The 72,089-nt window shown below is 36.5% G+C and overlaps 1 protein-coding gene and 1 long non-coding RNA gene across 2 annotated transcripts; one reads left to right on the top strand and one right to left on the bottom strand.

Moving 5' to 3' along the window:
* Positions 1 to 3,956: 3,956 nt before the first annotated feature.
* Positions 3,957 to 53,331, bottom strand: LOC131383181 (uncharacterized). The gene is made up of 3 exons (XR_009212996.1): positions 53,069 to 53,331; positions 4,827 to 4,894; positions 3,957 to 4,056 (listed from the first exon to the last, which is right to left on the bottom strand). It is a non-coding gene; the product is annotated as an uncharacterized LOC131383181 (long non-coding RNA).
* Positions 16,930 to 34,428, top strand: DAOA (D-amino acid oxidase activator). The gene is given in 3 exon segments (XM_058437053.1): positions 16,930 to 17,017; positions 34,152 to 34,313; positions 34,316 to 34,428. Coding segments are annotated over 3 exon segments (363 nt in total).
* Positions 53,332 to 72,089: the final 18,758 nt, after the last annotated feature.

Below are 72,089 nucleotides of genomic sequence, written 5' to 3' on the forward strand. Positions count from 1 at the left end.
AAGCAAAATGGAATACTATTTGTGCACAAAAACATTGAAATTATGTCATTTGCAGCAACATAAATGGAACTGGAGGTCACTATGTTAAGTGAAATAAGCCAGACACAGAAAGACAACCACCACATGTTGTCACTCATAAGTGGGGACTAAAAATGTTGATCTCATGTAGGTAGACAGTAGTATGATAGATGCCAGAGGCTGGGAAGTGTGTATGGCTGACAGTGGGGAATGAAGAAAAGATGATCAATGGGTACAAACATAGAGTTAGTTGGAAGCTATAAGTTCTTTTTTTTTCTTTGAGACAGAGTTTCGCTCTTGTCACCCAGGCTGGAGTGCAATGGTGCAATCTGGGCTCACTACAACCTCTACCTCCCAGGTTCAAGCAATTCTCCTGCCTCAGCCTCCTGAGTAGTTAGGATTACAGATGCCCACCACCACGCCCAGCTAATTTTTGTAGTTTTACAAATACAAACATTTCACCCCGTTGGCCAGGCTGGTCTTGAGCGCCTGACCTCAGGTGACCCGCCCAGCTCAGCCTCCCAAAGTGCTGGGATTACAGGTGTGAGCTACCATGCCTGGCTGGAAAGTATTTTAAGTTCTAATGTTTAATAGCAGAATAGAGTGACTATAGTTAACAACAGTGTATTGTATATTTCAAAGTAGTGAGAAGAGAGAATGTGAAATGTTCTTAAAACATAAAAATGCTAAATGCTGAAGGGGATATGTATCCCCAAAACCCTGATGATAATTACACCTTCTATGCATGTAACAAAGTATTACATGTACTCCATACATATGTAAATTATTCTGTATCAATAAAAAAATGAAATGATATAGATAAAAGAAAGAAAATAGGCTGGGCACGGTGGCTCACGTTCCAGTACTCTGGGAAGCCAAGACGGGCAGATCACGAGGTCAAGAGATCAAGACCATCCTGGCTAACACAGTGAAACCCTATCTCTACTAAAAAAATTACAAAAAGCTAGCCGGGCGTGGTGGCACAGGCCTGTAGTCCCAGCTACACACGCCTGTAGTCCCAGCTACTCGGGAGGCTGAGGCAGGAGAATCACTTGAACCTAGGAGGCAGAGGTTGCCGTGAGCTGAGACTGTGCCACTGCACTCCAGCCTGGGTGACAGAGTGAGACTCCATCTCAAAAAAATAAAAAAAAAGAAAGAAAGAAAGAAAATAAATGTATAAACTCGATGCTCAAAAAGTTGTGTAATCTCAGTTTCTTCATTTCAAATATTGTATTAAAATATTTTCATATACAAATATATTATTTACCATTTATCTCCTGAATTTGATACTTTAAACTCTCCAATTTTCGTCTTTTTTTTTCTTTTTTTTGAGATAAAGTCTCGCTCTTGTTCCCCAGGCTGGAGTGCAATGGCGCAATCTCGGCTCACTGCAGCCTCCTTCTCCCAGGTTCAAGGGTTTCTCCTGCCTCAGCCTCCTGAGTAGCTGGGATTACAGGCACCTGCAATCATGCCTGGCTAATTTTTGTATTTTTAGTAGAGACGGGGGTTTCACCATGTTGGCCAGGCTGGTATTGAACTCCTGATCCACCCGCCTCGGCCTCCCAAAGTGCTGGGATTACAGACATGAGCCACCGTGCCCGGCCTCCAACCATAGTGTTTAAAGACCTACTTATAATATGCTTCCCAGCTGAATAACAGGGAAAGTTTAAAACAAATTCTTACCAGTAAATATTTTTCTAATATATAAAAATGGCATAACATTTCTTAACTAAAATATAAACGGATCCTATTTGAGCACAAAAGAGGAGAGCATATCATTCAGTATATTGATTAGGTATTGCAGAGACTTTAGCAAAATTGAAGTTTATTAAAAATATATACAAAATATCAACTTGAAATACATTAAATGAGATGTACTTTCTCTTAGATAAAAACGATGTTTCTTGCACCCCAAACAGCATTTACTCTGTTTTAGTGGTTATTGATTTCATCATCGGTGGTGGTCAGTTACATTATGACTATAGCTGAGTTATGGCAACTCATAAAATAACCATAATTGAAAGGCAATGAGCTTTCCAGATATTCAGTGAGATGCTTCCTCTTGGCAAAACAGAAAATATTTTCCGGGTTTGGCTGCACTATTCTTTGTGTTGAGGTATTGACTTTCTGATAATCCTAACTTGGCCTTGCTTACTAACAAGGAAAAGTATCATTTGCCATTTTAATGTAATGAGGTTAGGGGGAAGAAGAGAAAACTACTATTAAAAGCAGACCTCATCAGACTACAATAAAATATAAACTACTAAAAGTCTGACTATCTGATAACCAAAGGCGTAAAATAATCTTTTAACATTTTCACTTTGTTTACATAGACATGAAAGTGTTTTAAAACCAAACTACCATGCAGGGCTGATGCTCATACATGTGCTGGAGTATGTTCTGATTCGTCAGTCTCCCATGATATTTGGTTGGTACTTATTCCTGTTCCAGGTGTTAAATGCCTGGAATAGCATTCCTGCTTTGAAATATTTTTCGAAGTGTAAGAAACGAAACAACAAATAGGGTCTTGTTATCCCACTTCTTCCCCCCAGCTCCCCCTTCCTCACGCAGTTCATACCACATGCCACTCTCCTGGACTACTGGAAATGCCTGGGACCTTGCCTCCCCACCCCACCCTGGGCTCATCCCATCATCCCCCATGCTGCAACCTGAGAGAGAGTTGCAAGTTGCAAATCTCATCTTGTCACCACCACTCTCCACACTAAATCCCTCTAATGCTTCCCCCATTCTTTTTGGACAAATTCCTTCTGGTTGCATTGTCACGTGGTTGGCTTCTTTAGCATCACTTCACACTGTTGTCACCTGCCTTCTACTCACTCAGGAACTTCCCTCCCTCGAAGAAGTTCTTCTCCCCCGGCTCCAGGGCTTTCCCACTGAGGGTTGTATCTCCCCCATATGCCCAGGTGGTCATCTCATCCCAAGATGTCTTTCAGCCCCATCAACAATTATTTGGAAAGGCTTCCTTGATCTCCCAATTTAAACCAGTTCTCTTGATGTAGGTGTCTTTCCTTCAGAATAATTATTTACATTTGAATCAAGTATATATTAATTAATGTAATTATTTCACTATTATCATTTTCCCACATAGGATTGTAAGCTCTATGTGAGCAGGGTTCTTGAAACCTGTAAATAGTTTTGATCATCACCGTAAACTCAAAGCCTAGGACAGTGATTGCATAGGATAAATACTTAATAGGTTGTATCAAATAACAAATGGTTGCCCTTCTGTAAGCAGAGTAACCTCTGCTTATAAGTTTTGTAACCTCTTAATTAATTACATTTTTCATTATAAGTGCTGACTCTTGTTACAAACACATTTTAAGTTGTGACATTGTTGGTTGATTTATTCAGTTAAATGTATTAATTCTGAAATTTATTTAAAAATCAGAAAAGTGATGATAATATTTATAAATAACCAATGAGTCATAAAGACAGAGTGGTATCAAGGGAATATCCCTCCCTGCAAAAAAAACAAGCAAACAAATAAAGCCATATTTATCAGGTTTTCTATAAAGAGGTTTGTATTTAAATCTAATTTTAAATTATGATAATGATACATTTTGAAGTGTTAAACAGAAATCCCAATATAGGTGGTATTTTCAATGGCCCTCAACTACAAAATTTAATTTTAGAGATGGCTAACCATCTATGAAGTGTTATTGGATGAGCATGGTAACAATATTATGAAATAGAGTTTTTCTCACTTAAAATCCCAAAAGGAGCCCTGAACAAGTCATTTTAGAAACAAAACAAAACAAAATACTGAATAATATTTTCACAAGTTAAATTCGATATTAAGTATAAATGAAAACCTTCAAACATGTAATATATTAAAGTAACTGTTATTTAAGCATTACCAATAAAATTTCAAAATTATTCTTACTTTAGGTTTTAGAACAATTAAGTAAAAGAGATCAGCCAGGAGTTCTGTGTAACTTTGTGTAAGTTAAATTTCATCTGTGGTTTCCATGTCCAAAATAGAAATTTGAAAGATCCAACAGACCTGAAGACACACACCTTTAAATGGAAAAATTGTTGCTATTTGTTTAATATTTGGTAAGATTTCAAAGTATTGTTTTTATTACTTCTAAGTAGGAAAGATTCCAACCAAACTTTGAAATGTCCTTTGCCCTCATATATGAAAATGTGCACGCAGGAGCATTCATGAAGAGGAGAGAAATGCTCGATGCTCTAATTAGAGCTGGCACCAAACCTGGTGTAGGCAGCTGCTGTGAGCTTTGTCATTACAATTTTGAGATGACATATGATTTGGGAAATGTTGGGAGCGTTAGAAGGCTGCCCCATCTAGGCGCCATCATGCTCAGCTCCAGACACTACCCCACCAAAATAACATCACATAATACCACATAAAATTATTCAGATGTGTCCAACCTCTTCCATCAGTTGGTTACTCCATACAACCTCTATAGATTCTCTGGCACCTGATCAATTTTGAGACACTATTTGTCAATCTAAAGTGGTCAAGAACATTATGGCTACAATCCTTGCTGTTCAGTTACTTTTCTTGTATTCAGACAATTTTTCAAAAGAATGAACTCTCTTAAAAGGTTATGTTTTATAAAAAGTCACTTGAAAGTGGGATAAAATTTTCTATCTCAAAACGTTCCTCTGCAATTATAAGTAGCAAAACACGAAGAGACACAGGTCTTTATACTGACCTTAGACTCATTCTGTTTAGATAACTGTATCACAGAAGTATTCGATCAACAAAGGTTCAAATCATTTCTTCACTAAGTTTCACCCTTCCATCAAAATCCAACACTCACCTCTCAAAGTCAGCAGGAGATTTCAGTGTAAGCAGAGCAATGATTTCTGTGCCTACAGGTTTTCTTTCCTAAGAGAAGAAAAAATGGTAACTATTAATCAACAGAAAATCCAACACCAGTGGAACAAATGTGTGCTTGCTAAAGCAGTATTTTCAGAACCCACATTGAATCTTCAGCATGGAAACAAAGTGCCTGTGCCTAGAGGCTCCTCCAGACCTTTTGCATTCCTAGAATCTTATGGAGCTATAATCTCTTTTCCATAAATCTCAATTCCAGAAGGTCTTTATTCTTGAAATTATGTTACAATCTCTTTAAAACCAGATTTGGAGAGATGGTATGTGGAAATGTTTCAATGAATCCTTGGCTATCTTTACGTTTGTTATGAATGTTCCCTATCTTTGATATTTAATACACAAATGGAATTTATTTCTACACACTTGGCTGGCTTAAGTCTGGGCAGAAATATTACAAGTGTGAGCTTAAGGGAACTATTGCGTTAAAAATGTTATTTGTAACATTTTTGTGTAGACTCTCATGAAGAGGATGTGTAGTCTATTTGTGGGAGAAGAAGATGGTGAATCTATGCATAAATCAATAAGTAGAGGGATACAGAAATGGCTAGATGCTCACTAAGGCACTGCTCATCTTGGGAGGAAGTAGCAACAAATTAAATTACTAGCCACTTGCAAGTGATTTATACACTGAAATATTATATACCCATTTAAAGAAATGAATGAATCTGTATACAATGATATGAAACAAATACATATAGGCCCAGAGAGAGACCTGCCCATATGTTGCATCAGCATAGACAAGCATTTAACACAATATACATCACTACTTAATTTCAGACAGTAAGATAATATTAGAATCTATTAGTAATATTCAAATTTGTTTTTAAGAGTATATTATAACCATTTAAAAATAATGAAGGAAAAAAGAGGAACGTGCTATGTCAAGGACAGCTTGTATCTTATACAAGCACAGACCAGGGGAACAGGGCATCTAAAAAGTCAAGGTAGCAGGTGGGAGGGAGAGCCCTAGACACAAGAAAAGAAAGAGACTCGTCCACTGAAGTTTCACTTGACCTGGTCTTGCTGCATTTATAATGTACAATTGGACAATGTAGTTAAAATATTCCCTTAAAATGAGAAGATACAACGTTCATAATACATAAAAGATCAAGTCTACTACCATGTGTTAGCTGATTGGCAAACGACACTGCCAAAAGTAAAAATAAAAATAATGGATAATAACAGTAATAATAATGTGTTTTTTTTTCCTCACTCAAACTGGCTTCCAGTCATTGAAAAATATTCTGTTTGTCTTTGGTGTTGGTAACAAAATACTCATATTTTCTGAATAATTATCTTTTTTATAATATTTCTTATGTTTTTCTTCAACATTTAATGTTTTTATTCTTTTCTTAAGGGAAAATGACTGTGGACTTTAAAAGTCAAGAACTTCAGATAAATATCTATTTTTTAAATCTCAGTTTTAATCATATCTTTTCACTTTTTTTTGACTGCTGGCATTTATATTTGCTTTTTGCCTAGAATAATTGCTTCTTATTTAAAACCCTCTGAATTTCTATATTGAAATATTGGATTACTGCTCACAATGAGGGTTTGGAATTTTCTTCAAGATGCACATTTTTCTTTCTTTAACCTTTAAGGAAACGAGTTGAAGCACGTCATGGTATGTATTTCTACAGCAACCACTTTGCTTCTGCAATTTCAGACACTTTACACTGTCTTTCAAGAATAAATATCATTTGAGAAAGAGTGGCGGGGGTAGCACATCTCTCCAGCCTCAAACTATTCCTTCCTCAGGGCAGAATTTCCCCTTGACGCTCTCTTGTCAGCGTCACCTTCTTCTTGTCTTAACTCATCAACATTTCAGCCAAATTACTGTGCTGCTAAGTCACTGGGAAGATCAGGACCCCACACCAAGATGATCATCTTAGAAATGCACAAAACCCTACAATGGGTAAAGAGAGATCAAATATTTCAGATAGAAAAGTGGGATGTTTGTCTAGATAGGTGGCCTAAATGTCTACTCTGATCAGGAAAACTACCTTAAGCAGAATGAATCAAAATAATGCCTTAATAATGAATCAGAAAGTGAATGCCAAGGTATGTGCCTTTAGTCAATTTGAGTGTAGCAAATGAAATATGACTTAAAACAAGGTCAATCTTGAATACAAAATATGGACTTTCTGAACACATACAAATGTTTCCATAAATATATAAAATGTATTTGTATTTCATAGAAAACTAAGGTACAATTTAAACTACATTTGTTTTTGCAAACTCCTAAATTTCATTATCTGCCATTCATTAAGAAAAGGAGGCGAAAGAAAAAACAACTTTAAACACTAATGTATAATTTCAATTTTGTTTTAGGCAACTGTGGAAATGGCACTCTTTTTTGCATATTTGTGTAACACAATAAATGTGTAGCCCACAGCCAAGGGGATTGCATAAATTTCCCCCTGGCATAGCTACTATTTCCAATCCAATCATGCTCAAGAGAATATTTTATCTGTTTTGTATATATATATACATACACACACACACACACACACACACACACACATCTTCAACATTTGTTAACATTAACATTCATTTTGTTTCCTGTTATGAATGTGTATATGTGCTTTTATTTAATAATGTTAGTTAACATTTCCTTTTTCTGTAAATAATGATAGTATAATTTGAAAAGTCTGGCTCAATTCCCAGACTTAGGTCAAGCTAATATACGAATATATTTAGTCCAGTTTACTGTTTTATTGGACTTTGATGTTGAGCTATATTTTTTGAAAGAGTATTTTTATATTGCAAGTTCCAAAAAAGATCCTAAAAAAGACAAAGCCTTGTTTTCTTTTTATCTTTAACTGTAATAAGAAGTTGAATCTAATTTCGAAACTCCCACGATTTGCAGCACATATATTTTGGATTATGTGGGAGGCTAAAATTATATTGAGCATGAGGAATTGTTTCTATCTTATTTTCTGGCATAAAGTCATGTTTTTCTTTATTGTTTTTGTATGTCTCAGAACTTCAGAAAAAGGAAAAGCATGCATCCAAAATTGAAGAAAAAGTAATTATAAATTTACAACGTCACAAGTGAACCCAACCTACTTCTTGTAATATTTTTGGTTTGGATATATTGCTAAATAGCATCATCATTCTCTTAGACATGAGGTTGAAAATTTCTGGGTTACTGCTGACTTCTTTCTTCCTCTTACTTTTTTAAGTCCTTTTGTTTATTTTTATTATTTCTGCTATCACAGACCCTACTCATTTTTGTCCCTCTGTAACTATTATCTAAATACATTTAAGAGATTCCTAATTGTCTTTTATAATTTACTTTCTTTCCTCTCCAAGCTGTCATTAATTTTGAAGCCAAAACAATCTCAATCAAAATATTTACTTCATTTTAATGATTTCTCATTGTCTAGTGTGTTGAGTTTCAGGAAGAATGCCAGGGTCCTCTCTGTTCTGGCTATACCTTAAAATTACTTCAGTGACTTTTAAATACACCAGTCTCTGGACCATAACCTCGAGACTCTGATTCATTATGCAAGGGTGGACATGGGTCTTTGAATTTCTGACAAATGTTATTGTGTTTTAATTGTGCTAATAAAACGCTGCACTGGCAACCTAATAAAGTAGCCTTCTAATAACAGGTACTCAATAAATATTTGTGGAACAAATGAATTATTGATTCTTTGTACGAATAGCTCGTTCTTAAGCAAACACCTGAACATCAACCTCTCCCACTCCACACCCTTTTTGAAATATTTTCATAAAACTTCCTACTGTGTGAAAGTATCTTGTGTGTGTGGATTTTTACTGTCTGCATCACTACATGGAATGTGAGATCCCTGAGAGTGGAGACTTTGTTTATTTTGTTCACCACAGTGTCTCAGTGCCTGCAATAGCACCTGGTAAATCATAGAGTCTTCTGAAATACTTTCTGAATGGATAAATGAGTGCTAGGAAAAGTGTGAACGTGGTAGATAAAGGAGAAGTCACCACTAGAACACTAAGTTCCTGACATACAGTTTCAAGGTCCAGCAACATAGTTTCTATGAACTAGCTGCGTTTAATGTTATCTAGATCAACCACACAGATTAGCAAGTCTTGTAACTAAGCATTGGGCAGAGTAGTGCTCTGAGATTTAGCACCTCAGTCTTTTAGGTCCCTAAAGACCCCAGATTGGTTCCAGAGATGGACTGTCAAATAGGAGGACTTTCTGCAGTAATGGAAATGGTCTATGTCTGTTGAGTCCAACATGGTAGCCAAGTGTGTGTGGTTATTGAGTACTTGAAATATGGCTAGTGGCACTGAGGAACTAAAGTTTTAATTTTAATTAATTTAAATAGCCTTAGGTTGCTAGGGGTTACCATATTGGACAGTGCAGTTCTAGAATTATTCTTCTCTCCTCATATTCAAAATTATCTTGTGATGCTATCATAACTGAAAGATTAGCCAGGGACCTGTCATGGCTATGGCAGTCATGTCCTGTGAAAAACTCCATTAATGATCTCCACGTTTTGTGACGTGTAGAGCAAAATCTCAGTCTCCCTGAGTAAGGCCCGCTCCATGTGGATACCTGGCTTTCTCCCTTGTCTACCTCCCTCAGTGGAGAGTCCACCTGCTGACAGTGCGCTCCTTAGGTGTCTGTCTCTGGCTGCCCTGTGCCATCTGCGCAGAATCATGCATGAGCTCCACTGTGGGAAGTCTCTAGAGATGAACTGAGCTTACCCCACACCAACTGAAAGAGTCTATCTTAGTCCTGAAGGTCTCAAGTCATCCTCATGTCCCCATGAATGTGAATGGAAGCTGGGCCTGCTCAGAGAATCATCAGGGCTCTTTATTGTGGCCTGGAGCTAACTGCCAAGGAATGCCTAGGAACACACTTAGTAAGAGTGTTGCCCTCAGGCCAGATCAGACTTGAACCTGTGGAGAAATCCCCTAGGTATGTCTGCAATTGCTCATTTGGATGCTATAAACTTGAAGTTATGAAAAATACAAAGACTTACATTATCCAGTCTCTCCTGAGAAAATATGTAGGTTTAATCATTCCTGAATTTTCCTTAGTTCACACAGATATATATCCTAAAAATTTGCATTGGTAGGTGTGTCAAGTTATCATTTTAAAAACATAGAAACCTGAACAAGATATATCACTCCAGTCTAGAATGTCTATATGCAGAGTATCCACAAAAGAACCAAACTTCAACATTCTTTCATGTCTATATGCCTTCCACATTCTTTGTCTTCAACATTCTTTCATGTCTAGAATGTCTATATGCAGAGTATCCACAAAAGACCCAAACTTCTTTCATTTAAAGAACCAAACTTCTTTAAATAAAGATGATTAGCAATAATTTAATATTTTACCATTTACAAAGAGTTTAACTACAACAATATACATCTTGAGTTAATTTCCCATGAATAACATTTTCATTTCTTAAAATTTGCTGAATGGAAAGCCAGAAAGTAGAGTGAAGCAAGAAATGTGTGTGTGAGTAGTCATTGGATATACACATAATAGTAAGCAAGTTTATCAGCTCCTGCATGGCAGTGTTCTGATTATCTTTTGCTGCATAAGAACTACACCCCAAATTAGTGGCTTAAAGTAAAAGCTTCCTATTGTATATGATGATTCTGTTGGTCCAGGATTTTGAAAGGGCATGGCAGGAGGTCTCATCTCTGCTTCACAATGCCTATGATTTAGCTGGGAGGACCCAAAAGGCTGGAAAAGCTGATGGGTGCTGATTCTCTCCAGCTTTTCAGGTTGGTAGCTTGAGGTTTCTTACAGCATGGTGGCCTCAGTGCAATCTGACATTTGCATGGCAGCACAGAGCTCCCAGAGTGAATGTTCCTAGAGACAGGAAGTGGAACGTGTCAGAGTTGGAAGCCCGAGCCTAGTATATGGTTCAGCTTTACTTCTGCCATATTCTGTCAGTCAAAGGAGAACCTAGCCAAGAATCACTGATGTTAATGAGGAGGAGACATAGGCCCTCACCTCTCCCTGGGAGGAGGATCAAAGAGTTTGAATCTTTAATCCACAGCAGGCAGACAGCTTTCCATTGTTATAAACCACCTCCCCCTCACTCCATCTGCCTGTGCTAATTGTTTGCTCACAGGAATTTGTTTAGCACTGTGTAGAATTGGGATAACTTTGTGCTTGTTTTGCAGTTAAAAGGGAGAGGCGCTAGGTTGGAAATGTTTAAAAAGCAAAGGTTTGAGAGCCAGTAAGACCTGGAGTGAACTCTCCTGTCAGCTATTTACCAACTGAATGACTGAGCAATTTATAAAAAAAATGCAAACCTCAATATCCTCATCTATAAACATAAAAAAAAAATTAAGACGTATTTGGCTGAATAGTTAAGATTAAAAATATGAAAGTGCTAAACGATACATGTTATATGCTCCATTGATGTTGCTTATTCTTTCTCCCTTCTGCAGGGTATAAAGGAATCTGAACGCGACTGATATTTTCTTTAATTTTTAGATCCAGATATATATTGGGTAAAATCTACTTCATAGGTTTTCAAAGGAACATTCTTCTGAGCAAATCTGAAAACTCTCTAAACTCCATTGGTATGTTACTCTTTATATGAATTTAAATTGTTCTAGAAGTTAGATAAAACTGTGGTAAAGCTACATAATACTTTTGACATATTTTCAAGAGTAGACAAACTTCAATTAATTTGTAAGATATAGGAATAAATTTTTTCCAGTTAAAATGTACCTCTTGGTTTCTGGAGTGTTAATAACCATTCACACTTACAGTTCAAACAATGCAACCTTGTAAAACATATATAACTTATGAAGAGATAGATATCTCTTTTTATAAAGCAAACAAGTAAATTATTTCCCTCAATCCATGATTTATTTTTGTAAAGTGGGAATTTAAGGCAGTAGTTTTGCTTTCAAGTGAAAACCTGGATCAACTTTTAAATATCTATAGGCGCAAACCCAAGCTAGGTCTCACACAGCTCCTCACTTAATAATCTGTTAACGTTTAATTCTTTTCCTTTTTTTTTTTTTTTTTCTGGAGACAGGGTCTCACTATGCTGCCCAGGCTGGAGTGCAGTAGCGCCTCGGCCTCCCAAAGTGTTAGGATTACAGGTGTCAGCCACCATACCCAGCCCGTTAATGTTTAATCCCCTAGAAGGTGATCTTTTTTTTTTTTTTTTTTTTTTTTTTTTAAAGAGACAAATTGCAGCTCCTTCTCTGGGCTTTTCTAAACTATAGCAGATAACTTAAAATCTGACATGCCAAGATATAGCCTTGTCTTAGTTTTCTATCACTGCTATAACAAATTAGCACAAATTTAGTGGTGAAAAAACACACACATTCATTATTTCATAGTTCTCATCAGGCTGACAGACATCTTACATGGCTAAAAGCAAGGAACGGGCAGGGCTGCATGCCTTCTGGAGGCTCCAGGGCCGAGTCCATTCTCTTGCCTGCCCCAGCTTCTGGAGGCCTCCTGCATGCCTTGGCTCGTGGCCTGTCCTCTCTCTTTAGAGCCAGCAATGTTGCTTCTCTGACCACTCTTCTTCCAGCACCCCCCTCTCTGAGCACAGCAGGGAGAACTTCACTAATTATAAAGATGCCTGTGATTACCTTGGACCCACCAGGATAAGCGAGGTCACTCTCCACCTCCAGGTCCTTAACATTAATCAAATCTTATGAAGTCCCTTTGTTACACAAGACTCCACAGGTTTTCAGGATGAAGAACTGGACATCTTTGCGAGGGTGGAGCAAAGAAGTTTCTGCCTACCACAGCCCTTGATAGCATAATTAAAACATTGATTTTCATAAGGTTTTCCTAAACTGAATTTTATTTTGCCTCAAAGGTGCAGATGGTCAGTCTTTGAGTGCCAAGTTTAGATGCTCATCTTACTTTTAATTTCTGACCAAGATTGATGATTGCTTGAATATGTTGGCTACCCAAGTATTTTTATTTACTTTTATTAAAGAAGATAATTGTATTTCGATTAATAGATTCTCTTTAACAACAATACAAAAATTACAAATGTTAGCTGAGAGTGACACATATGAAATAAATTTTAAAAGTCTAATCAATGCCTGGTGGAATAATTTGAGAAGCAAAATAATTAGAAACAATTTTCATTGAAAGGCATGCAGTATGTTAATTTCTTCCACTTAGCCTTCAACAAAGCTAAGGATGTTGGAATGAAAACAAGCTTATTGTCTTCTAATGATGGCCATGCCTTGGAACGCTATTCCCTTCAGAGATTTGTCCCTGGTTTGTGGAATCACAATAAAATATTATGAAAATAATTGCGGGTAAACAGGGAGAAGCCAGACATGAAAAGAAGCGAGATCTTGGAGCATATATCTATTTGCGTGCTAGTCTTGTTAGCTGTAAATAGACATGAACATGAAATGTGGGAAAAGCAGAATAATTTTTCCAAGTGCATATTTTTTATCAAATCAATCCTTACTTTAAAAATTAGTGTAAAATTAAGAAGACAGCAGACATCAGTATGTTTCAGCATATATATAAGCAGAAGTAGGGAAGGCATCTACATTTTCTACAGGTAGGAGAGAGTTACCATCTCATTAGATAGTCAAGCACTATACCATAGGGTTCAATAATATTTGTGCTAGGCAAAACTAAATTCAAAGTAGCTGGAGGGCAGAATTTTCCTTATGTTCTTATCATCATCCACGCTTTCTTAACCACCTAGGTGTGTACCATTAGTTCCTGGCCGCATTTTCTCCTCTTCAACTTACAAATTTTTCCTGTATTAAAACTAATTCTGCTCTGTCATATTTTATTGGGGCCTTATTTTCTAATAATGACAATGAGTGTAAAAGAAATTCACATTATCCAGTCCTATTTTATGTATTTCAAGTATTCACCAAATCCACAAAAATGTAAGGCCCAAAAATAATGTACCAGTGGTGAAAATTTTAAACATTTCTGACACATAGATGAAGGGGATATATATTTTATGAAGTAATGAGCTTATTATAAGGGACCAAGTTTGATACTTTCTCTGCCTTCACATCATTGTGAGAGTCTACAGATTTTACAAACTCAAGGTTATAAACTACTTTCCAATTATGGTTTCCCTACTCTGAAATAATTAAAGTAGATTCAAATGGTCTTTTTGGTAGCATTCCTTCTTTCTGTCATAGCACTAATAAAAGCCCTAAATTTGTCAAGAAAAAGAAAATGGTATCAAGCTGAATTTTGTGATGTGTGGGGAACCAACTGAAGGATATTTTTCTTGTAATTGTTTAATTTACTTTCATCATATTTCTAAACATTCCGAAGCAATATTTAATCTTCTGACAGTTGTGTTTTCTCAGTGTCTATTGAATGCAAAGAGAATCACTCTATGTCTTTTTTTATTCCATATTGAGGGCTATTTTTAGTTTTTTTTATTTCTTGGATGATTTCTTATTGGCTCTTACAATAAGTTCCAGCTACTGGATTTTTACTTGGTTAATCTTCCTAACCAAAATTTGATCTACTTTTTTTTGTCCCCAGGCTGGACATGTTTCTTTACTGGATTAATCATCTTGCTCATTGGAATTTTTTTTTTTTTTGCAAGAAGAGACTAGAGTTATATTCTTGTTATATCTCTAATCAGAATAAACTATCAAGATTAAAAATAATTGCTTAAAGAATAACAAACATAATTTCTAATATATAGCATAGCAGGTATCTTTGTTATATGTTAAGCACTGTCCTCATGTAAAATGCTATTATTTTCCACTTTTGGGGAAACTGGAATTTCTCTGTGTAGCCATGCTGGCAACTTGTCTCGGTTTCCTTTTTTTTTTTTTTTTTTTTTTTTACCCCCATGGCTCATAATTTTAAAATGCCTTTGATACCATGCCTTTTTTATCATTCTCATTTTTAAGCCAACTAACAAAATGCCAAACAACACATTCATTAATATTATCTACTATTTATTACATATTTATAAATTATAGAAGCTAGACTGGTAAAAGCACAATTATTTTAGAAATCCTACATATATAAAATAAAGCAGTTCACCCATGTCTACTCAACCAAAATATTCTATTTTTATTTATTTGTTTATTTTAAATTATTTTGAGACAGAGTCTTGCTCTGTTGTCCAGGCGGGAGTGCAGTGGTGCCATCTGGGCTCACTGCAACCTCTGCCTCCTGGGTTCAAGTGATTCTCCTGCCTCAGCCTCCCAAGCAGCTGAGACTACAGGCACGCACCACCACGACTAGCTATTTTTTTTTTTTCTTTTCTTTTCTTTCTTTTTTTTTTGACGGAGTCATGCTCTGTGGCCCAGGCTGGAGTGCAGTGACAGGATCTCTGCTCACTGCAAGCTCCGCCTCCCGGGTTCACGCCATTCTCCTGCCTCAGCCTCCCAAGTAGCTGGGACTACAGGCGCCCGCAACCAAGCCTGGCTAATTTTTTGTGTTTTTAGTAGAGACGGGGTTTCATCGTGTTAGCCAGGATGGTCTTGATCTCCTGACCTTGTGATCCATCCGCCTCTACCTCCCAAAATGCTGGGATTACAGGCGTGAGCCACTGTGCCCCACCAATTTTTTTGTATTCTTAGTAGAGACAGGGTTTCACCATGTTTGCCTGGCTGGTCTCCAACTCCTGACCTCAGGTGATCCGTCCCCCTCAGCCTTCCGAAGTGCTGAGATTACAGATGTGAGCCACTGCACCTGGCCATTCAATTTTTAAAATACTGTTTGATAATTGAGTTAAAGCCATTATACAGAGAATAATATTGGTCAAACCAAATGTGTGGCAAATGCACTTTATATTGATCAAAGTGAAGGATATAAGAGTGGAATAAATGGTATAAAATTTGGACTAAGAACCAGTTCCAGGAAAAATAACATATTAGCACAGATTTGATATGAAATTTACCTAGATGATACCAAGAGGGCTTCTAGGAAATATTCATCGTTTCATATAAAAAAATAAATTGATGGGCTGAGAATTTCAAATAAGTGTTTGCTACTTACTTGAAAATAAGAAAGGGAGTGCTATTTGTCTAGAAAGTAGGTTATATTACACGATAAGTCATTTAAAAACATTTCATGGTAGGCTCCTACAGATGTATCATGAACATGAATCAAAGATTTTTCTTGATTAATAAGAGAAACAATAAGATGTTACAACAGATTCAAAGGCAAAGTTAAAATCATCTATAGGTAAAACTGGTCGATTCACAGAGCAATAATCCATAGCATTTTCACTGGACACAATCCCTTTGCATTTTTCTAGAAGAAAGTCAATTGCATTTATATCATATTTTTAAAATTTCACAAAGTTGCAAAATAGCTCAAGGATGATGAAAGGCAGAGAAATCTTGGAAGACTCTGCTAGTCAGGTGATTTAGTAATCTTTACAGCTCATTTCATAGCCTTTCACAACTTTTTCCGGCATTCACTATCACACTCCATTCTCTTTCCACACCAAAGTAAGTGGAATTATTTAACCCTACCTAAGATCTCATAAAATACTAATATAACTTAAGATCCCCTCAAAAAAATACCCTGTGGTCAGCACAGGGGGAAAGGCCCCTTGATAGGGAAAAGGAATCTTCCCAACACTCACACAGGGAAGGAACAAGAAGACCATTTCATCGTGAGGTTTAGAGCTTTGGAAAGGCTATGCACGGGTTATTTAAGTATGGTATAGGCAATCCATTTCATGAGGAATAAAGAATGAGGCACCACAGTTAATTTTTTCTTGCCATTTTGATATTTTTGTTTTTACTGTAACTAAATGACTCAAAGTATAGTCCGATCCAGAGAGAGAAGCCACCGTTCATTTGGGCTTAATCTCAAAACACAGATGTGTATATTTCAATCCACAGATGATATTTGAGTCTCTGATGGAATTGTCTTAATCAAAAACCTCTGAAAAATTAAGTAAAATGGACAATTCCTACAATCGCTCCACAATCATTAAACCAACATGTATGTTAAAAGATGTGACAGAGTTAATATGTATTATATATGCACTTAAATACTGTTGCAGCAAAGGAGACAGAAGAAGGAAGAGAGAAGGTAACAAGGAAAGAAGGATGGAAGAGAAGGCATGAGGACAGCTATTTGGAAATGGCACAGAGGCATTTACAGAGATCATTATGTCCTTGCGTCTCTTACCTTCCTCAGCCCTACACAGAGTATGTATCTTCTTCATTTTAAACTTTTAACCAGGAGAAAGCTAAATGCTAATCTTGGAACTTATGAAAGCAACTTCTCTGGGCTTTTAAATATTAGATTATACTTCATGTTGAACTTTTCTCTAGCTCAGAAATCATTTGTCTATTATATAGTAACCATTTTAAAACTTTTTAAAAAGTATCCACTGGCTTCTTCGTATTTTCTCATGCAGTAGTTTTTCTTGAATTTTGTTTTTGTAAAAATTACTAGGAAAGTTTGTTAAATTTTCAGATTTCCAGGCCTCATATCAGTAAATCTGGATCACCCTCAAAATACCCATCTTTGTCAAGCATCTTGGGTGATAATGCTGTGTCTCTCTTTAGAACCCCAAGGCTATTGAGAGGGAAATATGTGAAAAATAAGCCTGCCCATACACAACAATAGCATGGGAAAGGAACAATGTAAATTTCACACTGCCTACGTGTGTGTGTAGGTGTTTTAAATATAAACACTTAAAAAACTGTTTTCCCGGATTATTTTCAACTGTTCGACCACCTAGTGCTGAAGCTCTACCAAGCTACAATATCTGATGCTATCTGTCTTTCTTTTGCCTCTTATGATAATTATTTAATTATGTATTCACTTAGGTAATGGGACTTTTTCCCCTAAATAATGCTTTTATTTTCTTTATGTTAGGCTTAACGAGAATAAGCAACATTGCATTTTTTTACCTTTTTAGAATAGTATAAACATTAAGTTAAAATCAATTGCAAAATATTATTTCTTTAAATTGTTCTGAAAATAATTTTTAACAAAATAATTTAATGTTGACTTTCATGTTTTATCTGAGGCTATTTAAATTTGTCATTTACCATATTCCTAAAGCCCTTTAGTTTGCCACGCAAAAAAAGTATAGCCAAGCAGCTAGAAAATGGAAAAGTCACTCACTGAAATTATATTTATAGGCATAGCAACGGAACTATTACAGAGTAATTCCACAGTGATTTTTAGTCATACTGATGAGCTACAATCTGTCTATAAAGTAGTAGAGGCTATAGTTTATTGGTGTGAAGCAAAGTTAAATTTAGATGTGTTCTATAAGAGGTTATTTCTACTCATTTTCAATCTAGAGTTCCAATCAGAGCTGCCTAATCTTTGTACTACAGGAAAGCTACTTAAATAAGCTCTACCATTTCTAAAAGGAAGCTAAATTATTCAACTTTCTTATCAAACTTTCCTTTGGAACAAGGAATTAGGCAAGAATATATCATAGGAATGATTGTGTGAAGCTTCATGCTAGAAACTTACCTGGCCAGAGAGTTAGACTGTACAATTCTATAACAGATGGTCTAGTTTAAACTATGTATATATTTTATTTATCCGTGTTGAATATTTCTATGACATCCTATTTATTAGGTTATAAAATTTTCCGTGATAACTTTTATTATTACAAGTAATGAAATTATTTATTTATACTGAATGAATCTTTGATATGTTGAGAATAATGCCAATGGGACTATGATGTTTCCTAAGTCCTTCAATAAATATCTAAACCATATAATTGCAGGCATCACATAGCAAGGCAGAAATTGTTTTGATTTGCTAAACATCTTTCAAAAGATTTTACTTAAAACATTGCTTGTTACTAGAAAGTGTCTGTGTGAGCAGGCGTGTGTGTGCGTGTGTGTGTGTGTGTGCGTGTGTATTTTAAGAACATGATCATTTGTAACACATAGATATTGTCTTACTAACGGCACTATTCTGCTTCTTCAAGATTATCTCAAGGCAAAGGAAAATAGATTAATCAATAAATGACAATGTTCTAACAACTTGCATTTTAAAATAAAGTCAGATAATGCTACAAATTCATAATCAATTATTTCACAGTGAAATTAATCAGTTTAAGGGTTTGGGGATTGACCGACCAAAGCCAGCAATCATGTGTATCTAAAACAAAATCTGACATGCATAAATTTACAATTATATGAAACAAATCAGCTGCAAGAAAATACTCCAGAATGGAAAAAGTTAAGATTGCAATTACTCTTTTCAAGTTGGAATTGGGAATTGGGAAAGAGAGGAAGTTGGAGAAAAGCCAGAGTCAAAATTTTGGTGAGAAATAAAGAATAGTTGAAGGAGTGTTTTCACAAGTGTCCTTAAGGCTTTGAAAATGTCATTCCTCTTCTGGAAATCCCATGACTTTTAAAAAGTAAAAGACAAACTTGATGATAAATCTGAAATTAAGCAGAAGATTGCATTTCCCTTTTTAAGCGAACAGTCACCTCATTTTTTTCTAGACATTCCAAGGTGATTCTAAATGGCAATTTGCACTGTCATTTTAAAAGAATTTCTCAGATATTTGCGGGGCACTTTATGGAAGGAGACACTGAGGTAAAGATGTTAAGCTGCATACTCCTAGTGAGATAAGAAAGCAGAAGTTAAGTCAGCCTTAGAAACCAGATCCCCAGACCCCTGGGCCTTCATTCTTAACCCACACTCTCATTTAATATATCCACTGTGGCTTTTACCATGACAAAAAACGTAACTTGATCCATGAATACAGAGCCTTGGAGGGCACTATCAGCATTACACATTATCTTTCATCTTGAAATCTCACAAAGCTTTATTAAACTGTTCAAAAAGGAAGTGTTATTGTTCCCAGGTACCTTTCTCTCCCCAAAAGATAGCTCAAGTGGATTTATCAGGTGGCTAAATGGGAGTACTAAAGAGGTTAAATTTAATTCAGGAAAGGATCTTTCCCTCAGGAACACAGAAGCTTTTGTAGTGTTGGTGCTAAAATGGTTCCCTTGTCAGAGGAGTTAACGTCTTATGAGATCCTCTAAGCAAATTTAGAAAAGGAGAGGAACTTGACCACAGAAACTGTGTTTGATACATTTGAGCAGCAAAATAAGTTTTCATTACATGGTATGCTGTAATGTGGGAAGGTAAAAATATCTCAGATTGATCAGTTCCACTAAATTAGATTAATCAAAGGCTGTATTTATGAAGGCAAAATAAAGAAAAAATTAGAAATAATGTGGGTGATTTAGGGTGAAGAATATTACATTATGAATCTTTAAGGCAATTTGAAATCCAATCATTTTTATTTAAAAGGTTTAATATGTAAATACTCTCAATTATATTTAAGACAGCAAGTAAGGTGTTGGTAGTGTCTTTATTGGAATATCTATTCACAGAACTTAGGAGGAAAAATGTATGTGTAATGGCTTCAATTACTCACATTTATTTTGTGTGTTTTGCATAAAGAAAAACTAAGAACTGCACACTAAATTTTTATGAATGCGCACACAAACACACACACACACACACACACACACACACACACATATATATATATATATATACCCACATTTTTAAATGGGTTATGATAGGGAGAGGACTATTAAAATAACTCTAAATAATATTTATTGGAGGGTCTCAGTCTCATACTAGTTTATTAAAATTTTATGTAAATAATTCTCCACATTAATATATATTTTTTCAGACTCTTTCAGGGACATTTTTACTCACGATTTGGGAAAACCAACGAGAGAAAGAAAAAGAAATTCTTATCTGAAACTTCAACTTATCAAAACTCACTTGTCTAGAAATTAGCCTGGGAATATCCAGGCACTGGAATTTCTCACTTTTTTTCCTTCTCTCTCAACTTCAGTACTGAAAGGAGAAAGTCATTTCCAAATGTCCATGTTTTGACTTTTTAAATAGACCAAATTTAGAGTCATGTAAAGATACAATAATTAGCCTTCTTAACAATTTTCACTCAGAGGTACTTTTATAGAGAATAAAAACAACAACAAAAAAGCCTTTTCGTTATAAAACATTCACTTGTACCAAAAAACATGACTCTGTAAAAAAAAAAAAAAAATTACATATGAGGTATTACAAAAAGGGAGGTCCACAGGCCTAATTCTCCCTCTCGGTGATTTATGATGTAGGTGTAAAAAATGAGGTGGGTATTTTAAAAAATAATAAAAAGAATCCTTCCTTTACCTCATTCTAAATCTGATGAATGGCTATAAATAGGGCATGAAATTTGGGGCCAGCCACATTTCCAATTATTCCTAATTTCCTTATACCCAAGGCATATGATTGAGTTGGAGTACCTGGTGAGTACTCTAACTCAAAACGTTTGAGTCTCAGCATGATTCCAGTCCCTGCCTCAGTTTCTCCAGGCTCCCACTGATTGGTGTCAAGCACAGTTCCTTCACCCCCTACAGAGCCCCTGTATTCCCAACCCACCACCCACCAGGAGCTCCTGTCAGCACCCATGAGCGTTTTCATAGCCCTCTGCTGCTTACAGTTATCTCTGTAAATTGTTCTGAGGAATCCTCAGCAACTTTCTAATGAAATTTGTTAGTAGCCACAAGCTAGTGGAAGAACATCGCTCTTCCCTTTCTTTCTCCTGTCTGCCTCCTATAGTTCTCCCTCTAACCTGGTGGCTTACATCTTTCAATCAGGCTCATTTTGTATAAAGCAGGCCTTTATGTCAGAAGCTGAGACCTCCAACAGATGGAAATGAAAACCATCCTGCTACCAGACCTTGGATCTGGAAGGTCGGTCTTGGTGCTTGTTTTTCCCAAAGTCACTGAGGCTCTTCAAGGCTGTGACACCTTACCTTTGGTGCAGTCTATCAAATAGAATTTCTACTCTCCCTAAATTATACTTCCTCCAGTGCAGATTAATTAGTGATTTACTTCTGGGTTACATACCTAAAACATACTGGTTATAAAAATAATCCTATGCAAATGCCAGTCACATAAAAATGAACTGAATGTAAAAATTAGAAACTAACCAGGCATAGTGGCTCATGCTTGTAATCCCCCACTTTGGAAGGCCAAAGTAGGAGGATTGCTTGAGCCCAGGAGTTCAAGACCAACCAGGGAAACCTAGATGCCATCTCTACAAAGAATTTAAAAATTAGCCAGACATACTGGTGCATGCCTGTAGTCCCAGCTTCTTGGGAAGCTGAGGAGGGAGGATCCCTTGAACCCAGAAAGGAGAGTATTCAGTTAGCCGAGATCATAGCACTGCACTCCAGCCTGGGTGGCAGAACCAAACAACCTATAAACTAAAACATTTAAAAAATTTACTTATGACAGAATAACATGATTTGTGAGATAGATATTTATCAGGTATCTACCAGAGCAATTTAATCCCTAAAAATAGGCACATAGTTTTTAAAATAATACAATATCATGAGTCATTTCCAAAAGGCATGATTCTGTCTTGAACGTTAACTATTTTGCTTGTAAAATTTCATTAAAATTTATTTAACTTGTTATGGTTAAGACTTTGCCTCAAACCAAAATGGAATCTATCATTCAAAATATTTTTCAAAAGATCTCTACTGTGCAGTATTATTTAACAGTCTGTAATGATAGTTAATACTATGAAATACATTTGGTTTTTTGGTCATTTGCGACCACCTAGTTAGGCAATTATTTTAAGCCAAAGCAGCCCATAAGAAATTTTAAGCTGAGTTTTCTTAGAACAACATCTAAGAATACAGCTGCACTTCAGTGAAAAAGGATTGTTTTTTACACAAATGTACCTTATACAGATGTACTTTTCTAAAAAACCTTCAGATTCACCAGGAGGATTACGGTGTGTTTCTTTAATTAGAGGATTTCTGCAATTGTGTGGTTTACTGGTCTGTACAGAAGCTTCCCGTAGTACATGTTCAATAGTCAATTGGTATGGAGGAGTGCTGAAACCTGTGCTAATTTTCCAACTGAACAGAGCAGATACATACTCACCCATTTGTACTTTTACAAACTAGGACAATAGCAGCTTTTCTTAGGGGCTTATATAAAATTCCAAAGAGAAAGGGCACTGTGTTCTTTTCTGTTAAAGAATAGACTTGATTACATGTTTTGGGGCATAGGGTTTAAAGGAATATAGGAAAAGGGAGTCTCCAGTTGCCTACAATTAGAGACTAGACCCTTCTCTGCACTTTCCATGGAAGGGTAGTGTGAAAGATATTTTAAACCAATTGGTTTATCTTGCTTTATTTCTGAGCATCTTGACTCCAACTATATTGCAATTAAAAATCATTTTTTTTGGAATGGCAGAGACTCTGATTTGTCCTATGCTTCTTCTTCTAAATTCCAAGAGTCTATGTTCATTGACAGTAGGACTTTGCTTTGCTATTTCATTATGCCAAACACCAATACCCATGCCTGGCAAATAGCAGATGCTCACCTACTTGTTGGTTGAAAAAATGGGTGATCTTCAAATTTTAGTCAAACTAACCCACTCTTGTCTACTCATATGCATTGCTTTTTGTCTCGGATTGATTATCTCATCAATTCATTTATTTGTTGATTCATCCATTCATTCAACAACTATTCACTGGGCACTAACATATACTTAGGTTTTGTTCAGAGTTCTCAGAATTCAGTGGTGCACAGGACCATTTATCTTTATCTCTTTATCTTTGCTGTAAATTTCTCCTCACCTTTTAGAACACAGCCCTCATCTTTCCATTTGAGGTTGCTTCCCAAAACAAGTACATAGCTTTGTTTCTGTTCGTATTGTTTCTTGTTTTTTTCAAGGAATTTTTGCCAATCACAATAAAAGAAAATAGGAAAGACCGAAAGAGCGACAAACATTACAGAAGTGTAAGAATGCTAGAAGGTCCTATCGTATTGTCTGTGATCTATATTTCCTGACACCTCTATTGAAATTCTTTAGGGCTTTGTATTAGCTTTTTAGGGCTGACACAATACACTATTGCAAACCAAGTGGCTTAAACCAGTTTTAGGCAATTTATTGTCTGGAGGGTAGAAGTCTGAAATTAACACACAGGCTGCTTCCCACTGGATGGAGAATCTGTGCCAGGCTTCTCTCCGACCTCCAGGTGGTGGCCAGCAATGTGCCACCTTCCTTGGCTGGCAGGCACATCAGTCAATCTCTACGTCTGTCTTCACATGGTCACCATTCCCTGTGGCTCTGCTCCTCTTCCTAGAAAGACATCAGCAATATTGGATGTATAGCCCACTCTACTCTAGTATTATCTCATCCTAACTAAGTACATCCACAATGACCCTATTTCCAAATAAGGGCACATTCTGGGGTTCTGGAAATGACATAACTTTTGAGGGGACACCATTTAAACCAGTAGAGACTACTTTCGTGAATTTTAAGAAACTCATAGAAAGAGTTCATATAGACTCTTGGAATTTAGAAGAAAGGGCATAGGACAAATCAGAGTCTCTGCCACTTAAAAAAATTATTTTTAATTGCAATACAGTTGGAGTCAAGATGCTCAGAAATAAAGCAAGATAAATCAGTTGGAAGGCATTTTCTCTGATGTCTTCTTTGGCAGAAGCCTTTATAAACTCCTTTATTTATAAGTACCCCGAAAATAAAATAAGTCAGAATAATAGGTCATTTTTCAATGACAACATATTTAATAACACATAGTATTTATCATTTTAGTACATAACAATTTTCAGCCAGTCACATTTATAAATTGAAATAGTAAGATTAAAATTCCCTGTCATTAAAATTTCATTTCTTTTCCTTCTAAATAAAAATGGATGATTTTAGTCTTTTGGAGGCTGTCATTTTCTAAATCAGTATTTGAATAATGGTAGATTGTGGTAGTGAAATGAGCTATGTGAACTAGCAGATACAATATTTTACCTTTTCTGGCTTGTGTATTACATGGAATTTTACATGTGTTTTTGGTTCCTAAGAGTCATTAAGGAAGGAGAGGAATGTCAATGGTAGACATGTGCCACTTGGTTTTGGTTCGCTGGCATTTGTATTAGGGTTCTTCAGAGAGATAGAACCAATAGGATAGATATAGATGATAGATACATGGATGGATGGATAGGTAGATTAGATAGATAGATAGATAGATAGATAGATAGATAGATAGATAGATAGACAGACAGACAGACAGACAGGTAGATAGATAGCATTTGTTAGGAGAATTGGCTCATGTGATTATAGAGACTGAAAAGCCTCCAGACAAGCCATCTGCAAGCTGGAGATCCTGGCATGGAGTAGTGTGGCCCTGGAAGCCAATGGTGTAACTCTCAGACCAAGATCTAAGGAGTAAGAACTCAGCTATGGGAAGTGGGGTGCTAGTGTAAGTCCTAGAGTCCAAAAAGTAGAGTTCTGTTGTCCAAGGGCAGGGAATGAAGAGTAAGTTCCAGCCCTAAGAAGGAGAAACACACACATTCCTTCCTCTACCTTATTCCATCTGGGCCATCAGCTGATGAGACGGCACCTGCCCACGGTAAGGAGGGATCTTCCTCACTCAGTCCACTGATGCAGATGGCAAAGTCTTCTGGAAACATCCTCACAGAAACACCAAAAATCATGCTTTACCAGTTCTCTAGGTATTTCCATAATCCAGTCCATTTGACATCTAAAATTATCACAGCATCTAAACCAGCCTCCTCTTTGAGCAAGATCTCCACATGTTAACCTAGTAATGTGGATCTCCATTTCGAACAATACTCTTCTTCTTAGTATTGAACTCCTTGGAAACATATTAATAGGGCCATTGCGTTTTTTCATTTTGCTTTATAATAGCAATAGTCTTGGGCACAATTTATTCAAAACCCAGTGTCAGGACCTGTGAAAATAGTTGAACTAAAGTATTTCATTTATTACTCCCAAGAAGCCTATGGTGAACATGGCATTATCATCCCACTTTAAAGAAGATTTGGGGTCTTAACTTGGTTCTGTTGGTTGTTCACGGTACCACAGGTGAATGGAGGAGCTAGGATTTGAATTCAAACCCCTATAACTCCAGGGACTCTGGTCTAAACTAAAACACATACTGTCTGTCCCACTCTCTGAAGTGGCTATTTCATATATGTTTTTATTCATTACAACTCTGATCCTCCTGTCCAAACCCTTAAATCTTGGCAGACATCGTTTCTGCCAAGATCGAAGAGAAAATAAAAGCCATAAAAAACAGACTCCCTTAATATCCCACCCTTAGGATCCAGCATTCAACCCCATCTGCTCTTATCACTCCAATGAGGAAAACTCATTCCTCCACCAAATCTCTGGATCTCATCCTTTTCTGTGGTAGTGGAAACAAACTACTGATTCAAATTTTCTCTCTCTCTTGTATCCTTCTCATCAGTATTTAAATATGTTCTAGGCTCTGACACCTTAATGACAAGAATCCTTCACCCTTCAGCTAACAATCTCTCTACTCTCCTCTCTTCCTTTAGAAGAGAAACCTTTAATACTTTTTATACTTGCTGTATTAGTCTGTTCTCACGCTGCTATTAAAGACATACCTGAGACAAAGGAAAGAGATTTAATTGACTCACATTTCCACATGGCTGGGAAGGCCTTACAATTATGGCAGAAGATGAAGGAAGAGCAAAGGGACTTATATGGCAGTGGTCAAGAGAGAGAGCGTGCAGAGAAAAATTCCCCTTTATAAAACCATCAGATCTCATGAGACTTATTCACTATCATGAGAACAGCACAGGAAAGACCTGCCTCCATGATTCAATTACCTCCCACTGGTTCCCTCCCATGACACGTGGGGATTGTGGAAACTACAATTCAAGATGAGATATGGGTAGGGACTCAGCCAAACCATATTACTTGCTACCTCTATTTCATCATTTCTCAGTCAACCTACTTTCTTTTGTCTCATGCCTTATTTAACTAAATTCTTTTTCATTAGTCCATAATGTTACTTCTGAATTGAATGGCATTTTTTAATTCTCTTTTTTTTTTTTTTGACTTCTAAGTAGCATGAGGAAGGACTGTGTGGTTCCTACTCTTAGCTTCTGTGGGAGCTCTCATTTCTTATTCTCTATCACTCTGCTATTTTTCTCAGGCTCTTTTGCCAGCTCCTCTGCTTTGATCTTGGTGTACTTTTTTTTTTTTTTTTTTTTTGAGATGGAGTCTCACTCTGTCACCCAGGCTGCAGTGCAGTGGCGTGATCACGGCTCACTGCAATCTCCGCCTCCCAGGTACAAAAGATTCTCCTGCCTCAGCCTCCTCAGTAATTGGAATTACAGGTGCCCACCACCACATCTGGCTACTTTTTGTATTTTTAGTAGAGACAGGGTTTCACCATGTTGTTCAGGCTGGTGTCAAACTCCTAACCTCGTGATCTGCCTGCTTCGGCCCCTCAAAGTGCTGGGATTACAGGCGTGAGCCACTGCGCCCGGCCAGTTTTTAAGAGTTCAAATGAAATTGTGAAATTGGAAATAGGAATTTTTTTTTAAAATCAACTTTACAGAGGCATAACTGACACACTAAACTGTACATATTTAAAATGTATAATTGGATAAGTTTTTACATGTGAATATACCCTAAAAACATTACCACAGTAATGTTTACCACAAACCTATTACTCTCTGAAGTTTTCTTATGCTCCTTTTAATCTCTCCTCTTTTCTTTAGCTACCCCTTTCCCTCTCCTTCCTCTCCCCAGTTCTCAAATAAGTAATTTTTGTCATTGTGTATTAGTTTGCATCTACTGGAGTAAGGTATAAACAGGATGGCACAGTGTTTGCTCTATTTTGTTTGGATTCTTTTACACAGTATAATCATTTTTAGGCTCATCTTTGTTGAGTCATATTCCACTGCATCACAGTTTCTTTATCCATCCATTCCTCTGTTGACGGGCATTAAAGTTGTTTCCAGGTTCCAGCTGCTGTAAGTAAAGATGTGATAATTTGTGTAGAAGTCTTATAATGAACATATGCTTTTACTTCCATGGGTGAATACCTAGATCCATTGAATAGATCTAATAGTAGTTGGATAGATCACCCTTTATTTAAGGAATCTGCTTCATCATTCTTTTTCAAAGTAATTTAACCATTTTCCATTCCTACAGACAGGATATGAGTGTTCTAGTTTCTCCATATTCTCACCAACACTTGGTATGGTCAGCATTTTTAGTTTTAGACTTTTAAAAAAGTGTGCAGTGCTATCTCATTATGCTTTCATTTGCATTTTCCTAATGACTAATGATATTGAGCGTCTTTTCGTATGCATATTCTCTACCCACTTTTTTCAGTGGTCTGCTGAAGCTTTTGCTCATTTTTTATTTTATTTTTTTCTCTGAGTATTGAGGTTTCTTTATACTTCCTGGATACAAATCTTACATTAGATATATCCTTTGTAAATCTTTTCTTGTGTACCATGGAGAATTGTCTTTTAATTCTCTTAATAATGACTTTTAAAGAGCAGAAGCTCTTTTTCATTTCTTTGTTATTTTTTGTTGTTGTGATTGTTTAATTTTGATGAAGTCCATTTTATCACATTTATTCTTGCATGGATCATGTTTTGTTCTGTTGCATCTAATACATCTTTACTTAATGGTAATTGACATAGATAGTCTCATATGTTTTCTTTCATGAGTTTTATAGTTTAAGATTTTACACTAACATCTATAATCCAACTTGAGTTAAATTTTAAATATGGATCAAGGATTAACTGTTTTGTAATGAATACCCAGATGTTCCAACATCATTTGTTGAAAATATGATATTACTATTCTCCAAACAAGTTTCCTTTGCCCCTTGGCCAAAATCAGTTGTCCATATATGTATGAGTCTATTTTTTTTTTTACTTTCTATTTTATCCTATTGATTTGTCTATCTTAATACTAACACCTGTCTTAAAAATATACTTATTCCCAGTTTTGTTCTTTTAGAAAAGTGTTAACAGCTATAATAATTCTTTTGCATTTACATAGGAATTTTAAATTCAGCTTGTCAGTTTCTACAATGTAGCTTGCTGGGATTACATGGAAGCTATAGATGAATTTGGGGACAGCTGACATCTTAAGAATACTGTCTTCCAACCCATTAAAAATGTATCTTTCTGCATTTATTTAGGTAATCATTAATTTTTCCTTAGTGTTTTCTATTTTTAACTGTGTGAAACTTTCACAAATTTTGTCAGATTTATCTAGAAGTATTTTACATTTTTTTGCTATTATAAGTACCATTTTTTAAAATTCAATTTCATATTGTTCTTTGCTCTTGTATCAAGTGATTTTAATGTTATATATTAAATTTGAATTTTGAAACATCACCAAAATCATACATTAGCTCTTATACCTTTTTATATGTTTCATAGTTATTTATATAGTTTATGATATTGTCTACAGATAAAACCAGTTTATTTCTTCCTATCCAATTTGGATGCCTTTTATTTATTCCTGCCTTACTACTATGAATGAAAATTTCAATATCAAGCTAAATAGAAATATTGAAAGCAGACAATCTTGTCTTTTACCTGAACTTAGGTAATCTCGGGCAATTGTTGGGCTCAATGTATTTGCTTATTTTTCTGTCCTTGGCTGCCTGACGGTTTTGTCTCTAAAACCATCGTTTCAAATGTCCTGTCTGTTACTTGATGGTTTGTTTTTTCTTATGGCAGGGTTAGCCTGGTCCTTTTTGTTCATATTAGTCTGAAATAGTCCACATTGTCCTTTAAAATGTTTAATGTTGATGTCAGGATTTCTGCTTTTCTGACTAAACATTATCTGGTTGAGGAAAGTTATCTACTTGCATCGCTTTGATTATAATTTGAATAGAAATGACTCCCACACTTACCTCTCCAACTCAAATCTCTCATTTGAATTCCAAAGGCATTTTTAACCACCAAATCTACAGCTCCACATAAAAATTTCACAGACAGATCAAACTTGGCATGTCAAAAAATGAACCCATGCTCAACCCACCACTTGCTTGATCCGTTGGATTTTGTGTCTCAACAAATAGCATCATCATCTGGAAGAAACCTGGAAGTCAACCACGACTCTGCTTCCATCCCTAAACTCAGACTTAATCATGAAGTCCTGTTGAGTCTACCACCAAAAATATATTTTAAAACCTTTACATGGTTTCTTTCCACTACCCCTCATCTCACTTCCTTTCAATAATCCCCTGTTTGGGGTTAAACTATATCCCCAAGAAAGATATATTTCAGTCCTAATCCGCAATACCTATGAATATGACCTTATTTAGAAATAGGATATTTGCAGATGTAATCAGTTAAAATGAGGTCATTAGAGTGGCTCTATTCCATTATGACTGGGGTCCTTGTTAGAAGAGGAGAAGAGGCACAGAGGCAGACATACACGGAGAAGAGAAGATGAAGACATACAGGAAGAACACCATGATGATGTAGTGATATGTCCAACAAGTAAGGAGCTCCATGGATTGCAAGCAACACTGGAAGCTAAGAGAAGGACATTGAACAGATTTTCCCCTAAAGCCTTTAGAGAGAGCATGTCCTGCTGAAACCTCCATCCCAAACTGGGAGAGAATAGATGTCTGTTATTTTAAGCCACTCCATTCACAGTACTCTGTTGTAGCGGCCTAGGAAACAAATCCACTCCCATTCCCATCGCCTGATTTCAACAAGAGCCACTTAAGCTCCTATGTGCCACCTGGTATCGTGCTTAGTCCCTTTACATGCTACTCCAGGCAGAAGTCAGAGTGGTCTTGTAAAAACGCAAATTGGAACATTTCATTGCCGTTCTTCAAACTTTTAGTGGCTCCTTATTATTTTAAGGATGCTGTCCAGGATCTAAAACATGATCTAAATGGACCTCAATAATCTGCTCTCCACCCTTTTCTTCACATGCACTCACTCATTGGAGTGTTTTTTTCACTTCATCAAAGTATTCTAGTCACCCTTGCTCTTTCGTTGTCCCACACACTGTCACCTCTCCTTGGAATACTTTTTTCCCCAAACCCACCTGCTTCATTTGGTTAACATCTGTATATTCTTCAGATGCCACTGCCTCAGAGAAACCTCTCCAGAATATCTGATAACAAAATTGCATGTCTATTTCTGGGTGGCTCTCTCACCCCATTGACCTATATACTGTCATATGTGAACAACAGAGTGTGCTTATTTGCTTGATCTGTATAATGAATAAGACATAGTCCAAAATATTCTTTGGATGCAGCATTCATGAATGCTCTCAGTTTCCAGGCCTCAGTATCGACTATTTTATTTCTTTCTTTTTTTTTTTCTTTTGAGACAGAGTTTCACTCTTGTTGCCCAGGCTGGAGTGCAATGGCACGATCTCGGCTCACTGCAAACTGTACCTCCCAGGTTCAAGCGATTCTCCTGCCCCAGCCTCCCGAGTAGCTAGGATTACAGGCGCCCACAACCAAGCCTGGATAATTTTTGTATTTTTAGTAAAGACGAGGTATCACCATGTTGGCCCAGCTGGTCTCAAACTCGTGACCTCCAGTGATCTGCCCACTTTGGCATCCCATAGTGCTGAGATTACAGGCATGAGTCACAGTACCTGCCCTCGGTATTGTCTATTTTCATACAGCTTCTATGTCTTCATTGTCTCCCCTCTCCATTACAGTTCTACATTTCCAAATAATTCCATGGGTAACCTTAATCGTCCAAATCCTAAAACCTTAGAGTATTGGATGACAGTGGTCAGGAATTAGGGTAAGAGGAGAATGGAGGAGAAGGAGAGAGAACAGAGAACCCGTGAAAGCCAGCAGAGGGTAGGGAGTAACACAATTTTGCCAGCTGATTTTGAAAATACCTGGGGTCTCACACATATGCAATTATTTACCAATTATTTCGCACACGAACCACATCAGTAAATGGACTGGCTTCTGCTCCTCATGGTGACTCCTCTCCTTCCCCAGGCTTTTGCTGTTGTTCTGTACTAAGGCCATGTTCTTTTTTAAAAAAGTGATCTAATTCATATAATAATATTCTGATGATGGAGAGGAAATGATGTGATTTATCCTGTATCTTTATAAGAGCATCTGAGTTCTGTTCTCTGTAAGCGACAGGACTGGCAAACACTTTTAACATTCCCTGTCTTTGGAATTTACATTTTAGAAATCATTTCCTCTCCCTGATACCTTTTCCCTTTGTTCCTACAAAATATACCTAAATGTGTTAAGGCAGAAACTCTAAAACTATTACAGGAAAAAGAAAAAAAGAAAAAAAACAGTTTGCAAGAAAATAATCAAATGCTAGAGGGAATAAAGTAAATAATCATTACTTGAAGTGAAAACTAGAAAATTAATTAACCAATTTTGAACATATACTACATACTATTTTAAAATAAAAGTCTTATATAAAATAGTGAATTCCAAATACCTTCTTTTGTTTGGGCTAAATGTAAAATATTTATAGAAAATTGATCATCAAAGTCCTGTTTCTATAATTGCCTGATATTTATTTCAACATTTCTGGTACAGCAAATGGAGCGACCAATGTCAACAGGCAACATTTAAAAAGCCATTTCTTTGAGATTTAGAATACTTTTGCCACCCCTGGGGACATGCTTTGAATCTGGCAGGAACATTAGCTGATCATGCTACTTCAATCTGACAGCTTCAGATTTTTAACAGGGGAAAAAGGCAGAACTAATGGATGTGAATAAGCTTAAAAGCACGGGAACTTATCAATCACTATAAACAGCTGTATTTTGGGAAGCTAACAGAGGTACTTCTAAAAACGTAAAAAGTCAATAGATATATTTCTGGCAACTAATAATTTCAATCTGGTCTTCTTCATTTGTCTCTCCTCCAACCCCCAACCTGCCTGCCTTCTGTTTTTTTTTTTAAGCGTAATATTCTTGTCAGCATTGATTAACATGAAAACATTCTCCTCACATGCACCATTCTACTTTCCAGAAGGAAATAACACAGTATCTAATTTTATGAAAAGATAACTCAAAAGACGAATGAAGCAAATCAAATTATTGACGTGATTATAATCTTTTTCATCCCGTTCTGATTTTATAATAGAGGACGTGTACACACGATGCTATTTATAATTGGTACATTATTGGGTAATGACTATAACTATTTATCTTTTTGTTCAACCTCAGGCACATAACATCTTACGTATATATTTCAAAGAGCTTGAAAACACAATTATCTGTTTTGCTTTACAATTATTTCAAAATATTCCACTATTGTATTCCTCCACAGAGGCCTCTAACCCATTATTTTCCAGAACAAATTCGCTTTTGAAGAGATTACTAGTGTGACAATGATTCAAGAAGCACAATAAAACCCTGCTTACTCCAATGGAAAAGTGAAAAACATATTTAATTTTATTCTCTAGCCTTCTAAAGGATTAGGTTAGGATCAGGCCAAGTCATTAGGCCTTAGAACCCTATGAAGAAAATGTCCTCAATATGGAGTCCCAAGGATACAAGCTCGTTTCAAATACTGTGATGATAATCTCTCAAACTGAGAAGCTACTTTTCAATCAACATGGCTTGACTGTTTGGGGTAGAACTTGAAAGGCATCAAGATTAATTTCTTTCTATGCACAAGGCACTACATCATTTACTAAGGATAATGGGACACACAGCACAGTCATGCTCTGATGAATTAACTATTCACCAGGAGAGACAAACAGTGTGAACACACCTATTGCATTACAATGTGGTAGAGCCCAGATACTGTGGGTAGTACTTACAAGACGGTGTGATTAACTCTATTACTTAGTGTGTCCAGGAAATTTGTTGGTTGGAAGTAGTATCTGAGCTGGGTTTTATAAATGCTTATTTTCCTGGTAGAGAGAGTAACATTTGCATGTAAGATGGATGTCAAGTTTAGTGTCAGGTTTAATAGCATGAGGTCTGAAGCCAGCTGCCTGAATTTGAATTCCTGCTCCAAAATTCTTTAGCTGTGTGACTCTGCAAAAGATACTTAACCCCAGTGTTTCAGTTTCCTCATCTGAAAAATTAGGTTTAATAATTAAATTTACTCATTTCAAAGCATTCTGTGTTCACATCAGGTTTGAATCAGGTCTGCTAGGCTTTTCTGTTAGCTCATATTCCAGGAATTGTTTTGCAGAGAGGGTATTTTATATCTGTATTTTCTTATTATTTTTCCCCTCAAAGAAAAGTCAGATAGCTTTTCCCAATAAGTAAAGTCATATAAACCCATTTTTTAAAACTTTCTCAGTAAGCTAGACTTGTTTAATGTAAGCTTAATATTGTGGATAAACATCCTCAATTCTCAGGCAATTCCCACAATTCTGTATGCTTTTTCACAGTCTTTCTTTGAAATTATATCCAAATATGTAGTTGTGGCAGATAGACCCTAAGTGACCCACATAATCTTGACTTCTTGGTGGTCACACATTTGTATAACCCCTTTCCCTTGAATGTGGGCAGGAGCTGGGACTTCTAACCAATGGAACTTGGGAAAGGTGATGAGACGTGACTCCGGTGATGAGGTTACCTTACACAAGACTTGGCCAACTGAGACCAGATCTCCTTACAGGCTTAAAGAAGTAAGCAGCCATGTTGGAAAAGTCCTCATGGCAAGGAAGTATCAGTGGCCTCTAAGGACTGCAGGCAGCCTCTAGAACGAATGTGGACCTGCAACTACAACCAGCAAAAAGACCAGTCATGCAACCACAAGGAAATAACTTCTACCAAAGCTGAATGAGTTTGGAAGCAGATTCTTCCCAGCCAATCCTTCTGACGACAATGTAGTCTGGCCAACATCTTCACTGGACTCTGACGGACTCTGTGCCTGGGACCCAGCTGATAACACATGGTAATATGTTTTATAAAATTATATTTTTATGAAGATTTGTTACACAGTGATAGAAACTAATACCATAGGTAATCAAAATCCTCTCCTCTTGCTTGGTAATATTTCATCACTAAATTATTATTGAAAGTTACACATACTGCTTTGTGAGCTATCATAATCAGTAAAACAAACAATGGAAATTCAAAAGTCCTGTGAAGTTTTTTGAATAGTTAGTGAATTTAGGTGGGAAAATATTCAAGTATATTAATTTATTTCAAATAGCAATGATATCTCCCTTTGCCATTGTTATGGATTTATGGATTTACGTATCTGATACATGTAACATTACATTTTCAATCAATACTATTGATTGACCCTTCCCTACTTTTATAATTTCCAACTGTAGTTTTAGGGAGAATACTAATAATTGAAGTATTACTTTTATTTTTTTATAAATTCCTCTGGAAATATGTATTTCTTATGTCCTTTCTAAGGTTATTAACACAAAGAGAAAATAATTTCTGATTTATAATTCACTTTCCTTCAAAAAATAGTAACTCAGTGTCTAGTAAGGTAAAGCAAAAAAGTTAAAAGAACTCATAAGTTTATTTTAAAGTACCTACTCAGAAGCAAAACTGACTATTAAAAATTAAAAAAAGTTTTCTTATTATTGTTTTGTTTCCTTGTTTTTAGGTGATAGGATTGTATTTGCAACTATCTGGTCAGTAAGTGATAAAATGCCATTTGGGAGAATCTCTCTTTTTATTAAATGTGCTTCAAGTTTTAACAACTGACTTTTGTTAGTGATATGATTAATCTGCCTGTGACTGTCAAACAACACAGATGATTTGCATATCTCATGTCAGCAAAGATGCCTCATCTTGGGATGAATTTCAATTAATTCTTCTAGAAAAAACAAATAGAAAGAAAAGAATGAAATGTCGTGTAGATACGAAATGAAGTCTTCTGCCTTAATGGAATTGTATCATTATAGATAGCTTACTTAGTACTAAGAATGTAATGCTATAAATGAGAGCATTTATTTTTATTTGGATGTATCTGAGACTCAAGTTAAAAAAGTTACTTGCATTTCATTTATCCTGATAGGAATAAATTCACATGCTGCTAGCTCAAAATCAACACGTTAGAGACCATGGTCAAATGTTGAGTCTTTACAAGTGACTTCCTGTGATCAAGTTCCACTTCTATCTCTTACTTTCTCATTGTGTAATCTTGGCCAACTGTCATAATGTCTCTTAGCTTTGTAGAGTCTAAGGTGGCGTTTAAATGAAATGAAGAATTCACAGTGCTTAACACAAAGCCCTCCACATACAAACCCTCCGAACATATTCATTATCATTAGTTTACATAAGACTCTCTCCTATGTAATTTAAAGCAGATTCACTATAATGCCTTTCTTCCTCATATTTGTTATTTAAATAACTAACCAAGAAAATACATTTTACAAGTTTGGGTCATCAGGTTTTCGTTTTGTTTTGTATCGTTTTTGAGTTTTTGTTTGCTTGTTTTATTCTGTTGTTGTTAAGCAGCTTTAACAAAGCAAGTATTCAATATGTAGGTATATTCTTAGGAAATCTTTAGGTTGATCTACGATTCCATATAAGGTTTGAGTCAACAAATTCACCTTTAACTTACAATTATCCCCTATGAAAGGAAAATATGAAATATGGATACAAGAATAATGGGCTAAATGTCCAGGAATGAAATGGAGTACCGAACTCCAGATTCTCTGTCAACGCTAGAGGAATTGGAGAGCAGTTTCATGAGCTTTAGAAGAAGAGACGCTCACATACCATACTTGGCTATCTTTGCATGAGATTTTGCAGTAACAGAGTAAAATTCTGAGATGGTTCTTTATAATTCCTTAAGATAATTTCTATTCATTCTCTTAGGAGATTTGTTTTCTAAAACTGGAACATTAATGGTCGATATTAGGTTTCTGAATAAACAATAATTTTATCAGAAATATAATTATATATGTAAAAAATAAAGTGGTAGTTTTTTTGTGTGCATTAGCAATGGTGGAATCATAATATTGTACACATATATATATCAGTACTTAAGAGCTATTCAACCTTGCTTAAGTTTAAAATTACTCTGTGCTGTCAGAGTCTATCTACATAGCTGTATGCAATATGGATACGCATATGCACAGTTTGTACAGTAAGAATGTATATATTATACTTAGACATGTATATTATACTTAAACATATGTACATATGTACTGGTATACAAGTATGTAAATCCATATAATCCAGAGATATAGAAAGAACATAACATACATACAGAGCCTTACCTATGTTGAAAGTTTTATTGGAACATAGATCAATTCACACACAAAAATAACACCACCTTTTAGATAAAGCATAAAGTTGCCATTAAATCAAAATGTAATATATCATTTGTCATATTAAATGGTTGTAAAGAGAGTCATTCCTCCTATAATAAATATAAGGTAGGCTAATAACAGAAACAAATGTGAGTTCAGCCTAATGTGGCAACTTCTGGATTTTTAGTAAACTTTAACTATTGACGTTGTGTAGTCTGTTAGGGAACAAAATAATATCCTTAAAACCTTTAAATCTTGTGATACTGCTTCTTAATTGCTTTTGTAAGTTTAAAACATTTGGGGAAAGGAACTATAACCATATCTGTTCTTTTTATTTCCAAAGCTAATTTTATTAGCTAATATCTCTCCACTCTTAAAATTAAATAAAAATATACAGAATTAATCTATACCAAAACTTTTGCATTTAGACTGAACACATTTAGAATAAGAGGGTGTGAATCACTTTATAATTCTGTATGACTACTCAAAAAAAAAAAAGATACCCAAAATACAAGAATAGGCCGGGCACCTTGGCTCATGCCTGTAATCTCAGCACTTTGAGAGGCCGAGGAGGGTGGATCACTTGATGTCCCTAGTTCAAGACTAGCATGGCCAACATGTTGAAACCCGTCTCTACTAAAAATACAAAAAATTAGCCTGGTGTGGTGTCAGATGCCTGTAATCTGAGCTACTGGGGAGGCTGAGGCAGAAGAATTGCTTGAACCCAGGAAGGGGAGGTTTCAGTGAGCCAAGGTTGTGCCACTGTACTTCAGCCTGGGCAACAAAGCTAGATCCTGTCTCTCTCTCTCTCTCTCTTGCTCTCTCTCTCTCTCTGTGTATATATATATATATATATATATATATATATATGAATAATTTAATGAGTGGAGTACTTTCAAGGTGAGAGTTAGGAAAGATAATTGAAGTAAACTAGTATTACTACATGTAATGCATTTGCAAGTTGATCCAGTTTTCATATGATCAGCATTATTAGGCTATAGATGACATATCAGAGTACTTTTCAAGATTTGCTGAAGTAGAAATTATACAGATTTCATCCTCAAGATACGTATTCCCTATGTTTCTAATATTCTTCATGTAAGACTTTCAAATAAGTCCTCAGGTTCAAATATATGACACTTTTTATTTTTAGTAATGTATAAATTTAGCAGTAAGAGTATATTAATATCATTATTCTTTATATACGTGGATATAATATAATCTAAATGACAAGACCAAGCACATTTTGAAGATAAGCTAATATACTCAAAAATGTTATTCATACAACTATTCCGTCTAACCATTGTAGACTTCACCCCAAGAATACAATTCCCTGTTGTCTATTATTTCTAGGAATACACTAATTTTTATTGTAAGTCATTTATATACATAGATAAATTACACAAATTGACATAAAAATAAATGATTATATATAATCTTTCTTTTTTTCTCCACCTCTCCTTAATGCATATGTTAGTTTTCTCTTTATGTATATATTTTATAAATGCTGGCTCCCACCTTATTTTAAGGAAGTATAATGTGTTAGTCACAGATGTAAGGAGAAGGGATAAAGAAAAACTATCAAAGGATTGTTATGTAGGAAATTACAGTCATTTTCTGCTGCTGGATTTTGGTGTAACTACTAAACACTTCTAAACCAAACTTTACTTAGTTATTTAATCAAGATAGTAAAATAATTTATCTCAGGAATCAGTAAATGAGTTAAAACCTGAAAAATATTTTGGCACAGCCTAGTCAATAGAAAAACTCAATAAATGTTAGCGCCTGCGGCAGGATTGCTATATGCTATTTATTATGAGTTAAGAGGCATGGTGCTTAATAGATTGGATATGCTACTTTGCATTGTGCTTAGAAGGTTGAATTGTCCTGTGCAAAAATTTATATAAATATAAACCAGGTGTCTCACACTTTTTCAGCCTTCAGGGGTGGGTCATGCTTCCCTTTAATGCCTAAATACCAATGGCCCGTGTTCCTTTGTGTATTATGGCAGCAAGTCTAGCCTTTTATGGGGTTTGTCTCCCTAGGTATTTCTGAGAATCCCTATAAAATGCTAATATATCCCACAACTTTTTCATGGCTGCTGCTTGACCTTCAGTGAGCCAACTGATTCTAGAAGCCTGTAGCACTTTTCCACACTCAAACTTTCTGGGTTTTTTTGTTCTGACTTTTTTTGGGGGCACATGCTGTCCCTTCCCATGGCACAGCACCACTGCTAGGCTGCATCCAGCCTTGGCCCTTACCTCCCAAAATTCAGCTAAAATCAGACTTTCACTCTACATGCCTTTAATTAAAGCTTGCAGGGCACAGAATAGAAATTCATGCAGAAAGCTTTGTATTTATGAAGTTTTTAGTGAATAATGCTGCTTTATACATAACCAGGAAACCCAAAGGCTTGCAACAACAGCCATTCTCTGCTCTTGAAACTGCTGGGAAGCTTTCAGCTCACTCTGGGTCTGTTGGGATGGGCTGGATGTGATTCTAGGCTATGGCTTAAGTCTAGATCAGCTGCATGCAACTTCTCATTTGGGGACCTGTGGTGGCATGAATAATGTTGCTCCAACAAATGGCAGAAGCACAGGAGGCCAATCCAAATCACACGTGTTTACTTACAGCCTCTGCTCATATTATGTCTGCAACATTTCTGTTGACTGATGCAAGTCAACGGCCAAGACCAGAGCCACTGGCCAAGGAAAATGTGCAATTGACATAAATTCCTGAAGGCTCTGCAAGGTCACATGACAAAGAGGAGAAGTGTCAGTCATCCTGTTACAGGAGGAAGTAAAAATGAGCATAGTAAGTTGGTCATCGAGTAGAACTGCTCAAAAACTTCCTAAGCTAAGCCCTCTCCAAAGGAGTTTCAGTAATGGTCATTTCCCCATTGCCTGCAGTTTTATTGCATTTTGTAAGAGCCAGATTCCTGGTCAAGTGCCTTTGACAGATTTCTTACCAGAGATGGAATTCTACTAACAATAAGGAAAATATTTTATAATATTTAAAAAATTATAAGACATGTTTTATTCTTGATTTTCTCAAACTGCCACGTTCCTGGAGGGTGGGGGGTGGAAGGATCTTTCTTTTCCTTCCTTCCTTCCTTCCTTCCTTCCTTCCTTCCTTCCTTCCTTCTTTCCTTCCTTCCTTCCTTCCTTCCTTTTCTATATAACCAAATAACCATTTTGGTTTTTTTCCTCTAAACCAAAGTCACAGTTAATTCCTAATCATGTATTCAAGCTGCCTCTATGGAAAAAGGTAGTATTTCCATAGGTGTGAAGTGGCAGTCTTTCTTTACTTCCAGTCCTCAATATATCCAAATATTGGGAGATCTGGTCTCAGCCAAGGCCCTACAATGCAAATACTAGAGCTGCAAAAGTGTTTGGCTAATCTAAGAAGCCTCAGAGGTAAATAGATAGATAGAATCTAGGAATGGTACGTGAGAACCTAATGATACATGTGTAACTGCAGAAATTTTCCAGTAGTAACTGGAAAGATTTTTGTTGCTTTTCTGGATTTCTTAAGAAATGAGTCCATCCTTAGTCCAGTTACTCCAATGGAGAGGCTACCTATAAAAACATTTAATGGAGCCACAGGTGAAAGAATGAAGAAAGACTGCATTAGAATGGACAATTCTGCAAAGATTAGGAGAGGCTGGTTAAAGATGAGATGGATGGTACTATGCCAATTTGCATTACCCGAGGGTTTGTCGCTCCTTACGCCCTCAGTGATACCTCAACTACATGAGATAGTCATGACTATGATAAGGAGAGTTTGACAGTAGCACACTGAGTCTTAAGTCAAATTTTCAGTAAAGCACAATGAAATATATACTAAAAGATGCTCAACCCAGGCAAGTAAACTTAAAAAAAAATACACAAAATTGAAATAAATTAAAGACATTTTATTTACATTTTGCTAAATCGATAGGAGTAGAAAGATTCGTGTTTATGCATATAGACACTGGTGATAAAGTCAGGAGTGAAAATAGCAATGATTAAGATTTTTAAAAATCAATGTCTAAATTAAAAAGTAACAAAAATTAAACACTTTTTACAAATATGATTATCAAAGTTAATTTTAGTAAAGATTAAATCGCATTAAGAAAAAAAGTACATTGCTTACGCAGTTATATTTTTTCCCACTCATAGCAAAAAAATGAAAGGAGAAGAGTGAGTCCTGATGTCATTCAGTATCAGTAAACTCAGTAATCTCCAAGCTAGTTTTGCCAGAATCTGACACACTTGCAGGGAAATCAGAAAATCAATAGTCTTTGGACCCAAAGCATAGGAAGTGTCACAAGACTTGTTCTTAAAATCTCCTCCATGTGTGGTTCAGATCTACCTGAGAATGGGCTCTGGTGGAAGCTAGCCGGGTAGAAAAGGCAGAGACTCAGCAGGAGGCACAGATGGTCTCTGAAGGATGCTGCTTGTGGCACTTAGAAGGAGAAACAGTAAAATAAATCACATATCACTTGTTTCACAAAGACGGCACAGCTCAAACTTAGAGAAAGGTGCGGTTGAGGGAAGATCATGTTCTGAGTAAGGTAGAAAAAATGACAACGGGCAGTGAGGAAAAACCAAGAGTTCCTATGTAGGAAAAAAAAAGCCATTTTGTTCTGCTGTCTCCAAAGACATCTTCTTCAAAACTGGTATTCATTTATATAATAGGCCAGATGTTCTCCTTTGACTATATTAGTGGAACACTCTAATGGCTGATGAGAGAAATAGGTACACAGCTGAGTCCAAGTAGAAGAAATACGTAGTTTCTTGGGAAACTTTCTTGGAAGGGGCTGCTCGGTGGAGCCAAGCCAATAACAAGGTAATTTGGTGAAAATCAACAGTTAGTTGTGCCTGACCTCATGAAAAAATAAAATTGCATAAAGCAATGAAAAGGCATAAACAGAAATTCTAAAACACAGAAGTGAAGAGGTTGTTTTCCCGTTAATTTGCCAAGGGGATAAGTAAAGTGTATTTCTAGATGACAGAATCCAGACTTTCCAGTCGCCTGTGGAGAATGTGCTGCATTCCTCTCCTCACAGAGGCAGTGCCAGCCCAGCTATGTGCGATCTGACACCTGCACAGCAATGTACACGTAATTTGCATCAGACAGGACCGATGAGAGCTTTCACTTGTGTGCAAGAGCAGTCTTCTCCAAATTGTGGCACTGTACTTTAAATTACTATTCTCCCTTGTCAAAATACCCATGTTCAACAAATATGTTCTTTGGTCATTTTCACTTCTTGTTCCACTTGCTTTTATACTTGTGTACTTTCTCTGTCTCTCTTTTTAAGTTTCTTCAAGCATAACTTACAATTATGTTGGTGCAAAAGTAATTAGTTGGTGCAATAACTTTTGCACCAACTTAGTAGTTTCCTAAGTGGACTTGTCAAGATGTTTTCTGTATCTTTTTTCCCATTCCTACACACTTTCACATTAAAGTTGATCTCAAATGATCCTCCTTTTTGTAAACACGTTGTTTTTTCTCCTACTCTAGCTAATATTCCTAATAGAGAATATCAGTTTTCACAATTGGTCACCCGTTGACTATGGACTGATGGGTCCCTGCATTGTCCATTGTGATATTCCATGGCAAATTTTAAAAGTGACAATTTTATTCAAAACCATGAGAATAATATTTGTTTTCTATGTATGAAAATATCATAAATGCAGGTAATGCTGTACTTCAGAAAGTCTTTCTTAATGCTTTTTTTTCATTTGTTTTTTCCATAGATGGGATGTGATAGCACATCTCTCTGCATGGTGATTCATTTCTTATCTTTAAATTCCATATGACAGAAAATATTCCTGTTATAGATCAGCTAGGACCAGGGACATTCTCAGTGTGACATTTAGTGCCCACAGTGTGTGGGCACACTTAACAGCTCTTTCCCAAAATTTCATACAGTTTCTTATCATCATATTAAACATGCTTTCTCATATAAATGTCTAAATTAAAATGAATGTACAATCAAACTCAATTAGGAATAAGAGAATTAGTATGTAGGATCACTATTTGAAATTAGAAATGTAGTGGATATATATATATACATATATTTTTTTTAATCACACATCGATGCTTTCTTCTCTGGTCACCAAACCTCAATTTTTCTCTGGAGGAAAATATAACAATATTAATATATATAGATTACACTAATTATTTATTTGGCTGTGTACATATATTTGTGTATAAATAGGTATGTTCATATCCACATATCCTAGTACATAATATTTAAAAATGACTCTAGTCATTCGAAGTAAGAATTTGTTAGCCCTAGAAAGCATTGAAGATATACAAAATTTGTTTTAAACTGCAAAAAGTGGTAATTCATACTTAAATGTCTTGAATATTTGAAGACAAAAACGGTCATATAAGGATCCTGCGTTTGCTCTAAAAATGTCTATAACAGAGTTTGGTACCTCTTGTGTAATACTGTATGCACTGCATTTTGTTACACTTATTATACAAATTGAAATGAATAATAATTTGCAGTTTTACATCCCATGAATATTTTCTGTATTCTCCAGCAGTAGTTAATATGCTAACCAACTTTACTGAAAGGCATACAGATGTGGAAGAAATCTATCTGGGGACTTTAATTATCACCTTGTCAAATTCAAATTATTATCTTGTGAGTTCATTTCCATAAAGTATCCCCTTTGCTGTTCCATGATTTAACATGTGTCTACTTTAAAAAAATCATATTTGTATCTATCTGGAGGCTTTAATCCTTTCAAAGAAGATAGTTCCCTTTCACACTGTGATGTTTACCATAAAGTGTTTGGTCAAATACATTTTTGTAAACATTTCATTTTGGCAGAAGAAAGGTATGTGCAATGTATCAAGTAGACTTACTATCAATAATGCCCCATAAATCGGACTGAAAACTACCTTTTTAACAAATAATGTCAACCTAAAGGGGATACTAAAATGAAGACATTATGATCAACCCTAAGCTCTAATTTGAACAATCATCAGTGCTGCATGGTAGTTTATTTCAAGAGTTAGAAGATCAGACTGGCTCCAAGAGTAAGAAATTGGTAGGCCTGCTAATTTGTGCTGATATATATATCCCATATATGTATGGGAGATAGGAGTAGCGGCAAAATAAATAACAAAACTGATGTATCTCTTCTCAGGTCAAAGTCAATACATTTTTGCTTAGGGTTAATTGGGGGAAGGGAAAAGTAAAGGCTAATAGAATAGAAACAACTTGAGTTCATTGCCTTATTCATTATAAAGGGATAGAATTCAATAACGTGATTTAATCAGTTTATAAAAACGTAAAAATACTTATTTTGAATTGAAATTAAATGTTAGTACATATTTGAAATCACTGGACAGCTTTTATATAAAGTTGAATAACAAATAATGCTTTGTTTTGACTTACATGCAATTTTAAAAGCTTTCATTTAGAAGAGCTACTGTTATTAAGGGATATTCTCAATAATTATTAAAATGTGTTAAAGTATATCTTCAAATATTTTAATAAGCATTGCAGCTAATAACCTCTATTATCACCTGTCATGTGTCCCAACCAAAATTTACTGATGAAGGAATGAGCACATAGTATGTTTAGCTAACGAGGTGGTGGCAGTGACTTAGTAGCTGAACAAATGCTCAAACTCTCAACAGATCCTCATCCAGAAATGCATCTCTCCTCCAGGGGTCCATCACAAGGCCGATTTCCTTAGGTAAGTAAATGTATTAGGACTAGAGTTTAATATTATTTATTAGAGGAGAGTAAACATCAGGCAAATACTGTTGTACAAAGGAAAATAAAATGTCCCTTTGAACAGGGTCTCTTAGAACAAATAGAAGAAAAGACCAAAAAGACTTAAGAAAAGGCAAATCAATCAACAATAACATTACTATAAAGCAGACATAACCAATATGATTATCTTCCTACAACAGAACATTGCTGTTAACACTTCCATTTCATGGGTGCTCTTTAGTGGTCATAATTAAATATGCCATTCAGAAACGTATCTTGATACTACCTATGTTTAAAGTGATAACTCAAAGTAATGGAGAAAATATTTTTTAATTCATGATAATTTTTTAAAATCATGTTAATCAATTAAAAAAACAAACCCAGTATTCTAGAGCACTCTTATGTTAAAATTATAATATTTCTCTTTTCATGGTCTTTACTGGACAGAAAAAAATCAATTTCTATTATTTATTACCTGCCTATTCATGATTTTTACATTGTGTAAGCTTGTTGACTTACATTTTCTTTCCTACATTTTTGAGAGGTTGCCTAATTCTCTCAAATATTGGTAGATTAGTTGCTATGCATATTTTCCCCCAGCATTAATGAACTTATGAAGACGTCAAGAGGATCCACAGTTAATGTTGTCACCATGGTTGTAAAAGCCACTATTCCGACTAAAAAGTCAACCAACTCCCCTACAATATTGCATATCAGCTCTTATTTCAAATTAAAAAAAAAAACTGTGTTTTTCCAATTTAAAAGCAAATCAACCCCAGACCACTCTGCAACCAAATTTGTTATATTTTCCAAAAGGAATCTTTATATAAATGTTAAAGAAAAATTTGTTTTTCTTACAATTTTGTGTGCCATGTTCTGTGTACCTTGCAAATCAAATTCCCTTTTAAAAATCCTGCCAATCTTCTTGATCCCTCTCCTCATTAATTATGTCTCTTTTCCTCTCTCCCAAATTTCCTAGACCCTTACTTAGTTCCTCCATGTTTCTTCTTACATTACTGGTGGGAAAGCCATTATTCCATTGTTTTGCAACACATCAAATACCGTGAATGGACCACAGGTGGAACAGCAAACAGAAATAAGCAAAACAAAGTGAGATCTACAATCCAAAATTGTCACTGAGACAGAGTTCAAACGGGTCATGCCGCAATTCTTTTGTGTATACATAATTTTTCATATTTCCTGAAATCAAAAATAGCTGAAAGTATTTTATGTGTATAGAAGAAACTCGAAATTATTTTATATGAAAAAAGCTGTACATGTATTTTTAGGAGCAAAAAGGCAATTTTTAGAAAGCAGGAGGCAGATCGAATTCACTTTTTTATTCTTCAAAGGCCTAACAATGTTTAAGCAGTAGTAGCAGGAGCTCAACCAATAATTGTGTTTTTTTTTATTTTTAAATTCATAATTGCCACATGGTAATTGCTTGTAGTGTGTTAAATATACAGGGAAAAAATGTCAGTAACTATTAAATTGGAATAGATTAGGAACCTAGGACAACTTTGGAAATCACTTCTAGTAGGGGGGAGATGAAATGAGGCTCAAAGTTTTACGCTGTGGCAATTTCCTGCAGCAAAGCAGGACCAAAGGGAGTGAAGGTGAAAAGTATGATTTCCTTAATTTAATTTAGCCTCGATAGGCATTCAAGAGATGTATCTTCAGCTACATCAGAAACTAATAATTACAACAAATGGGTGTGTATGCAGCTGAGATACATAAAAACAGCTGTGGCTGTATCTGAACGTGCAAAAATAACAGAGCTGTCACCTGTGACTATTTTAAATTAAAGCTTTGCTAAAGGCAGCACTTTTTAATTCCCAGCCAAGTGGTACTTTGAGGGCACATGTTGGAGGACAACAGTGAAGTGTTGAATCCACATTCAGAGCAGTCTTAACTTGCAGTTTTCCCCCCACTTCCACTGCTCTTGTGGTGTAAAGAGAACCATTGATTTCTGCCAAATGACAAGCAATCATGCATAAAAAAACTAGTAGCAGCGGCACCCGTTGAGAAATTCCTGCTAATTCTTACCCCAGGCTTCTCTCTATAAGGAAACCATTGATTTTGTCTTGTTTTGGTAGGTTTTCCAAACAGATCTCTTAAAAAAAAAAAAAAAAAAGTTTATATTCTAGACTACCAATGAGAAGGGGCCCAAATTAAAGTGCATGAAAGTAGGTGGAACTAATCAAACTTCACGTTTTCCAGGCAAAAATTTTGCCTTGGGTTTTGTTTGGTTTAAGGGGATTTAGGGCAAATGGAGGATAGAAAAAATACAAATTTTTTTATATCTAAGTTATGTACTAAGAATAATATTAAATTAGGTAAATGATGAAAATAAGACTAAATATAACTAATTCTATTTTCATGTGAGTTTAAATTAAGTGTATGGTGATAAAACCTCCAGGTAAATATAACCCATTGTAGTTTTACATTTGCTTTAAAGAAACAAATTAAAAGCAAATATTTTGGGGCAATTCAGTATTTGTGCAATTCTGCAGTAGCCTGATAAAGGACGCTTACAAAAAAAAAAAAGCAAGGCTGTGGCGCAAAAGCAAAACTAAAATATTAACTGAGAAAAACAATATCTTCATCCATATGTGCCATGGGATATGAATACATGTTTTGATTTTTAAAATTTAAAAGGAGATTTGAGCCTTGTAGTTTGTCATAATTTCTTGAAATTTCCTCCTTGCACCTATGTTAGAAGTGCCGAAAGAGTGCTTTCGGCAGTAAATGTGGTTGGGTTCCCTCAGGAAAGGAAGAGCACTGGATAAACCAGTGTAAGGTACGGCTAGTGACGGGTAGAGAGAACAGGCCATTAAATTGCTATAGAATTCACAATATTTGTCTCTCATCTATAATTTAGACATGTGCTTTGACAATTGACATAACTTACTGAGTGATTACTATGTACCAGGCATTGTAAGAAATTTCTCGTTTATTAAATTATCACAATAATCTTATTTAAAAGGGTAGAATTATTTTCCTCATTGTACAAAGAAATCAAGCTACAGAGACATCATATAACTTAATCATTATAACACAGCTGTTAAGTCGCAGAACTTGGAATTAAAAGCCCCAGGTAAAACTAACTCATGCTACCACATGTAAGCATTAAAACAGCAGTTTCCAAAGTGTGGTACCTGGACCAGAAGCTTCAGCATCACCTGGGAACGTGTTAGAAATGGAAATTCTGGGACCCATCCCCAAATCTATGGAGTTAGAAACTCTGAGGGAGAACCTAGGAAATCCTATAAGGGATTATGTTTAAGACTTCACCCTAGACTGCATTGCCATCAATCATAGCGCAAGAAAACTGTTTAATTTAAAAGTATTCACTTGACCAGGTAAATGGCTCCACATTAAATGACATGCCAAGCAGATTGGGACTGTGTGCCAATTAGTGTGATTCTTATTCCAGTGAATTAATTGTCATTCCTTTGTAGGGACGTAGCACATTAGAAAGAAAAGGAAGTGGCCCTTCAGAGAATACCAATAACAAATACCAAAAAATTCAGAAATATATATTTGGAAATACAATTTATTTTCTGAGTTTCCATTATACTAGATTAGTCATATACTTCAGAATATTTATGGGTACTCTCTCTCTCTCTCCTTTTATCCCCCTTTACTTTTCTTGCAACTACTGGAACATAGTCAATCAGTGAACGATGGACGCCATGATTTGCTGTAGCTCAAATGTGATTGAGCCTTGAAAGGATCAATTGAGCAAAAGCAGGAAACCCTGAAGTTGGAAAAAGTCCCTATAAGCAGACAGACCTGGGTTTCCATCCAGAATTCACCTTAGCATCGTGAGCCTCAATGAGTTGGAGGCGATGAACATAGGTAACAGTGTATAGAACACTAGAACTGTGAAGCAAATTTTAATTCTCGACACCAAGTTTACACATTGTCATAATATTAACTCTAAAAACACCAAAGATCAGGAAACACATGCGAGGCTCCTTACACACAGTGTTGTAAATCCTGCTAACTACTTAATTCAATACGTATATTATTAGTTATTAAATGACGCACAAATATTCAGCAGGATTAATGTTTCCAAATTTTCCCAGTTGTCCACTGGGATGAGATTTAAGTCCAGGCTATTTAATTCCAAATATTCTGTTGCTCTGCCTTTAAGAGACAGGACCATCATTTTGCCACTGCTTGGACCCTTTAGTGAGTAGCCATTCATGGGCCGTCAAGCTGGCTGGTTTAACCTGTGAAATTGTTTCAACTGCTAAGATTAAGAAGAGAGATGCGTTTGAAATAATACCCAAGTTCTAATGATGGTTTTAGCTAAGAGTTCGTCTTCTAATTAACCTCTCTAATTTGGTTAACATGAGAAATTAGACTTCTGGAGATTCGTTTTTAAAATTGTGTTTAAAATATATAAATGATCTTTCAAAGGCAAGGTTCAAAATGGAAAAATAAAGTATAACCTTCAGGATTGATTTTTAGATAATTTATACCGATCACTGCTGAAAAAGGCAAGAGTCAATATGAAATTAAATGTATGTACATGAATGGATAGGACACATCTTTGAAAGTGATCAACTTAAAAGCATCGTAAACAAGACGTATAATTATTTTGATGTCTTTAGAGCAATAACAAAATAATTCTCTACAGCATAGGAGTTTCTTTGGTATTTTTCTTGAGGGGCTATGACTATATCAGTTTATTAATAGATTTTCTCTTCTTTTCAATGGAGACATTGTATTAGTCAGGGTTCTCTAGAGGGACAGAACTAATAAGATGTATATATAAAGGAGAGCTTATTAAGTATTAACTCACACGATCACAAGACCCCACAATAGGGCATCTGCAAGCTGAGGAGCAAGGAAGCCAGTCTGAGTCCCAAAACTGAAGAACTTGGAGTCTGATATTCAAGGGCAGGAAGCATCCAGCATGGGAGAAAGATGCAGGCTGGAAGGCTAAGCCAGTCTAGTCTTTTCATTGATAAAAGAAAAACTTCAGCTGAATTAATTTAAAGGAGTTTAATTGAGAAATGAACGATTCGCGAATCAAGCAGTCCCCAGAACCACAGCAGATTCACAGAGGCTCCAAGGGTGCCTTGTGGTCAGAATAAATTTATAGACAAAAAAAGTAAAGTGACGTACAGGAATCAGAAGTGAGGTACAGAAACAGTGAGATGGGTTCCAGCTCGGCGTTTGCCTTATTTGAACGCAGTTTGGACAAAAGCAGTCTATGAGTGGTTGAATCTCACTGGGATTGGACAACATTCAGCCATTCTTACAGTGCATACTACAAAGTTAGGTTTTAAATTTTGTCTGACTATTAAGCTAGGTTACAGTTCATCCACAAAGACTCAACTATGGAAGTACTGAGTCCTTCTCAGGCCATATTTAGTTTGCTTTACCATCATGATTTTCTGCCTGCTTTATATCCTGGCAGAGCTGGTAGCTGATTTAGGTGCTGCCCACCTAGATAAAGGGTGTGTCTGCCTTTCCAGCCCACTGACTCAAATCTCCTTTGGCAACACCTTCAAAGACACGACAGCATCAATACTTTGCATCCTTCAATCCAATCAAGTGGACACTCAGTATTATCCATCACAGGCATATTATGGAAAAAATATATTTAAATGATACTAATGTGTTAAACATAGCAATATAGAACTCTCCCGTAAAATAATAAACAGCACAGACCAGTTTTGAGAAGAAGTGAGTTAAGGGTCTAAGCTTAAGTCTGGCTCTACCACTCACAAATTGAATTTCCTTATAACTTCTCAGTTCCCACATCTGTAATATGGTGAAGAATAATTAGCTCATGGCTTAACTTAAAGCAGGTGTTCCCAAACATTGCCATTCATAAAACTCACCAGGGGCAATTTAAAAATGTTAATGCCAGATTACACCCTACACCAATCAAAACAGAATCTCTATGGATGGGATCCAAACATCAGTATTTATTAAATCTCCTGTTTCTCAAACTTGAGTACATGGTAGAATATCCTGAGAATTTACTAAAACCTGTATCCCATAACAATATTTTAAGAACGCTAATTAGAACAGTGTTTCTAAAGCTTTAAGGTGCATGAGAATCACTCGGGAATTTTGGAAACAGCAGATTCTGATTCAGCAGGTCTGGATGGGCCTGAGAGGTGTATTTCTAACCAGCACCCAGGGAACGCTGATGCTGCCCGTTCACAGATCACACAGCTAAGCATCCAGGGCTTAGACGTCCAGCACAGCCATCCAGCTGGTGGCAGGTGTGTAGAAATACGGACCCGCTCATTCCTAATTGGTCTCCTTCCGTCACACTGTCCATGTGTGCTGTGCCAGCATTGTCACCTTCTATCTGTTTCATCATAAGAAATCTGGAAAACCCTGGTTTCGATGTTTAAGTGTACAACATACCTAAGAGGGTTACTAGTATATAGTGGCTGTTTAACAAAGTTCATTGACATACATTGAAAAGTGTTTGTCTTCAAACTAGAACTGTAATAATCCTCTAATTCTTTCCAACCCTGGACCTGGTACAGCCCCAGCTTGCCTTCCCCCACTCCAATCACTTTCACACTTAGTGTGAAGTTAGGTTTTTTTGTTTGTTTGTGTGTTTCTTTTTTGGAAAAATAACACAGGGCAGGAGGAGGGAAGGAACTTTGTTTTTCTTTACTGTTCTTATAAAAGGTGTGATGCTGGGAGCTCTGAGGATATAGAGGCTATCTGGTACTATCCCCGACTTATTTTGTTTATTAAAACCTCTCTTTACAAGAGATTTTCTATAATCAGGAAAAACTCTCAAAGCCTCAGAGTTCCAACTGCAATAGTAGTTCCTAGTGAGGAGTGTAAATTCTAACACTTCCCAGAGGATTTCAGAATTGGAAAGGGATAACTCTAAGAATCATGAGATTTCTGATGATAGCTCTACCATGAACCAGCTCTGTGTCTTGAGATAAATTATATAATTTATTGAGTTCTCAGTTGTCCCATTTGTAAAGTGAAAGTAATAATATCTTCCCTGAATATTTCATAAGAATAGAATAGAGAAAAAAATAGCTATGCAGAGTCTGAAAAGTAACAATAAATTGTCACTTTTATTATTTATACTATTTATATTTAAATCAGCATGATATTTAAATTGGCTTCTTCTTGTTACTAAATAGAGCGCTAGGATTATTCTCCATTAAAACGAATTCCAAAATAAATAAAGGTTGTATTTCAGGATATTTCTCACCCATAATTTTAAGCAGTATCTTTAAATCTAAGTTTTTGTGATTAACTTTTGCTCATCCTAAATAATAACCATTATTGAGTGATTCAACAGAATGCTAGTTTCTTAACATAAACTTTACTTGATAATTCCTGAGCATTTGAGGGTCTTGCATTCAAACTGCAAGACATAGGCAGCCGTTCCTGTTTAAAACAGAGTTAAACATATTGAGTCCTTTATTAAAAGGACAAAAAGAATACAAATTCTCAGAAAATTCCTAATTTTAATGTAGATGGTAAAAGTTAATTTTATAATAATTAACCTGATCAATTAAATTCTTACTCTTTTGAGAAGTAGCACAGATGCAATTTCTTTATTTCCTTGTATTGAAATCTTTTTATATTACTACATCTTTCCAAGTTGAAATAGTTTGGCCAGAGGATCTCCCCCAAGATAAAGCATTTATTTTAATGTTGCAATGACTGCATTCTAGCACTTTTTCTCTTTTTTATACCACACTTTACTCTTCTTATCTCTGAAGTGCCTATTCAACACCTGTGCACACACTACGGCTTCAGCAATATGCCATCTTGGGGAGTTTCCGGTAGCTTATAATTTTGATCAACTAAAGCAAATCTCTCTCAATTTTTTTTTAAAAGAGCAAATGTTTTCCCCAGTAAAAATCCCACTGTCTGTTTCTATGAGCGTTATTATTCTAGATAATTCACATAAGTGGAATCATGCAATATATGTCCTTCGGTAACTGACTTATTTTATTTAGCATAATGCTCTCCAGGTTTATCATTCTGTTGCAGAGGTGAAGGGAGGGAGAAATGGCAAGTTGCTGTTCAACAGTAATGGTACAGAGTTTTATTATGGAAGATGAATAAGCTCTTGAAGTCTGCTGTGCAACACTGCACCTATAGTTAACAACACAACAGTGCGCGTGTAAAAATGTGCTAACAGGATAGATCTCACATTAAGTGGTCTTACCACAATAATATTAACAATCATCACCATTCTGTTGAAACTTTTCTCTTTCAATAATGGCTCTCTGAAAGTAGACTTAACTGGAAAATAAACACAACTGACAATTCTCAGGAGACCTGCCTCTAGAGACTCAGTTAACACACATTTGAATATTGTATTATCAGATGCACATCATCAAATATAGTATAGAAACCCCCTCTCAAGCAAGGCACATCAGAGATAAGTGATGGCTCAAATTTCCAAGAATATGGAAGAGACAGGAGAATACATTTAATATATTTCCCAAACTCACTTCTTTTCCTGAGAAATCATCTCCTTTGGGATGGGTGATTACAGTGCTTCTTCAGCTCTCAGATGTGGTACTGAGTGGTGACAGCATGCTGGCAGTCCTCACAGCCCTCACTCGCTCTCGGTGCCTCCTCTGCCTGGGCTCCCACTTTGGCGGCACTTGGGGAGCCCTTCAGCCCAGCACTGCACTGTGGGGCCCCTTTCTGGGCTGGCCAAGACGGGAGCCGGCTCCCTCAGCTTGCGGGGAGGTGTGGAGGGAGAGGCGCAAGCGGGAGCCGGGGCTGCTTGTGGCGCTTGTGGGCCGGCTGGAGTTCCGGGCCGGCTGGAGTTCCGGGCCGCCTGGAGTTCCGGGCCGCCTGGAGTTCCGGGCCGGCTGGAGTTCCGGGCCGGCTGGAGTTCTGGGTGAGCATGGGCTCAGCAGGTCCTGCACTCAGAGCACCTGGTTGGCCCTGCCGGCCCCGGGCAATAAGGGACTTAGCAACCGGGCCCGTGGCCGCGGAGGGTGTACTGGGTCCCCCAGCAGTGCCAGCCCACTGGCGCTGCGCTGGATTTCTCGCCGGGCCTTGGCTGCCTTCCTGCGGTGCAGGGCTCGGGACCTGCAGCCCGCCATGCCTGAGCCTCCCACCCCTCCATGGGCTCCTGTGCCGCCCAAGCCTCTCCGACGAGCGCCGCCCCCTGCTCCACGGCGCCCAGTCCCATCGACCACCCAAGGGCTGAGGAGTGCGAGCGCACAGCAAGGGACTGGCAGGCAGCTCCGCCTGCAGCCCCGGTGTAGGATCCACTGGGTGAAGCCAGCTGGGCTCCTGAGTCTGGTGGAGATGTGGGGAACCTTTATGTCTAGCCCAGGGATTGTAAACATGCCAGTCAGCACCCTGTGTCTAGCTCGAGTGCACCAATCGACACTCTGTATCTAGCTGCTCGGGTGGAGATGTGGGGAATCTTTATGTCTAGCTCACCCATTGTAAACACACCAATCGGCACTCTGTATCTAGCTCAAGGTGTGTGAACACACCAATCAGTGCCCTGTCAAAACAGACCACTGGGCTCTACCAATCAGCAGGACGTGGGTGGGGCCAGATAAGAGAATAAAAGCAGGCTGCCCGAGCCAGCAGTGGCAACCCGCTCGGGTCCCTTTCCATACTGTGAAAGCTTTGTTCTTTTGCTCTTTGCAATAAATCTTGCTATTGCTCACTCTTTGGGTCCACACTGCTTTTATGAGCTGTAAGGCTCACCGCAAAGGTCTGCAGCTTCACTCCTGAAGCCAGCGAGACCACGAGCCCACCGGGAGGAACCAACAACTCCAGTCGCGCCGCCTTAAGAGCTGTAACACTCACCGCCAAGGTCTGCAGCTTCACTCCTGAGTCAGCGAGACCACGAACCCACCAGAAGGAAGAAACTCAGAACACATCTGAACATCAGAAGGAACGAACAGCTCCAGACGCGCCACCGTAAGAGCTGTAACACTCACCGCGAGGGTCCGCGGCTTCATTCTTAGTCAGTGAGACCAAGAACCCACCAATTCCGGACACAGTACTTCTTACTTCCATCTGAACCTATGCATACATTTGTTATATAAATTGAGAAAACCCAAGATACAACACAGTAATTTCCTGCATCAAAACCCACTACCCCCCACTGTGGATGCCGCCATAAAGAGAGCCCCAGATGCACCCCTGGCTCTGTTAATTAGCTGCCTCTGCAGGGGGCAATGCCAGGAAATAAGGACAATCAAGCACCCAGTACCAGCAACTTCCAGGCGGTCGTGCCTGGTGTTGTTCCCTAGAAGCTGTTCTGGTACCTCACTGTTCTGAAGTTTGAATCGTGCCTGGTTTGTGCTCTTGGTTTTCTAGTCTCTCTGCCCATCTGCAGAATCCCTGAAGATAAATGAACTCCCAACATCCTTTCATTAAAATCCTTTCTCACTAGCCGGTGATAGTTCTTTACGTTTGTAATTAAGAATCCACTTTCATAGAACTAAGATCATTTCTTAACAAACTACACCAGGGCGGGGGGCAGGGTGCCATCCGCTTTCATCTTGGTGTCCTTAAGCAGGAGTAAAATTCAAATCAAGGTATTACATTTCAAAAATGTGAGAAATAAAATTTCTGCACCCCAGCAAGATCCCACATAGGTGGCAATTCTGTCTCTGATTCCTCTTCCCATGCTGTTTCAGACAGAATACCTGGCACATAGTATTAGATCATTAAATGTGAGTAAGGATTATTTGCAAACCATCTACAGTTTTGCAGAGTTATACCTGATATCGTAGTTTCCAGTGAAGGGCGTAAATCCTGACGCTCTAATTATACATCTTTTTAATGTTTCCCAACCTAATCTCCCACAATTACAATTCTTGCATATTGGATAAAGATTTGAATTTACGTCTCAAATATCAATGTATTTTTTTTTCTTAATACTGGATGTGTTGATTGAAGAGCTAAAGTTCCTCTACTTGGCTCTATTTTCTATTGACAATTGGTACCTGGCAGAGACAGCAGAGCATAATCTTTCCATCCCTACGGAAATAAATGTTTGTAATTACAACAAAGCAAGAATGCTGCTCATAAAGCTAAATAGTAACTAAAACAATAAAAATGCTTGTCTTCCAGTTAGACGAGGGATGGATAACATAAGAAGTTACTGTAAAGCACTTTTGAAATATAAAGTTGAAAAGAATGTTAAATAATTTCACTTGAATTACTTAGATTACAGGGGGAAATACTTTATTTTTGTTTCAATAATTTCAGGAACTTCCTGCAGCTTCTTTTAATCACGTCACATTAACACAGGTAGCAAGTGGTTAATTCCTAACCCCATAATGACATTTCTTTTTCTAGAATTCCATATTTCCATTTCCAATAATAGAACTATTAGCAAGTGATGTTTCAGTGTGCAAATTTTCCTTTATTTTCAGTTTCCTGATATATTGGACTTCTCTTAAAAGCTAACCTGGGAGGTGGCAATTTTCAAAGAGATTTGCACAGAAAGGTCCAATCCTTTTTAAGTTTCTCTTTTTTAGCAGTTTCCCAGTGGTCAGAGAGATAAGTACTCTGTCAGAAGCAAAGTTGTGGGAGCACGAGGCTGGTGCAAAGGGCATCCAGGTATTTTATCTCATGCTCCGATCTCTGCTTATGTGGGAGGAGAGGATGCTGACCCGCTAAGCTGGCGGTATTTGACTTCCTGCAGCACCAGTTCTTCTTTCTCATACAAGCTGTTCGAAAATACAGACATAGTGCAATGGTTAATGCATATTAAAGATTTATCCATTTATGTTAACAGTGCAAAGTTTTTTTTCCATCACTTTATGGTTAATTTATTTAGCTTAATGTCCTCATTTGCAGAAAAAATGCAGAGATGTGTATTTAATCACGGAGAAGATTAAAGTCAAAACTTAAATTAAAAATGTAATTTTTTGATAATCTGTTTTATTGTTAAAAGTACCCTCAGTGTTCCTGTATGTGTAGAGATAATTATGCATGGTACAATGCTGTGTGTGGACACCCTGCAGTCTCAATTAAATATTTTAACTACTTAATGAAAGGCAATAGGATTTTTGCAGTTAGTAATTATAACCATAAACTGGAATCAAAACTCTCTATTCACCCTCAGACTGCTTAGTAAGTCAGAAGATAAAATGATTGTGGCTATCATGTCTTTAAAAGAATTTTTCATGATCAAAGAATAATTGTAGCATGACAAAAATTTCCTACAATTGTTTCAGGAAAGGCATGAAAAGCTGTTTTTTCTTCCTTTGTCCATTTCCTTAGTACTGAAGCAAGATATTATTTGAGAGTTTGGAATTATCAATAGAATAAATTATTGTATTATTTTATATAAAATTAAAAGCCCTTCTTTTGCAGTTGTCCACTGGCTTTTAACATTTTTAAAGTGGCATACTAGTAGATAGGTTGGATTGTTTTCCTCATAGAAAATAAAACAATAAAGATAATGTTTAAAGTAAGTTTAAGCTTAAATTCAAGATTAAGTTTCTTGGAAATTAAGGAGAAGTGAGTGAACAGTAAATTTTTATATCTTTTGTTTCCATAGGTAATTATATTACAAATCCATAGTACATCATCCTTATACTTGAGAAAGCAAAAAGTAAGTACTTTAAAATAGGGTTTAAACAGCAATTCTTTTTATTAATAGGAGGTAGTTGCTCACAAAATCTCATAGAATGTTATGGTTTGAAGTACACTTCAAGTATGCATGGTCCAGTCCTATAACCCATGCCTGAAACTCTTTGAAGCTAATCACAGAATAAAATGTTGCCTCCCAAAACTTCCACAAACAGAAAAGAAAATCAAAAATAGTAGAAGTTTGGAGAAACAAATCTAATTTCCAATTAGCTGTTTAATTAGTATAGCCTTTAAACTCTTTTTTGATTTACAATTATCTTTTTTATCATAAAGCAGAAGTCTCTATACTCATCCAAATAGCTCCACAATTTTGATAACTGAATAAAGAATGGCTCTGACCAAACATTTGACTTGATGGATCTGTGTAAACAATAAAGAATAATCATGATGCTAATTTTTTATGCTAGCACTTTATCACTTCTCTGTTGTTTGGTAAGTTTATACTGGAACTTCATATTTCTTGCTTAGAAAAAAAAAGTTTCTTTTTAATTTTTCAAAGAATCTAGATATCTTTTTATATGTCTAATCAATTCAGAACACATGCACATGTATTTATTCTACCATTCTAATCAATTCCCACTCTTGAACTTGCAGCCATGCACAACCTTCTGTTGTGTGTGCCTTATTTTCTTAGTTATTAATCTATTGGATTCTGTTAGCAAGATTTTCCCACCAACCACGTTTATTACACATTTTCTGGGAGCCCTTGTATACACAACAACAAAAATTCAAACGATTATATTGTGATCCAGGAGATTTAAAAAAAAACAAACAAACAAAAATCAGAGAAACAAATTAAAATAAGAGACCAGGTAGTGTAGTAGAAAAACTCTAAACTAGATGTTGGAGCATGACCCCTCTTCAGGAATCAAGTCCCTAGAACTAAAAGGAGGGGAGCAGGGGCCCCTGGCCATCTAGGAGAAATGTGATCTGGAGTGACCTGTGTTCCTCAAGTGGATGTGAAATGACCTCTCCTTGTCCCATGCACCTTTTGAATATTCTTTTTTGTTTGTTTTTGTTTTGATACAGAGTCTCACTCTGTCACCCAGGCTGGAGTGCTGTGGCGCAATGCTGGCTTGCTGCAACCTCCACCTCCTGGGTTAAAGCAATTCTCCTGCCTCAGCCTCCCTAGTAGCTGGAATTACAGGCACTCACCACAATTCCTAGCTATTTTTTTTTTTTTTTTTTGTATTTTTAGTACAGACAAGGTTTCTCCATTTTGGTTAGGCTGGTCTTGAACTCCTGACCTCAGATGATCCACCTGTCTCGGCCTCCCAAAGTGCTGGGATTACAAGCATGAACCACTGTGTCCGGGACCTTTTGAATATTCTTAAGAGTAATCTTGGCCGGGCGCGGTGGCTCAAGCCTGTAATTCCAGCACTTTGGGAGGCCGAGGAGGGCGGATCACGAGGTCAGGAGATCGAGACCACAGTGAAACCCCGTCTCTAGTAAAAATACAAAAAAATTAGCCGGGCACGGTGGCGGGCGCCTGTAGTCCCAGCTACTCAGGAGGCTGAGGCAGGAGAATGGCGTGAACCTGGGAGGCGGAGCTTGCAGTGAGCCAAGATTGTGCCACTGCACTCCAGCCTGGGCAACAGAGTGAGACTCCATCCAAAAAAAAAAAAGAGTAATCTTATAGAGCTGGCTTTACCATGGACTGATTAATTTGGGGGCAAATTCCTTAAATGAGACAGAAGAATCTGTCTCCAATTCTGATGTCAGAATGCTAATGTCTATCAACCCTGCCTCTTAGGATTATTACGAGAAATATATAAGATGACTTTGGTGAAATTTTCCTGTGAGCTATCCATGCACTCTATGTGCAAAGAATCATTAATAATAAGTGTCCAATAATTGAGCTTTAGGTCTAACCTTCCATTAATTTAATAGAAATATGGCATATTAAAACATAAGTGAAAGATGACTTATTTCCTTCAAGTTTCAGATGAATGTGGATGCATTCCAGATTGAATGGTTTATTTCACAAAGAGAATAAACCTCATGTCAAGCTTTGTGTGCAATCAAATTTCAATGGAACATACTTCTTTACAGTGGAGAAGTACATTTTTAAAGCTTAGTGCGATGCAACTTACAATAACTACAACTCTTTATTATAGAAACAGCTAAAACCCAATAATAAACATTTATATATTTAGTACGAACATCATAGTAACTTAAAAATAAAATCAGTGAAAAAACTGATCCAGCATGGCAAATGTAGAAACAGGAATAGAATTACCTGCAAATGAAACAAACATGGAGGATAAATAAAAGATTTCAGCCAAAGTAGACAGGACAATAGGAGCCCTGTCCAGTTTCCAGCCAAGGAAATGACCTGGTCTAATAGGATTTGATATACCTCAGTGAGATGCCCTTGCCTTTAATTTCTTCATTTCCTGCCCTATCCCCATCCCCAAGTTTCAGAGTGTGTTCTGTCACTTAAAGTGGCTGGAGCTGGCTTATTTTTATTTAGCTTTCATTATTTGCAAAGCATTCTTTTTATAGTAAGGCTAGAGGGCATTCAGTAAAATTAATGTATTTCCAAAAGTATCATTTAATCAACTTTTAATATTGGACTATTTATAAACTTCTTTATTAAAGTAAATTAATAATGTTCTTAATATTTATGTAACCTGGAAAATGAGCAAAGATAAAATCAGAAATCGACTTTCTTACCTCTCCCCACAGACTGCCTACTTAAAACCACCCCCACTTTGAGGGGCAAACCCCTGTTACTTAATGAAATATAGAGCAGTTCTCATAATGTATCTGTTCACTCCCAGGTAATAAAATGTCCTGTAATCACCTTTCCTCTCAAGAATTGTCTCCTTCATTAGTTGCAATTCTGTATACTCCATAAGAATCAAGATGCCACCCTTTGATCCAAGTTCTCTTCACAAGTTTGGGCCCACTTTAATGAGCAGGCCACTTGTAGTGAACTTTCTTCCTATTTCCAGGCCTGAGTCTTCCATCGCTTCATCACACACCCTTGAAACACTATGACTCACAGAGGACTGAAGTGAGAGGTGTTACAGAGAAAGGGAGAGCATGGCACTAGTAAAGTTATTGGCATGCCCCCTTGGAAACCGTTGTTTGATTCCTTTGAAAGTAATAGGAGGTTGGGTGCTGAATTCTTCGGGGCATACTTGGGGATTCTTTGAGATCCCTGCCCACAAATGGTTATCTGTCATGTGCAGTTTTCCCAGGTAGAATGAATCCCTCAACCTCAGCTGTTCTCCTGAGGCTGGTCTCTCAACCTGGGATCTGGACTTCCAGCTGCTTCCTGCAGAGATCGCCTCATTGGCCAGGGCCTTCTTTGACAAGATCTAAGATAATCCCAGGCTAAGCTCTGTCTCGCAATGCTCACCAGAGAGTGGTAAGAAAGATGCAATCTGGCCTGCTATCAGGGGAATAAAATTATTTCCAGGCTATAGCCTTCTTTGTTTTTGCTCTGGGTTTTGCTCTGGGCCTCTTTGCAAGCCTCTCATCCTTTAAATATTTTCTGGAATAAATCAGACACTTCTTTGTCCCTGTAAGTCCGGGGATGCACATCAAGTTGTCTGTCAGGCAAAGGGAAGAAGATGAGCACTCAGCAGCCATCCAGTCTCTCCAAGGGGAGACCACAGCTTTTCCTTCATAACTTTCAGGAGGATGCTGAGCCTAAGGCCAGGAAAACATTTTGGACACCTCTTTGCAAGTCCTGCAAAGCAAGTCTGTGCCTCCCTTTGGAATGTGGAGTGGTTGGCACCTGTTGTATATCCCCATAAAGTTACTCAAAAAGAGCCCTGTTGTAGACACTTAATCTAGTTATAAAGAATATAAGCAAATCTGTGGGATTCACTTTATTTTTTTATTTTTATTTTTATTTTTTGACACAGAGTCTTGCTTTGTTGTCCAGGCTGAAGTGCAGTGGCATGATCTCGGCTCACTGCAACCTCCACCTCCCAGGTTCAAGTGATTCTCCTGCCTCAGCCTCCTGAGTAGCTGGTATTACAGGTGCCCACCACCACACCCGGCTAATTTTGTATTTTTAGTAGAGACAGGGTTTCATCGTGGTGGCCAGGCTGGTCTCAAACTCCTGATCTCAGGTGATCCGCCTGCCTCGGCCTCCCAAAGTGCTGTGAATACAGGTGTGAGCCACCCCGCCTGGCCTTCACTTTAAATTTTTAATGATTTGCTCTTTCATATTCATTATCTAAAGTTATTAAATTTTCTGATAAGATGAGCAAAAAATGCAATAGAAACAAAGAAAACCACCATTTAAAAATCTACATGGTCAAGCTGATCTTACCACAGTGGCATTTATATTTAGTTGGTGTTATGAATTGAATTGGCCCACTTCCTTCCTTTCTCCCTCCACCAAAAAAAAAAAAAAAAAATCCTAACCCTAGGAACATGACCTTATTTGAAAATGGGGTGTTTGCAGATACAATCAAGTTATAATGAGATCGTACTTAATTAGGGTGAGTGCATATAGCTGATGTCCTTATTAGAAGAAAAAGTAGACACTGGATGAAGACACTGGACAGACACAGTGGGCAACACCTTGTCCAGGCAGAGATTGAAGCAATGCATCCACAAGTCAAGGGTTGCCGGCAATGCCCTAAAGCTAAGGCAGGAGCACAGAACAGATTCTCCAGAGGGAACCAACCCCACCAACACACTGACTCCAGACTTCTAATTTCCAGAACTGTGAGAGAACAAATTTCTGTAGTACTTTACCAAACTCATGAACTTAAGAGGGAGGGATAACAGGGAAAAGGTTTTGCTTGAGATCAAAGTCCAGGGGTTTACACATATTCCTACATAGTATCATTCTGGTAAAAATATATCTTAGAGACACAATTCATTATTGTAAAAAAACTATCTACTTATTTAAACAATATGTTGCCTCTACCCCATCCCAATATCCCACTGAAATATTAGGAAGCCAACAAGCCTGTCTGCCTGAAGATCTGTAGAAAGATCTCTTATTCTTCTCTCATCTTTCACCTGCTGGCTCAGAAATTAAGGGTTGCACCATCCTAAAACTGTGAGCAATCATACATAAACTGCAAGTAGCTTGTTGGAATTTCTTAGCAATAGTTTTGTAATCCTATATTGCTGCCCTTTTTTCTACAACCAACAAATCATTGCCTCTACCAAAATCATGACAAAAATGTAAGGGGAACTAGCCATGGCACACTGCATGCAGAAGGTGAAGGTGCAAATCCCATAAATAAAGCCCCACGGGCTGAGGCAAAAAAAAAAAAAAAAAAAAAAGAGAGAGAGCGAGCCTGGGAGCTGTGCTCACTGGAAATTACAGGTGTTTGTATACTCCATTGACTCAAAGTGTTGGAGAGCTAAAAAATATGAGTGGTTAAATATATGCTGCTCAATTTTGCAAAGCAACAGTTTACAGCCTAGTAATGACTTTGTCTTAAACCAATTCAGGCAACAACATGGAAAGAATGTAGTATCAACAACCATCTCACACCCTGACAGCTGACAATAACATTCACAGAAGAAAAGTTTGTGAAAATATAGATATGAAATCTCATCTTGAAAATTCACCTTTAGAAACACACCATAGAATACAATTTTGGGGGCAACTAGGAGAAATCATTAGAATAAAGTCTGACATCCTAAAAATGTATGCAGGAAAAGGTGATTTCTGTGAGTCAGGAAAACAAGTTAACATGAAGAAAACGGCAGGGTGGTGGGAGATGAAAATGGGGATGATGAATATGTCTAGGAATTCAATGGCAGAATTGAAATCTGCATTGTTGTAGTCAAGAGAAAAAATGGCCTTGAGGAAAAGTAAGATAATGATGTGAAATAAATTTGGAAGACATGGGAAACTGCAAGAGAAGAAAGATATGAAAGTTATTTGCATTTATCTGATAAAAACAGGACAAAAATTGAGAACTCGTGAAATAATTTTTGTTTTGTATTATTTTTTCCAGAAAAAAAAGCATGAGAATAGCATCCCAATATATATAAAAGTCTCCAAAATATTTACATTTTAGTTTTGACATTGAGAATATATATTTTTTATTACATTTGTCTCCTCCTTTCACTTTTATGTTTCGTAGGACATTTCACATGTGAACCACTGCACCCAAGCATGCATATCTATCTTTCAGATGTTCTGGTTTCAATGAATGGCACCAGCCTCCACCCCTAAACCTTCTGAAACATGGCCTCATCAATGACTCCTTTCTTCCTTTCTTATCCCAGCACTAATCTGTCCACTTGTCTTTTCGATCTAACTCTCAACAGCCTCTTCAGTCTTTACACATTTCTCCATCTCTACCTTCATTCAAGCCTGGGATATTTTAATATTCCTAAAATTGTTTCCTCTCCATTATTACCCACTATATCAAATTCCTTCTCTATTACATTTAACCAAAAATAACTTTATAAACAAATTCAATCACATAACCTCCCTAATTAAAATATTCCACCCACTTCCTATTCCAGGAAGACAAACTTCAACACGACTTTTAAGGCATCCCTTATTTTAGAAAGCACCCCTAGTTTTCATTTTCAGCCTCATCTAGGATGCTGGCGCCACTCCATGTCTTTTCCATCTTACACACAAAGACCATTCAGAGGTAATTTTAGGTCAAAACATGCTGTTCTTTTCTGAAGTCCAGGGCCTGACAGGTCAAGGTAAGAATACTGACTTTCATTCCCAATGGAAGGAAAAGCTAAGGAGTGTTTCTAGCCGAGTAAGTGGCACACTCCATTTTGTATGGTCACTCTTGTGACTGGTCTAGAACAAAAGGTAATTTGTAAACCAGAAAGTATCTGAGACAAGTCTCAATCAATTTTGAAAGTTTATTTTGCGAAGGTTAAGGATGTACCCACCTATTTATATAAATAAAATGAATGCCTTGAAAAATACATTGAACTTTATTATATGTATATAATCCTGCTTATATAGTTTGGATATTTCCAAACTTCGTGTTTCCAAACTCCAAATTTCATGTTGAAACGTAACCCCCAATATTGGAAGTGGAGCCTAAGGGGAGGTATTTGGATCACGGGATGGATTCCTCATGAATAGCTTGTTGCGCTTCCCGTGGTAATGGCTGTGACGAGTGGTTCTCCCTCTCTTAGTTCATGTGAAAGCTGGCTGTTTAATAAAACATCATAATTCCCCCTTCTTTCTCTTTTGCTTCCTCTCTCACCCTATGACATGCTGGCTTCTCCTTCCACCATGAGTGGAAGACAGATGAGTGGAAGATCAGAATCAGATGTTGACACCATGCTTCTTTTGTAGCCTGCAGAACTGTGAGTCAAACAAACCTGTTTTCATTATAAATTACCAAACCTCAGGTATTAATTTATGAATACTAATATACCTGCTAATACAATCTGCTAATTGTTATGCTGTAACTTTAATCATTATATTTTTGATGTTTCAATTACCAAAAGAAATATGTTAAAATTTTCTCAATATAGTCCTTAATTTTGTCAAATTCAGCATTCTACATTTTGAAGCCATATAATAAGGTAGATATAGGCTTAAATTTATGTTTTTTATCTTGGTTTATCTCTTTTTTTATGAAGTCTATTATGTAGTATGTCTTTATTAATATTAATTTTTGCCTTAAGTTTCATTTTGTCTAATTTAAATATAGTACAATTAAAGAAATATATTAAATATAACAATAAAATTTTCCTTCATTAGAGTTTATGTAATTTATCTCTTCATTCTTTTTAACTTATTTTTATATTTCATCTCTAGCTTAGAGATTATTAAATCCAATGGAATGACTTGTGTGCCACATCTCCTATTTGGATTCCAGAGTCCTACTTTTCCCTGTTCTGACCTCATGAGGCTGACTATATGGCTAATGAACAGTTTTCACTCTCAACATAGGAGCAGATGACAGGACATGAGGTACTGATTCCTAAAGTTTTCTCCACTAACAGCTCTCCTTTCAGTGTCAGATAAAGACAAGGAAAGGTAAAGAGGCATGCCTCAGGATATCCCATTGTCCTTGTTGGTTTTCCTGTTTTTCTTCAGTCAACCCATACTGAATCAACCCATGCTTTTTTTTTCTCTTTAGCCTCAGACAGCTTGAGATTAAACAGATCTATATATCTGATACATATATATCTGGGATATATGTGTGTGTGTGTGTGTGTGTGTATATATATATGATATCTATATATCCCAGATATATATATATATATATATATCTATATTCCAAACTTGTGATAGCATATAAGCAATTTTGCTCCTTTTTATCTCACTTGTACCCAAAACAGTATCTGTGACACAGCTCAATCAATTTAGAGGTTTATTTTGCCGAGGTTAAGGACCATGGCCCATGAGGCAGCCTCAGAAAGTCCTGAGAACCTGTGCCCAAGGTGGCTGGGTTACAGCTTGGTTTTATATATTTTAGAGAGACAGAAGTGACAGGAAAAAGCATAAATCAATACATGGAAGGTATACATTGGTTCATCCTGGAAAGGTGAGACATTCTAAACATCTTCTGGAGGGGAAAGGGAAGAGTTTCAGGTCATGGGTGGATCCAAGAATTTCCTAATTGGCAATTCACTGAAAGAGTCAAACTATGCCTGAAGAGTTTTAAGTCAGTATAAAGAAATCATAGATGACGCAAACAAATGGAAACATATCCTATGCTCATTGATGGGTAGAACCTGTATTGTGAAAATGACCATACTGCCAAAAGCAACCTATAAATTCAATGCAATTCCCATCAAAATACCACTATCATTCTTCGCAGAACTAGAAAAAAAATCCTAAAATTCATATGAAACCAAACAAGAGCCCATGTAGCCAGAGCAAGACTAAGAAAAAAGAACAAATCTGGAGGCATCACATTACTCAAATTCAAACTATATTATAAGGCCATAGTCACCAAAACAGCATGGTACTGGTATAAAAGTAGGCACATAGACCAATGGAACAGAATAGAGAACCTAGAAATACAGTCAAATACTTACAGCCAACTGATCTTTGACAAAGCAAACAAAAACATAAATTGGGAAAGGACACCCTATTCGACAAATAGTGCCGGGATAATTGACAAGCCACAAGTACAAAAACAAAATGGATCTTCGTCTCTCACCTTATACAAAAAATAACTCAAGGTAGATCAAAGACTTAAATCTAAGACCTGAAACCATGAAGATTCGAGGGGAAAACATCAGAAAAACCCTTTTAGACATTGGCTTAGGCAAAGACTTCATGACCAACAACCCAAAAGTAAATGCAACAAAAACAAAGATAAATAGAGGGGACTTAATTAAACTAGGAAGATTCTGCACAGCAAAAGAAATAATCAGCATATTTAACAGACAACCCACAAAGTGGGAGAAAATCTTCACAATCTATACATCTGACAAATGACTAATATCCAGAATCTACAAAGAACTCAAACAAATCAGCAAGAAACAAACAAACAATCCCACCAAAAAGTGGATTAAGGACATGAATAGACAATTCTCTAAAGAAAATATACAAATGGCCCACAAGCATATGGAAAAATGCTCAACATCTAATTATCAGGGAGCTGTAAATCAAACCCACAATGCAATACCGCCTCACTCCTACAAGAATGGCCATAACCAAAAAATTGAAACATAATAGATGTTGGTGTGGATGCAGTGAAAAGGGAACAGTGTTGGTGGGAATGTAAACTAGTACAAACGTTATGGAGATTCCTCACACAACTGAAAGTAGAACTACTATTTGATCCAGCAATCCCACTACTAGGTATCTACCCAGAGGAAAATAAGTCATTGTACAAAAAAGATACTTGCACATGCATGTTTCTAGCAGCACAATTCACAATTGCAAAAATATGGAACCAGTCCAAATGCCCATCAATGAACAAGTGGATAAAGAAAATGTAGTGTGTGTGTGTATATATATATATATATGTGTGTATATCTATGTACATATGGTATATATATACTATATATATTTATATACTATATTTATATATTTATATACTATATATATTTATATACATATATATAGTATATATATTTAGTATAGATATATATTTGCAGTATATATACTACTCAGCCATAAAAAGGAATGAAATAATGGCATTTGCAACAACTTGGATGGAATTTGAGACTATTATTCTAAGTGAAGTAATTCAGTCATAGAAAACCAAACAAATATCATATGTTCTCACTCATGTGTCAGAGCTAAGCTATCAGGATGCAAAAGCATAAGAATTATACATTGGACTTTGGGGACTTGGGGGAAAGAATAGGGAGTGGCGAGAGATAAAAGACTACATTGGGCACAGTGTACACTGCTCGGGTGATAGGTGTACCAAAATCTGAGAAATCACCTCTAAAGAACTTATTCATGTAACCAAACACCACCTGTTTCCCAAAAACCTATTGAAATAAAAAAACATAAATAAAAAATAAACTTGGCCTGAAATTCAAAAAAGAAAAGAAAGAAATGATTGAGTTAAAATAAGGGGGATTCTGGAAACCAAGGTTCTTGTTACATAGATGACATCTCCAGGTAGCAGGCTTCAGGGAGAATAGATCGTATATATTTCCTATCATACCTTAAAAGATGTCAGACTCTAGAAAATATCTAGTAAGGGAAGGAGATTATTTGCAGGATGCAAACTTTCTCTACAAAAAACAGCTTTGCAGGGTCATTTCAAAATATGTCAAAGAAATACATTTGGTATATTATATAGACCTTGATTTCCTTCAAAGCCTGCCGCTATCTGTCATGTGATGCTATACCAGACTCAGGTTAGAATTTGGTATCTTCTTGTTACAAAAAGTCTGTGTTATCAGTCTTATGATCTCTATTTTAATATTAATGCTGGTCAGTTGTATGCCTGAACTCCAAAGGGAAGGGTATAAGGAGGCTTGTTTAACCCCCCTTCCTATTGTGGTCTGAACTAGTTTTTTGGGTTTCCCTGAGATACTCTTGGCCAAGGGGAGTCTATTTAATCAGTTGGAGTTCTTTGAATTTTATTTTTGATTTATACACCTTATGAAATGAGTATTGCCCCATGCTATTAATAAATTTTTTAAGTACTATTTTCCTGTTGTTGGAAACTTAAGTAGTTGCTACATTTATGCTAATTATAAATCATGGAATAATAAGCATGTCTATATATACATATTTTCTTAGTGTCACTTTTCTTAGGACCCAAGAGTATTACGTTTTTCAGGTTCTTGGGGTGTATTGTTTTCAGAAAGGTTACACAGTTTACACTTTCATTGGCAGTGCATGTGGTATATTCTGTATACCCTCCCCTGAGAATCTTCTTCTTATCATTAAAAAACAGGGTATACCTATACTTTTAAAAATATTTTCTCTATTGTACTGTCACCAGATTGTCCTAGTTAAGTGTGCTGTTTGTTTCCTTCTAAGGCCCTGGATGCTGTATATCTATGATTTCTTACCTGGAGTATTTATTTAATTTATACATATTCTAATTATTCACATACTAAACTTATTTTTAGAATATTAGTTTTTATTTCTATTTATCCCACCTTTATATGATTTTCTTACTTATAGATTCAGATGGTTGATTATTTTTCTCATTAATTTGTGATTACTTTTTAGGTAATTATATGTTGTATTTTCATTATTTTCAGTTCCTTAAAAACTACTCAGTTACCCAAGGAATTTTTTTATTACAGTTAACTTACCTAAGTTTAAAAATAATTTAAAAACTGGTAATTCTCCCTAAACAATACAAGGAATTTAGGAAATTTATCTTCACATTTTCCCCAGGCTATATTGTATAGATATGGCATAATTTAGTCTATCTTGTTTAGTTTTGTTTTATCCCAAGAGAAATGATTATTTTTGTATTATTTTGATTTTTATTTACCCATGTTAAAAGATTTTTGCTCCCAACTCCCCACTTCCATTTTAGTCCTCTCTAAGTTCTTGTTTCTCTACTGCTATTTTGGGTTTAATTTAATCAGGATCGACTTGTACAAAATCTCTGGGTTTCTCCTGTCATGTAAGTTTTACAGGCAATAGTGTTGTAGGTTGGCAGTTATTTTCTTTCAGAACAATACAGGACAAACATCACTCTACTTTCTGCTAATGTCACTTTTGCTCTTGGAAAGTCAGCAGTTGATATAACTGTCACTCTCTGGGATTTAATCTGTCTTTTCTTGCTGACTATTTCTACAATGCTCTTTTTACTTTGGTGTTCTCCCATTTTATCATAAGGTGTGTTAAGGTGTGAGTGATTTTCTTAATTTAACTATCTTGGTTAGTATTTATATGTTTTCATGAATGTATTAATTGTCATCATTCATCAGTCGTCAATAATCCTCAGTTATAATCTTTATATTTTCCTACCACTTCTGTTTTCAGAGCTCCAGTGAGAGATATGTTCATCCTTCACATTCTTTCCTCCACCTGTGCTAGGTTGTCCTTCATTGCACTTACTTCCTTGGTTGTCCGCACTGCCTCCTGGGTAATTTATTCAGGTCCCCCAGTTCACTAAGGCACTCAGCTCTGTCCTCGCTGTGGTCATACCCAGGACCACTGGTTCTTTTATATCTGAAAGTTCTACTTGGTTCTTCTTTTAAAAATCATCTTGTTTATTCTTATGTTTTCCTTTTCCATGATCATATTTTAAAACTAGTATTTCATTTCTTTAAAGATATTAAATATAGATTTTATATTCCATGTGTGATTACATTCCTACGGGTTCTAACTAAACAACAGCCTTCTTTCTGATGCCTCTTATGTTTGTAAGTTCTTCCTCATGGTTCTTTCTTTCTTGATTCTTTAGTGAAATCTGCTGGTGAGTGCTCATTTTTCTAGTAACATTCTCTAGAGATGAGTTTAGTAATGAAGGTGAAATTCTCCAAAAAGATTTGTATTCTTTTTGCCACATGTAAATTGCCTATAAAATAAACTCTGGGTTTGTTGTGATATATATCCATGTCTATATCTGTATCTACCATGCATAAGTGTAAATTTGAGGGAGGTCTAGCTTTTTCCTTTTTTTCTTCTTAAAGGGTTGATGGGAGGTTTGTGTGTATGTTTGCATCTCTGTGTATTTACGTGTTTACCTTCCATTCAGGGTCAAGTTTATCAACAATTTACCTTGTATCAGCTGGAGAAATGAGTTGTCTTTAGTTTTGGGTCACAGCTATGCTAAGAGTGTAGCCTTCTCATCATTCCAGCTCATCAGGAGTACTTATGATCAACTCACATCTTTTTAGGGACCTGGATGTCCTCCTGTTTCCTGCACTCTGAGAGGCTGTGCAAACAAATTTGCAAGTCAACATTTTTGGGTGATATCCTCAAATTCAAACCTGTTTCAGAATTCTTCTTTCCTCTCAAGGTTTATTTCTCTACTTAGTTTTCAAATGAGAATTCTTACTTTCTTTCTGGTGCATTGATTCATTTATAAAACAAATTTCCCAAGACTTTTTAGGTGTTTTTAATTCGTAGAAAGGCCAGTTAGAATATCTAGTCTCCCATATTACTAGAAGAGGAAAATTGTGTTGAGAAAATTTAATGAAATCTTGCAAATGTGCAAATGCTCCATAAAATTTAGCCTTTGTCTGCTCTATGCCTTTCACCTGCTTTAAGCTTGTTATTTTGGTTATTAAAATAAATCACTTATTTCTATTCCCTAATCTACTTAACTAAATTGTGACTTGCAATTTAACTCATGTTTGGAAATAATTCATGTATTTATGTACTGCTTTAAAAACGCTCTGTAAGTATCCTGTATGAGTGACACATGCAGCTTTTAACAGAAACGATACTATAGTGAGATGAATTTGTGTATAATAATGAAGCACACTGCATAATTTCTATCAAATAAGTACCAGATTTCCATCAATTTAACAGTTTTTTTTTTAATGGTGAGCTGCTTGTGGTTTTCTTTTAATGAGTTTATGTGGTAGATTATAAATTAGAATATACTAATTACATTTAACATAGGCATTTTGAACAGATTTGGTATGGATTCCACATACAGAACATATTCTTTACAGATTCCCGTATTTATAGCTTTACAAAATATTGACTATCCATACTCAAGGTATGATAGTACTCTGCTATTGCCCTTGGGAAATTCCCTTAACATGGTCATTCATACCATTGATGGTAGCTAATAATCTATGTAATTAATCTTAATTTGTGGTTGATGAGTGTAATTGGGGAAACAAAAAAAAGCCTTATCTAGATCAGGTAATTTATTATGAACTTATGCCTGTCTAACAAGGCTTGCCTTAAGATGATAAGCATCAGTGTGAAATTATGGATGGCCTTACATATATTCATGGTAACTATTAAGAAAGTAACTGAGGATGAAGGCTATAAACCTTGGGATATCTTTGCAGTAGAAAGAAGTAAACAAGTCTACTGAAGCTATTTACTAATGCCTTAATCAAAAATCTTTACAAAAATGCATTTATTCTAGCCTCCCACATTCAAAGCATCTGTTCACTATACAGACAATATTGAGACATGGAGTGTCAAATGCCCAGTGTCCAAGTCCTGCTGAACCCTCATCATTGACCTGGAAGTTTGAGCTCTATTCTGCAATCCTACCCCCAGCATGCTTTCTCTTCCAGTCCTCACAGTTCTTGTTCTCCATGAGCTCCTCTGCTTTTGGGTATCCCATTCTCCACCGCCACTCCTACACACTCAGGAGGTCAGCAGATCCCATTTCCACTTACCTTATGGAGAAAATTGAAATCTTTTTTTTTTCTTTAGATGGAGTCACACTCTGTCACCCAGCCTGGAGTGTAGTGACACGATCTTGGCTCAATGCAACCTCTACTTCCCAGGTTCAAGAGACTCTCCTGCCTCAGCCTCCCAAGTAGCTGGGATTACAGGCACCCACCACCATGCTCAGCTAATTTTTGTATTTTTAATTGAGATGGGGT

This window comes from Hylobates moloch, unplaced genomic scaffold (assembly GCF_009828535.3).
Source record: "Hylobates moloch isolate HMO894 unplaced genomic scaffold, HMol_V3 SCAFFOLD_4, whole genome shotgun sequence".
Classification (NCBI taxonomy): Eukaryota; Metazoa; Chordata; class Mammalia; order Primates; family Hylobatidae; genus Hylobates; species Hylobates moloch.